A 69,601-nucleotide genomic window follows, 5' to 3' on the forward strand; every position below is an offset into this window, starting at 1 on the left:
TTTTGTTATCTCGTATTGCTTGCAAAGACAGCCACACATTAAGATGAAATCAGCCTGTTCTAGGGGAACAGGAAGAAAAGATAGAGGAGAGGAGTGAATGATAAGGCCTTGAAGATTAAACAGTATCAGCAGTGGTAATGCTAGTACTTGGCTATTGTGGTTAGCAATGTACAGTTAGTGCTAACAGTGAACTGGGAAGAAATTAAACTCTGCAGTATTACCAACTCTTGTTCTTCCTTTTTCAACCAACAGTTCTAGAAGTAAAACTTATGGGTGCAAGGATGTTTATTTGTTAATGTATAGCTGCAACAAAATTTTGGTGGCACAAAGCTATAGCCACAGTATAGAAACAACGCAAAAATATAAAAACAAGCAGGTTGACACAACAGAAGACGTCACACATGACCTGAACTATATGCAATAAGGTAGGTAGGCAGGTAGAGACAAGGATTATTGCCCATTGTTTGCCAGGATGGGAATTTGAGTTAAATAAAGAAAACATCTGATAAAGATTATGTTTTACAGTTCACAAACATTTGGGAATTTTCATTTGAATTTTTAAATTTTACTGTACATAGATGTTGTACAAAAAAAAGTATTCTTCTTTTTTTTCCAGATCAAGTCACAGATGTTAATTATTTGGTTTACAAATTTATTTAGATTTAAAATAATTTAGGGTGCTGTGACATTTTTTTCTTGTTGTTGTCATCAGAATATAGACCAAACAAGGAATTTAACAAGCCAAGACAGTCTGCAAGTTCAACTGGAATAAGAGTGGATTGAACAGGACTGAACTGGAAGTGCGCCGTGACGTAAAGTATGCTGAATGAGGCAAAATACGAGCTGAACCAAAATTTATGAAACTGAAGTAGATATGGTGTAACCAAACAGGTGTGGTGTTACGTTTTGTGTCATCTTTTACCAACAGCAAAATAAAAACGAGAAAAAATTATACAAACTCATTCCTTAACAAACAAGTCCCAGAATCTGAGGATATTTCTCTTCCAACTTCAGCAAAAGTTATATTTGCTTTTTATGATATATAGATTGTTCTGATGTTGATGATGCTCTGATTATGTTAAAAAAAAGAGGAGATAAACAAGTACTTCAGAATAAGGCTAACCCACATAATTTCATCAGGAATCATCCTTTCATATATGGACTAAGTAAACATCCGATGATCGATCAATCAAACTTTGTTTATAGAGCAATTTTCTTACAATCAAGGGCAACACAAAGTGCTTTACAGGGATGGAAAACAGAGGCAGAGACATGAGACCTGTAGAGATACCAAATGTTACTATTCAAACTATTGAAATGATCAAATCGAATAAACAGACAGATAAAACCAGTAATTAATGGTAATTAAACAATTAAAAACGATAAAGATCAGTCATTGATAGAGAATGAGGAACAGTGGAACTTCAGTTGTGTGTATTAGATTAACGAGGAAACACTGGAGATACATAAAATTTGTATGTATTTATTCATAAAAGGTAAACATAAATAATAAAATCTGTAATGGTAAAGGAACAATAATCACACACACATATATATATATATATATATATATATATATATATATATATATATATATATATATATATATATATATATATTGCTCTATATGTATGTATGTATATGTATATATATCGTCCTCATTATTCTGGCTTTTTGCTATGTATAAAAACAAATCAGTACATGCCAGGACTTTTAACTTAAAAAGCAAGTAAATAGGACAATATACATTTTTTTAAAATTAGATAATAATAAACTATAATAGCTATAACCTTAATTTAAAAACCAGACTGAATAGTGTTTGTGTTTAGTTTGCTTCTAAAAACATGGGATGAGGGTGGTTAGGTTAGAGGGTTAAAGATCAACCATGAACACCATTACTTAATGTTTATACGTTAAGTAATGGAGTTAATAGCTTGATCTTCTCAGGGGTGGAGGGCTTTCCGGTGGATATTAAAGCACTTTATTGTGTTATTTCTCTCCCTCTTGTGAGTTCCATGAAAGCTGAAGAAAGGTCACGCATGTTCATGCTGCTGTGATGTAAAAGGTGCCGTTGTATCAGAGCGTCAGACTCAGACTGAGAGTCAGTCATGAGTGTGCACGGCGGTGGTTTGGTTTCGCAGCGGCGTGGGGTGAACTCAGAGGTGCCGAGACAGGCTCTGATTCCCGGTATCGCCGACTTCAAACCTCCCCTGTGATACCACAGTAAAACAGCGGCACCGTATTGTACCAGACCCCGAAACTATGCTGACTTAAGTCTCACCTGTTAGATGAACTGTTTGACATTTTTATCTAATGTGTAGGTACGGTAAAGTGTCTTTTTTTTATGTTTTTGTCTTTCGTGATGAGAATCTCTTCTTTTTTTTCTCTTTTTTTTTGATGAACAGATTTCATGGGATTATAGTACAGGGAAGGAATATAGCTTCATTCTCCTTTTTACTTTATTGATTTGTGTGTTTTCAGTAAGTGCCTGTTTGCAGTAAGGCAAAGGAAAGGTTAAAAAAAAAGGTATATTTAAAAAATCGTCTAGCTCCACGAGCATCAAGAATAAAACTTTATCCCATGTCTGTATTTATGTCTTTTTCATGTAGGCTGAAAACGTTTTTATAAGTCAAATTACACCAAGTCAGATGTAGTTGAGTTTTTTTTATGTATATAATTAGTCTTTTACACAGGAATACAGTACAATGTGAAATCTTAACACCAGCAAACAACTAATTTTTGTGTATTTCCATGTTTACTCAAATACAAGGTTGGGGTCGTATGTACTAACCTTGTATAGTATAGCCTACAGATTTATCAATACCTTTTCATTTAGGTGTTTCAGTTACTTTTAACCATTTACTTCTTGTTCTATTAAGCCTTCAAATACCTTTAAATCTAAACTACTGATATACGCAAAGGAACGAAGACTAACTCTATATTTATGCTTGTCACTGCCAATAATACTTGTGTAGCAATTTTAATGTATTTTTTTTAGTAAATATGAGCCACATATTCAGTAAAAGAGTTGAAAATGTTTTTTTTGTTTATAAACAAACATCTTAGGCCGTTTAATGTCAGGTGAGACACGGGGATGGTTTCTGCCACGCTGTCGGGTTTTCTCTGGTTCATATAAACTATGGTCGACGTTGTGGTTTTATGATCATATAGTCATCAATCAGCTGCTAATATTGAAGGTTTATTCTTTGATCTATGTTTATTGTGAAGCTACGTTTTGGATGGGGGGGGCATTGATATGTAGTTTCTTTCATGACTGTTACCGCTGCCTGATGTACAGAATAAACCACAGAGGCTGCGCTGAAGAATGATGGTTGTCGTCTTCGGTGTCTTTCTACCTAAAACAAACAAACAACAGCAGACGTGCAGAGATGTGCAACTAGTTTTCTGAAGATAAAGCATTTGGTTGTTTAGTCAGCATTCCAGTCCTATAATAAGTGAACTAGACTCTCTTAGTTGTCATTACACTATGTAATAAGACAGATAACCTGTTTTCTCCGCGTGGGACACTAAATGAGGCTAAAACTCTACTGTTCTAGGTCAGTTGATGAGGCAATTTGTTTTTATTGCTTTTAATTCTAGTAAATGTCTTCATCTGCTGTGTACTTTAGTTATTTACTTTAGTGTTGTATCTTTATTTATTTCAAAAAGGCCTTAAAATATTTCTTTTTAGCAAAACTTTTGGTCCCCTTTAGATGCTTTTTACTCTCTTCTAAAATAGCTTTTTTACTTTTTTATGCTTTTTTTCTTTTTTACCTGTAGTACTTGGAGATCTTTTTATGGAAAGTTCAGTATAAATTAAATGTATTATTATTATTATTATTTATTTATTTATTTTCACCCTGGGATAGTAAGAAATGCTTCTTTTAATTTCTTAGTATATCTGATGGATGTGAAGAAATTTAAAATAAAGCTAAGCTTGACTTTGAAATACAAAAATACATACATGTATATATATATATATATATATATATATATATATATATATATATATATATATATATATATATATATTTTTTTTTTTTTTTTGTAAAAAAAAAATGGGGGGGCATATCAATGCCCCCCCCCCATTTAATCCTGTATATATATATATATATATATATATATATATATATATATATATATATATATATATATATATATATATATATATATTATATATATATATATATATAGATATACGTACATACATACATACATACATACATACACGTCTACATATACATATATATATATATATATATATATATATATATATATACATATATATACATATACATACATATACATATATATATATATATATATACATATATATATATACATATACATATATATATATATATATATGTATATATATATATATATATATACCATATATATATACACATATATATATATATATAATATCTATATATATATATATATATATATATATATATATATATGTGTGTGTGTTTAGTATTTGGTAGGATCCACATTTAATCCTTCCTGGGACTTTTTGCTATAGTTTCCTGTGATTTCGGCCCATTCCTCCTGACAAAACTGCTTTCATTGAGTCAGGGTTGGAGGCATTGCTTGCACGCACACACTTCTACAGCTCTGCCCAAAAAGACGTCAACGGGATTCAAGATCCAAGACACTGGCTTTGTTGTCCTTAAGCTGTTTAAAATGTACTGCATTTTTTGAACTAGAAAGCGCACTAAAAATCCTTACAAATTCTCAAAAATTTATGGTGTGCCTTATAATCCAGAGCGCCTTATATATGATTACTGTACTTGTGCTTACTGACCTATTTTATGTGGTACAATGTAATCAAAAATCTGTTAAAATGTGTAAGTACGACTTTGATAAGCAACGAGCCTCTCCGCTCAATGGACATTCGGTGCATTACGGTACACTGTCACTACCTGATAGGACCCCTGAGCTGTCTACAAGACTGCCTGACTGTAATGTCAAAACTAGAAGTGTATTCATGTAAGGCAGCCCGTACACGAATACACTTAGTGTTAGCAATAATAAACCAAGTAAGTTAATTCAATATAAAAGTTAGGTTTATATTGGCCTTATGTTAGAAACAGGACAGTGTAGTCCACCTACTCTGTCCTCCTGACAGAGACGGATAGTGCTTCCCTCTCAGGAGAGAGCTGTGTTAAGGAGGAAATTGTATGGAGTTAAAACAGTGACAGGTTGCAGCGACATTAAAAAAAGAGATTTAGCATTGTAAAATCAAACATTGAAAAATTAAGCATTGTTAGAAAGTAAAAACTTCCTCCCCTCCATAAGGGTGATCAAAACATCGTTCCTGTAAGCCAGGCCAATAACGACCCTAACGACTGGACCAGTTTCCGTTCAATTTGCATGTTATCTAAGCCATTACAAGGCCTTCGTTGGGCAGTAGTATAAAGCTTGGAACTCCACATTACTCCAGACATTTGAATTTAGAAAGCTTTCTGGAAAGGAAGTGAAACGTCTTCAAACTTCGGAAAAAGGTCCAGTTGTTTGTTAAACCTTTTTGGAATGAACATGACCTGGATGACTGAGAACCTTCACCAGCTTGCAGTGACGTTGTAGCTGAAGGAGCTCTGCAGTGACACTGAAAACATCTCTCATTTATAAGAAAGCTTCCTGCATATATAAATCAAGCGGAGCACTATGGCGGTAGCAGTAAGGCTCCGCTTGAGAAAGTAAAATCTGTTGGGCTCTTTTTGGCCCAACAGATTCTTAATGCTAAATTGCCAGACAAGACACAATAAAAACCATTTCTCATAGAAAAAGGCTGCAGCATAAAATGAGAATATCATTACAAGTTTTTACTTTCTAACAATGTTCGAATTTTCAATGCGTAATTTTTCAATCCCAAATCTCTTTTTTTGAAGTCATTGCAAGTGATTTTTCAATGTTTGATGTTACAATGCTAAATCTCTTTTAAATGTTGCTGAAAGCTGTCACTATTTTAGCTCCATATAAAAACACACCGAACGCGTTGCAAAGCAGCACAGGTTAGCTTTTCATTTTAATCAGTAAATAAATGTACCCTAGAAGCATAAGGCTACGCGACACCTAAATTAGATTGAACATCCTGTTCACTTCCGGAAGTATCCCAAAATAAGAGTCATCGAAAATAAAGCGCCATGAATGATGTAGCTGTGACAAGCTAACAAGCTAACGAACTAAAATATGCTATTTCTAATTAGATATGGTCAAGTCACTGAATGTTAGTAGATCAAAACATAGGATATATTACTTATAATTAAACATCTTAGCCATATATTACTAGTAATATGTCTTTCTTTAATTACTTACCCCTGACAAAAGTTCCTCTGTCTGCAGATTTACATAGCTGTGTACTTTGCAGCGTCTGGTGTAGATTTACGTTACACGGACAGTTTTTTCCTCCTGAAGGTGACCAGATTTAATTTATCTAATTAAAAACTGGGGAAGTTTCTGATTTTGTTAAGAATCTCTGCCGGGGGTTGGCTTGTTTTGTTTGAACTGCAACGGCGACGGGGGGCGGGAAAGGTGCGTTTGATAAACGTGATGGGTTAAAAGCAGAGAACAAATTTCGTTGTAATGTATGTTTCAATGACAATAAAGATGATATTACTATTACTAGTAGTACCAGGTAAATACCTTTAGTTGCTAAACTTTTTTTTTACACCATCATGATACACTGAAATCAGGGATATTTCCGGGGACAAGTCGTCCAAAACGGCCTCTGTCCCCGGAAATCGGGGAAATCTGTCACCCTACAGGAGGGGCGGAGTGATATTACACACTTGGGAAGAATATGTAATGCGCCTTATTATATGGTGCGCCTTATAGTTAGAAAAATATGGTAATTTAGCATTATACTTTGGCTCCTTTGCAAGACCCATCTGTGTCCAAGCTGTAAGTTTTGGGCTGCATTTATTGTTTTAACGTTGCCTCAGTATTTCTACAAAAGGTTCTTTCCAGCTCTTTCTTACATTTCAGACAAAACAGTATATATATATATATATATATATATATATATATATATATATATATATATATATATATATATATATATATATATATATATATATATATGACCGCATGTTAGCTTACTTACATGCAGTAAGATGTATCCCAAGTAAACTTGTGAATTTGAAGAAAAGAAGTAGGAAAAATCTCTCTCATTATTCTGCCATTTTTCTAATAGTTTTAGTACTCCTAAGTGACCTAAAACGGGAAAGGTTTAGTTTGATTTGGTATCAGAGTGAAGAAGAAATGTCTGTCTGACAAAGTGTAGGCAAATATATTATATTATATAAATACTAGTTCAATTGGGCTACAGAAATTTAAATGTCTAATCTGATTATATAAAAAATATATTTTTAATATGACTATAATGAAGATGCAGTTATGTTGTTTTGCTTTTATTTATGTAGTACAAAAAGTTATTTCAGGCCAATGTAAAGAGGAAATCTCAAATATCAAAAAGTTTAAACTTTAGAAAAAACCTTACCAGACGTACATAAGACAGCTTGGTTTATAATTTATGATTTCCCTTCAAAATAAAATGACCCAGACAATATGTATGCATATAAATATAGTAAGGCTCTTCATACATAAAAGCTAAAGCTTAAACCAATAAACTGAAGTTAATGACATTTAAAAACACAGGAACTGTTCTTTCCAAAGCTGCATAACTAATGTACTTTATATGATTTAATATTTTACCTGAACGCCCTTACACAAAGGTCACCGTCTACTCAGCATTTAAAATAACAAAACATTCAAAGTATTTATTCAAGTGGCATCAAGACACAAATGTATTTCCATAATATACAAACTCCCATTAGAATGAGGAACATTAAATAATAGAATATTTTCATTAAGTCCCTTTTGAATAATCAAATTTTACTAATGATCTAAACATGCTTTGTTGACTAACAAATGTTTTAACTAAATCTGTAATTGAGCTGTTTTAATAACGTAATGTAATTTGTTTGTCCTTTACTGTCATGCTCCCACAACACTGCAGATGAAATTTAGCCTTGTGGCTAAATATATCATATGCTTAATGCACTTATGTGAATATGCTGTCCCTCATTAAACAATGAAAACCACCAGGACCTTTCTCAAAGGTGCTATCAGTATCCATGTTGTTACCCAAGCTAGAAAGCCCAATACTTTCAGGGAAAACATGAATAATCTTCCTAAAACTAAACACTTTGGTGTTTAGTTTTAGACCACCAGACCACTAAACACTTTGGTGTTTAGTTTTAGACCACCAGACCACCCTGTGGGCTTAAAAGAAAGCACACAAACATTTTACTAGACTGAAAACCCCACAGGTTGTCACTTAACTTCAGTTTTCATTTATAAATTCAAGTAGAGATGAAAGGTAGCTTTTAGCGCTTTATGTGCAGTAAAGAAAAGAAAAGTGCTAAAGTGCAGTGCAAAAGCCTGATACCAATCAGGAAAAACATGAATAATGTTCGTAAAACTATATGCTTTGGTTCAGTTTCTCTTCCAGTCAGGATTTCTGTCCCAACAGCATTGGACCAGACCACAGTGTAGTCTTAAAGTAAAGCACAAGACTGAAAGCATCACAAGTTGTCACATAAATTCAGTTATTTTCATTTCTAACGTCAAGTAGAGATGAAAGCTACATCCAGCAGCTTATGTGCAGTAATAAAAAAAATTAAAAAAGCCTTAAAAATGTGCTGAAGTGCAGTCCAGTCTCCAGGCGTTTGTTTTTTCTGCTTCATGGAGGTTGCAGCAAACAGAACTTGGAGATGATCGTTTAAGTCAGGCATTACTAGGTGCTCAATAGACTTAAACGCTACAAAATGAGCAACCATCAGTCTAGTACAACGTGCCCCGAGATAAGCTCTAAAATCTTAGGTTGACGAGAACGTCGACGCGCTTCCTCTGAACATCTGTGACACAGTTTCACACACCTGTACGTACCGAAAACATTTTATCTGATATCATCTTTGGCTCAGACAAAGGCGACAGCACAGACCAGTTTACTGCTGTTTTAAACCTCATTTTCACAAATTTTGAGTCACGTGTGAAAATGCTTTCCTGAGGCAAAAGTAATATTAAAAGATGTGGAACAGTCACAAAAAAAAAGGCAGATGAAAAACCAACCACCCAATAAAAAAAATAAAAAAAAATAAAAAAAAACACAGATGGAATGTGTCACACATCTGAAAGTTCAGTCATTAATAAATATTTTAAAAAGTAACTTTTTTTTTTACCCACTGAAACTGCCCCCCTCCCCCCCAAACAACTAATGTTTTGGTTCTGGTAAGAAAATAAATTTCCTGACTCTTTTTACCGCCTGATCCAACTCCTCAGATTTAGCCCACTGAACTATATTATACACTGGAGTACCAATCGCCCGCTGTTTGAACGAGTCGCTTTAAAGCCACCAGCCGCCATATTGGTACTCCCTATTTTCCTCCAGTAACTATGGAATATGCGCTACAGCATCGAATAACGAGGATTTTCTCATGTTCAGGGGGGGCTTAAAACTTTTAAAATGTCAAATGCTATATACTTTTATGTTATATTCTAAAACTATCAAGTACTGAGAAAGTCATGTGCTGACATATTTTGCATTACATACATACATATATATATATATATATATATATATATATATATATATATATATATATATATATATATATATATATACACACACATATACATACACATATTTAATATGAATAACGTATAAAATATTTCAGCACATAATTTCCTAGTAGTTCATAGTGTTAGTACATCCACTGACTATAGAATTACATATTAAACGTTTTCACACAGCCAGAAAACTGCTTGTTGTTGCAACCAAATCCTATGGGATTCTGTGAGAGTAGGGAGGAGCAAGATGGCGGCCGGTGACTTCAGTTTTTCGGCAAAATCAGCACTCCAGTGTATAATATAGCTCAGTGCATAGACATAATATAAGAGTAGACGCGTCGTTGGGCGGGTTCTGCCTATGCTGCGATGCGTCAGAACGTCCGCCATGTTAAATGTGGCAAATCTGCACTTACTCAGCCACTTAAACAGTATCTGAAGGACTTTAATCTCAGAATATTTCGTATTCGTAATATTTTTATTTTTGTAATATTAAAAGTTTATTTTCGTATCCCTTTCGCTTCATTCTCCTGAATTTATTCTCGTAAAGAATACAAATTATTTAAATAATCTAACCTGGCCCTATTACTCCAATAGTGAAATAGTTCTGCAAACGGTAACTATTCTGGAAATGTTCCCTCTTAATTCTCATAATATGACGTTTTTCTCATAACATTACCACTTTTATGTTTTTTTTACTTTATTGTCCTAGGTCTTTTTTTCTCATATTAGTAATTTTACCTACTCCCCCAAAAAGTCTGTTCCTAAAGTTTCACATGTGACATGGTTTTATGAAATAATGAAGACCGTAATGTTTAGATTTAACAAATTGATCCTTATATTCATACCACATACACACATTATATATATATATATATATATATATATATATATATATATATATATATATATATATATATATATATATATATATATATATATATATATATATATAAATAAATAAATAATCCCACAGCTATTTATTTGGCTTATTTATAATACTTGAAAATCTGTATCTGCACATCTATGTCTAAATACAGTAGTCTGTACTGTATGCAAGCAAGCTAAAAACCTTGAAAAAGAATGGTCTTGCACAACTTTTTCCTAGTTCCTAGTGTTGCAACTCTAGAGTGTCCAGTTTTGCAACATGGTGCAGCCTTAGTTTATAGAAGGCAGATACAAGTAGTGAAATCAGCCCGAATACATTTCCATGCAGCACAGGAATGAGGCATCTTCTCTGATCCACGTTCACTACAACAGAACTTAACTTGACGTGCGAACCTGCGCCCAACGACGCGTCTACGTATATGATGTCTATGGCTCAGTGGATCTGATCTGCACACAACTCCGCTGCGGCTCTGGCGCCACCCTCAGACAACAAGGGGGAACTGCAGGAGAACTGCCTTTTCAGGCCCCAGAGAGACCGACTCCAGGCTGACCGACGACTCCGCCGTCATGTTTGCGTCTGTCGACAGCTTCACTTTGGCCATCTTGGGCAAGACGACGCCTTCTGTAGAAGCTAAATCAGAAAAAACAAAAACAAATTAAAGAAATATTTCTATATAGGCAGCAGTTTATTTACCTGACTGATTTGCTGGGTGCAGTTTGAGCTCCCATCATACCTGTGGGCGGCAGTGTCAGTTTTAATTTAGAGGGCTCTTTCCCCCAGTTGACAGCGGTGATGTATCTTTCGCTCTGGTCCCACACGCGCAGGAACGCCAGCGAGGAGGCAGACGACTCCAGAGGGTAATAGTCGCCGTAAAGCAGCGAGCGCTCTTTGCCCCGCAGGTCACTGAGGGATTTGAACCAGGACCTCAAATCGATGCGTTCTGTCCTGTTAGCCTGCGCACGAGAAGATGGGTTAGTGTTTAAAACGAGTAGCCAAACCTGGGAAAGCCAATAGGGCTTGGTCGTCATGACGTATTACTTTGTGTGGCCGCCATATTGAAAGCCTCCGCCCCCGCTACTCAGACTACTGCCTATGACTACCGCATACTGTACTCCCTCTCTCAGCCGTGTTTTAATTTGATTAATTTTACCGTAACTTCATTTCAACCATGGTAAACCGTTGCTGTGTTGTGGGCTGTAACAGCGCAACACATGATCGCCATGGGAAAAACATAGAAAATGGGTTAACTTTCCACCGCTTTCCTGCCTGGAGGCGGAACCACGGGACAGACAGCAAGCGCAATGGAGTCGTCGGCTCGCTTGGATCGCGGCTTTAAGACTACCGATCATAACTTTCCACAGTATCCCGATGTCAATGAGAGTGTGTTCCCTGCATTTTCATTTTGGTAAGTTAAAGATGCACGGTTTTATTTAATAGCCTACAGTTTCTTTCCTTCAGCCGCGACACCACATACATGCACATAAATACTAAAAGGGCAGCGGGAAAAGGCTCAAATACGTGAGAAACCCGGAGGGTTTAGGGAGGGCTGGCAGTTAATGTTACTAACTAAACCTTTAAAACACATAACAGCTCGTTAAAAGTACATTACATGCGTGAGTGGTTGTTAGCACTAACAGTTAGCAGGTGCCAGAGCCCGTCTGATCACAGCTTACCTTTGTGTGAATTACTGTGTTCCCACTGTTTGCTGACTTTATGATCTACAGCTCCTGAACCCATCCATTCGTAAACTGCACATGAGACTCCAAGGACTTGTAGCTTTGGAACTGTTCTGAAGTATAGGCGCTCACACCACAAACTAGGTAGCCGAAGACGTCCGATATGCAAAACAGTGGCAACAAGTCGTCGTCGGCGCTCCATAATAATGCTGATTTTGTCAACATACCGGTCCCTGATTTCTCTATTTAATGTGTCCCGGTAAATCTCAGATCCTTTTCGGGATTTTAACATATTTTTTCTATCTATTCTTTCTCAACTCTACTTCTACGTCTCTTCGTTCAACAACGTTATGTCAGAGGTATTTTAACGTTGCGTTGCCTTCAATATGGCCGCCACGTCCCACAATGCAACGCGGATCCCGAGCCCTATTAATGGACATTTTTATTAAGGGGACCTATATGGCGTTATTTTTGTCCGTTTGACTTGAGTGCACAGGAACCAATCCGAGCGTGCAGTGAGACAGGTATTCAGCGTTTAAACATCACACACGCGCGCTCAACTCCGATAAACTCTTCTCAACCCAATCGCTCAGCTGTTTCTCCGCTCGCTCGGCTCTGTCTCTGTGCTTTCGACTTAACAAAAAAACGTTCCACTCCAGCCAATCACAGTCAGTTTTTTTCTTCATCCAATCAGAGTATGGCTTGCAAATACTGCATTTAGATGGATTTAAATCAAAATGCTGTACCCCAGTAGAGAAGGCCCTGTTCCATCTATGTTTCTGCTCAGAACTGTGAATGAGTAGAAACAGAGCAGTTGGTCACCAGATGTGAATGAGCAGCAGGGGTGTAAAGGAGAAGCTCATTTAAGTAATGTAAGCAAAGCTGTTTAAATCCTTAAAAACAAACAGAAGTTCTTTAAACTGAACTCTAAGACCAACAGGTAACCAGTGAAGGGAGGCCAGGATGGTGTAATGTGCTTTATTTTATGTTTTTCCATTAAAAGGTGTGCAGCAGCATTTGAACCAGCTGCAGACATTTGAGTGAGGACTGACCGATTCAGAGATAAAGAGAATTACACTAATTCAGCCATGATGAAATGAAGGCTTAGAGTAGTGTTTCCATATTTTTGCCTTGAAGGAATAGGTTTTACCTTTGCTTTATTCCTTAAATGATAAAAATGACTTAACTGAGGTCCTTTTTTGACTGTCAAGTTTAAAATCACCGTCCATTTTAAAATCAAGGTTCATAAATTGGGGCTAAACATTCATTGCCAGGGTGTCTAATTCAACAGGATCAACACTTCTTTGGGTGTTTCAACTGCTATATTTGATAATTCATGGTTTGCAAAGACAAATTGATTCTAGTTTTGATGGTCTCCTCGTCTTCACCTTTATCTCCCTCTATAGATTATCTTTCTCATTCAATTCAGGACTTTCCATATGCCTTTTCATCTAGTAATGAAATGTTGATTCTGAATGCGGTGCAGGAATTCTTTTCATATAAACCAAAATTTTACATCACCTCCCAGAAGCTGGAAATATTGAGACTAAATATTTTAGGCTAAAATATTAAACTGTTTGTTCCTTTTTTTTTCCTTCAAAAAAATTGTTATTTGTAATGATCTCAGCACCAATGCCAGTCTAATTCAGCTTCTCCACACACCTGCCCAGTTCCCAATTCCTTCTGCAATCAGTGTTCACTAGTTCCACCCGTTTCCACCACTATATTAACAGCCCTCAGATCAGCCATTGTGGTTAGAATATTCCAGTGTTCACTTGATTGCCTGTTTGTGCTCGACCTGTTTTGTTCTCCGAGCCTGCCTAACCCTGTCTTGTCTCTGCCTGACCGCCTGGAAACCTGACCCGATCCGCCTCCCGTCCTCTGAACCTGTCTGACTACTCGTTGGATTAATTTCCTCGGACTGATTGCCTGTGAACCGGACCTTTACCCGCCTGTGAGTACCGAGCCCGACTAACCTTTATACTTCTGAGCCCTGCCCGTTACCGGACCCGACCCTGCTCAGGGATTGTCCTTTTGGACTGCCCCCCGGATTCCAACCTCGGACTGTTTTCTGGACAAGGACACTGAAAACCCCAAGCGCCGACGGCCTGTCTGCTCATTCCCTTCGGCTCAGTCAACTCAGCCTCTCCGAACTCGGACTCCACAAGGTTAGTGCTCCTTCAAACCACAGCACTTCTAGTCGCAGAGCTTGTCCTCTAATACTAACCTGTTGTCCTCACACCCAGGAGTTCCGGGCTAGACGCTGCCTGCCATCCCTCTTTGGCAGGCAGCGTCAGCAGTTGGCTGAGAAGAGTTTATCAGAGTTGAGCACACACCAGACAGGTATTCAGTGTGCGCATGTGTTGTTTAAATGCACTGCGCGCTCAAGTCAAGGACACAAAAATAACGCCATAGAGACCCAGATCATAACTGACTGAACCCACTTACGTCAGCAGCCTCGTCCGCAATAGATTCCTCCGTGTCCCAGATCATTTTGGGAGGTACTTTATCCTGGAAAAAAAATAAAAGGTTACATTACTCAATATATTTAAGTATAAATAAATCTGATGTTTTATTTACAGTTTTGACCTAGTTAGAATTTTTTTCCTAATCATAACACCTAAAGGACATTTTGGTCCATGCAGGCTGGATTTTTTCCTGCCCTTTTATCCAGCTTTTACTACTCGGCTGATTTACAGCACACGCTGCTCGTCTATTTGAACAATCCCATCATGTAGGAGCTTACGTTTGTTGGCAGAAGGCCGATTTCATCCCCGTAGGTAAACACCGGGGTCCCGGGCAGGGTGAAGAGCAGCAGCTGGTAGAGACGCCGCAGGTCCGGAGACGTCGCCACTTTAGAGAGAGGCTCCAGCTTGCTGGCGCCGAGGCCCCAGCCCACGCTGCGCTGCTGAGAGGAGAGGGCGTCCACAGCTTTGATGCGCTCCACACCTGCAAGGAGAAAAAAACAAAAATAAACAATGAAAACCCAAAGTAAAATACAAGACACACAGACGTTTCTCCATAAAAGAGGCTTAAGCTGACCGTCACGTTTGGTGCTGAGGAGGTCAGGCAGAACCAGGTCCACGTCGGTGGTGTTGACCAAGTCGGACACCTGGACAGCTGAGAGACCGTCCACCACGCCCATCAGCGCCCTGGGAAGAAGAACACCAGCTCAACAAGACGCAGCTTTAGCCATGACACACAAGATGAAGCTAAACACCCATCTGTGGTAAACCTTAGCTGCTTAACTCTAAAGGGTGTCATACACGAAGCTTCACCACTAGGGGTCCCCCTACTCCTACCAAGACAGCGGGAATAAAACCCATTAAACTAGTTTTCTGCTGACCTTTCTCCAACTAAAACCCCACACTGGAATGTCCAATCCAAAAAGGTCTCTCAATTAGGAACGTCAGCTGATTCGCTGATGCAATTAACAAACTCAAGCACTATGTTAGGCTTAACGTCTGCTTTAACCAGTTCTTTCCTGGTGGTTCAATATAGCAGAACCACAAGGAGTCAGACAACCGATCCACTCACATCTTCTTCTTGTCGTCTGCCGTGCCGTTGCTGTGGATAGCGGCGCTCAGACTGGACCACCCGGAGAAGCCAGAGGCCAACTCCATGTCGGGCACCTTGATGCCGTTAACGCCGCGTCCCATCCAGTACTGTGCTGCAACCTGGAGGAGAACGAGAAAACCTTAAGTTCAGCAGCTAAAACGGGCCGCTGGCACATGTAAGGTGGACAAATGCTAACATCTTCCCACCTTGAGTTTCTCCATTACGATTTCATTATCGCTGGAGAACCACGGAGAAGATCCCTTGTAGTTTGGAGTCAGGTCCAGAACCACAGAAATGTCTTAGAGAGAAACAGGAAAGCAGCCAAACCGAATAAATGTCACTGAGCATTCCCAGTAACGTTAATTCAAAGCTTTGAGCTTTGAATTTGAATAAACGTAAAGCAACACTGGAAAATAACCCACCTTTCTTTTCAGCCTTCTTCAACACAGCATTCAAGATGTCATTTGTACCAAATATTGGGTCGATGATCTTAAAATCCAGGGTGTAATAGTGATCACGTTGTACACGGTGAAACGGACCAAGAACCAGACCTTTGACCTTTATCTGGGCCAGCTGTTCCAACTTTGCTTCAAGACCTGACAGAGGAAAGATTACATGTCAAACACACACATAAAAAGTGAATTTCACAGGACAAGACGAGTCAGGATGGTGCAAAAAGCAGCGGATCTCTGCGAAGGGGGTTAAAGAATCCATCCATGCCAAAACCAGCTTTGTGATAATTCTCAGCTGTTACAGGAAAGCTGACTGGAGCGGTTTCCTCTCCAGTGTCCTGTCTAGCAATGTGGCAATAAGAATTGATATCTTAATGCCAGATAGAGCTCGACAGATTTTGCTTTACTAAGTGGAGCAAACAGCTTTCGCCATAATGCTCCGCTTGATTTGTGCGTGTAAATAGCTTTATTGTGATTCCTGCAGGGAGAATTTCAAATTATATGGACACTACAATGGGAAAATAGGAGAGTAAAGGAACAAGAAGAGAAAAAAAAGAAAGAAGAGGTGAAAGAAAGAAGAGATAAAAGGAACAGAATGATAAAACGTTCTCTGTCTGCTTCATCACCTGGAAAGAGACGCAAAAAGAACAGCACAACCAACAGACATAAAGCAACAGATACAATCGAGTAACACCTTGATACCATTGCTAAATCATATGTATTATTATTTAAGCTGACATGTGTAATGTGATACCTTAAAAAAGAAAGTGAAAGAACATAAATAAATGACAGGCTTTCTATATATAAGTGAACATTTAATACCTGGGACCCAGCACCTGTGGGAGATTGTGAGAGTGCACTAGTTTAGGTGAAAATTATCCAGAAGGAAATAGCTTGATAGTGATTGTGGAGAACCAAAGACCCACCTTCCCCGAGCACAGAGGCAGGGGTCAGGGGACCCGTAACCCCGGACTCCCAAAGGGGCCCCCAAAGCAGTGCGCCCGAGAGGGGCCTTCCCCCCCCCCCCCCCCCCCCGAGGAAAGAGGAGAGACAACCCCGAGGAAATCCCCCAGCCACTGCAATGCCGACGCCCCCAAGAGCCGCGGGGAAGAGCCCGTGGGCTCCGGCGGCAGCCAGCCCCGCTGAAGTGGTCCTGGCCATGTGCCCTGGGGGCCAGAGGCCCCAGCCGACCCCCGGGGGGCCAGGCCCCGCGAAGCCGCCACCGGGAATGGGCCGGCACCACCATCCCTCCCTAGAGCGGTTTCCTCTTCTGCTGCCAGGCCAAGCAGAGAGGATGAGCTGATCTGAAGTCGTCCGCTGCAACAGGCACAGGCCCATACAGTAGCAGCTACGGCAGGGAATCGGAGCGGAGGTCCTCCCCTCCACAGAGCCGCGTTTCAAGCTAGCTGCAGAGAGCCCTAGCTTCCCAGAGGTATAATCACATAAATTAAGTCAAGTGTCCTAAAGTTACAGATTTTACAAAGCAAATCATTCTTTGAAATGTTATTTCCTCAAATAATCTTTTTATCTTCACTTTGCTTAGTAGTTTTAGTTAAGTTTCATTAGCCTACTAGAGAGGATTTGTTGATTGAAATAGTTAATTTTTCAGACAAACAGCAGCATTATATAGTGGTGTTCTCTGGATGTTCATTTTATTTCTGTTAATAACTTCTTGAACTTGGAGAAGTTGTCACTCCTTTATTCCATATGTGTGCAGAGTTTGCTGTTAAAAGATCGCCAGTGCTCGAATCATTCCTTTCAACCATTGTCCTGATATCATCTCTTGGGCTGATATTAACCAGACAATACCTAACAGACAGTTATTTAATAAACATTAAATAACTCAAAACAGTGTGTAATAGCACAACAACTGCCCCTTTGAATCAGCCGACACATCCAAGGCTACAGGACATTAACAGTCAGCAAAGTGACGGATAAAGCCGTTCCTAGTTCCCAAAGCCACGTTACCTTCCATCCCGCCGCAGAAGGCTTCCAGGTCGGACACCTGGTACAGGGGGCCGTTGTTCCACCAGTTCATCTCTGGGACGGGTTTGCAGCGAGGGGCCTGGACGATGATGACGATGGCCTCGGCCAGCATGCCGACCCAGCCCAACCAGAACAGGACCAGCAGCATCCAGTGGGTCAGCACCCACCTGCAGGCGAACGCAGCAGAAGACACGCGGTTATGGGGGGGACGCCTAAGCAGCACGCGGCTAGAGACGGGTAACGATTGAAGCAGGCGCTTGTCGGCCCTCACCTCGGGGTGCCGGCCACCTTCATCAGCTCCTCCTTGGACAGGCCGGTGAACGCGACGTCAGGGACCTTCAGCTTCACGCTGCCGTTCTTCTCCCCGGCGGGAGCGGGGCCGTCTCCGGTCAGAGGCTGCTTCTCCAGGTCCACCTGGAGAAGCAGCCTCCTCCATGTCTCCTCCTCCATGTCGATCTCCGTGTCCTTGCTCATGGTCGAGTCTGATGGGGGGGGGGGGGGGATTTGTTGAGTTCATCCATTCAAAAAAAAAAAAAAAAAAGTACATTTGAAGGAAAAAGAAAATGAAGTTCCTCTCCCACTTGATTGCAGCTCCATCTGGTTCGTGTTTCATATTAAAAAGCAAACCGCAGACTAAACCAGACTGTACTTCAGTAACAACTAGTTTAGTTGATCAACGCAATGAAGGCTTTTAAATTGAGTAATTAAGTATTTATAAACATTTATATGTCTAAAATGAAATCGGAAAGAAAAATTTGTTATCTTTATGCATCCATTGTTAATAGCGCAATACATTTGAAATGCATCTTAATTGGACGGGGAAGGGGTTCACCGAGGCGGTCTACAAAAAGGGCCAAAGCCGACTCTTCTTCCTGAGGAGGCTGAGGTCCTTTAACATCTGTGCGACGCTGTTGAGGATGTTTTATGAGTCTGTTGTTGCCGGCACGCTCCTCTTCGCTGTCACATGCTGGGGCAGTGGGCTGAGGGCTGCCGACAACAACAGACTGAACAAAGTGATCAGGAGGGCGGGGGATGTTGTGGGGGAGGAGCTGGACACTCCGACGACCGTGGCAGAGAGGAGAATGCTGTCCAGGCTTCAGTCCATCTTAGACAATGTCTCACACCCTCTCCATGACACACTGACCCAGCAGATGAGCTCTTTTAGCAGAAGACTCCTCTCACCCAGATGCACCACAGGAAATCATTCCTGCCTGTTGCTATCAATCTCTGCAACGCCTCCCGCAGTTATCCTAACACACCCCCTTTGTAAATGTCATTTATGCATTCTCTGCACTGTTCTTGCACAATTCACTATCACTTCACTTGGATCCTCAAGGTGAAGTGAGATATATATATATATATATATATATATATATATATATAGTTGTAGTCAGCCCCCTCCGTTTTGATACCCCTGAATAAAGTCTAAAGCAACAAATTGTCCTGAAAGAATCCAACTGTGTAATCAGACAATAAAACTCTGAACATCTCACATGGCACTGTTCAATCCATCACTGAAAATAATAAAGAGTATGGCAGACCTGGGAAGACATCACCGTCCATATAAGCTCACAGGCCGGGCGAGTTATTAAGCAAAGAGGTCCAGGTAACTCAGCAGGACCTGCGGACATCTGCAGCTATGGTGGAGGTATCAGTTCACAGGCTCTTCACTTACTTTTAAGATGAAATCTACGGTTCACTTCTCTCCACCAGGTCCCCTGACCACCAGCAGCAGGGACAGCCGGTGAAGTATCTTCCCCAAGGGCAAAAAGCCTGTGACAGAGAAGGGGTTGAACCCAGCAACCCCCTGGCTGCATGACAACCTCCCAGCTCCTGATCCACTGTCACCCAGTGATGTGAGTTTGGTGAACGAGATTCTCCTCGTTCTGAGTACAAACAATCTGTTTCTCTAGTATTCTAGGTTAATTAAATCAGAGCTGACTCGTCTTAACCTCAGCTATAAAAATATAAAGTAGTACTCCAGCACCGCGTCCGACTGTCTATCTGGGTCTTGGCTAAAACTTGTGCGTATCTATTTCGGTCGCTGTGACACAGCAACATTAAACGACCTAAGTTATTGGGTCAGACTTTAGAGAGCGTGTCTCAGCACGATCCTATTGGGCTAACGGTAAGAGCTGAACCACAGCAAATGTAACTATATATATATATATATATATATATATATATATATATATATATATATATATATATATATATATATATATATATATATATAATAAAGTAACCATACGTGGTTATTAACAGCCTTTAAAAACAAAAATCTCAAAACATTAGAATGCTATTTTCCCTCTGATGCCCCCACATGTAATCTAGCACTCAGGCTCTGTTCGAACAGCAGACACATGTGGCCCCAGTCTGTTTTGTTAGGGGTCAGACTTTTTAGACTACGTGTGAACGCTCACAGTTTAATTGGACTGACCTCCATTACCTTGTTTAGCAGCTCTGCAGCAAATATTGTGATATAATTGTTAAAAAACTGTAATAGACAACAGAGAAAACGGAACTGCTTGAAAAATAAGACCAAAAAAGATCATAAAGCTATCTATGCTGCAACCGGAGAGACTACATACGTTTCTGCACTCCTGGAGACTTCAAGTACACAACAAAATGTATTTAAGAGCTAAAAAGTTGTTCTCACATGATATGCCCCACCTTTAAATCAAATTTGAGCCAAATTATCTTCGCACATAACCATTATGGGGCTCAGTAAAAAATCCAGTTTTTCTGTGAAGACCTCAGACGTTTGTTAGAGAACATCAGAGAAGAAACAGCTTCATGAAGACCAAGACATACAGCAGACAGGTCAGGGAGAAAGCTGTGGAGGAGATTAAAGCAGAGATAGGTCAAAAAACAGTTTCCTAAAATATGGACATCTGACAGGGGACTGTTCAATCCAGGCCAGCTGACAGCTTTGCCAGGGCCCGGGACAACGCAGTCTTTTTGGGGCCCCCCTCTACACCTGCCGCCACCACACACACACACACACACACACACACACACACACACACACACACACACACGTACACATAATGTCAACTTAACTGTATACTTCATGCCCTGGAAATCTGGATATTTTCAACCCATCTATTGAATTTAGTGCACTAGTTGATCTTTTCTTCATAAGAGAACAGCAAGCACTGCAGCCAAAATATGGCCTTTTTTGACCTGCTGTATATTAGCCAGTCCCTAAGCTTGATGTATCATGAAACTGTTGACCTTTTGGGTTTTGTGGTTTTTATTTTATTATTACAATTAAATAATAATAATAATAATAATAACAATAATGTTATGTTCAGTGTTTTTTCGCTAATCCACCTCTTATATCTTTCAATCCTTATGTAATTTTGTCTGTGTTGTGTGTACCTGTCTGTTGCTTTAATCCTATAAATTTTCCCTGTTGTGGGATAAATAAAGGATTAGCTAATGTTTTCTTATCTTAAATAACACTTTTTAATATATGTACTGGGTTCTTTTAAGGTCTTAATTACATTTTCTGTATGGGCTTCAGTAACATATGGTAGATAATATCTACTTTGAAAGTTAACATGAACTGCTGCTGAACACAAGCAAAGTTGAACTTTTCGGCCTACATTCGTACACTCATCACTACCACAGCTTTTAGACTTTTTAGACATGGCGGTGGTGGCGTAACACCCGGGGGAGGCTTTCTGCAGGCCCAGGGAAGCCAGTGAGAGTTAATAAGAGGAGGGACTGAGTTCCTTACAAGAAATGCCTGGAGGAAACCCTGTTAGAGCAGAAGTCTCCATACCAACAGGGCAATGACCCTAAACATACAGTGGAAAGGTTTAAATGAAACCATATACATCTGTTTGAATGGATCTGTAACACTTTAAAGATTTTAAATTGTAAATAAGATGATTAAAACCATGTTTTTTGTTCTTCTTTCACTTTCCAATCACATAAAATACAGATAAACCCCAGTGAAATGTGTGGTGGTAACATGGCCGGATATGGTTTAGTTAAGGGCATTAACAAAAGGCCCTGGGTAAATTGCCCAGGCAGATACTCAGATACTCGTGAACACCCTCTCCAGTCAGTCCCACCATCTGGTTCCCTTTTTTATCTCTGCGTGACGATCACGTGTACACAGAGTCAGGTTGTAACAGAGCTGCTGATTGATGTGAACACACTGTGCGCTGGGGATCTGCAGGACGTGAGACAAGAGATAAAATAGCTAAGTGGGCTCCACGTTCTGCTCTCACTTTAGCCGTCGTCACAGGCTGCGGGGTTGAACATCAGGAAACTTAATAAAGAAATAAACGTGGAGAAGATAAAATTTGCCATGTCAGGGGAAATAAGACGGAGGGGAGGAGTCAGAGAAATAAGGGGAAAGGGCGTACAGTGAGAGCTGAAAGAAGGAGCTAAGAGATGTAAACATGTTTATGAGCTGAGGAGGAAGCAAAAGTTAAAAAGGGAACACAATACTGAGCTATATGTGTATATATGTGTGTCTGGGTTTCCACTAATATTTGAGCCCTGATACCAAGAAATGAAGATAAGTTTATGCATGTATAGTTTTTTTGTAGATCATGCTTCTCCTTCAGCTATTGGCAAGAAAGGAGTTAAAAGTATTAGCTCAGCAGTTTTTGAGCTCAGCAGAACAAACAAGAGAAAATGAGGTTAAAACTCCAGGCAAGCAATTCCTGTTTTCTCCTGCTTCAGGAAGAGGCATCTCAGGACATTATACAACAGACCTGGCTCTGTTTCCACTGCAGCTGTAAAAAAAAAAAAAAAAAAAAACTGGAAAAAAAAAGACAAAGTGCAAATAAAGAGAGTAAGAAAAACCAAAAGAAAGAAGAGGAAATTAGTAGTGCTTCATTCAAGCTTTCAGAAGTGAAGGAAATTAGAAAAGAAAGTTAAATTTGATTAAAGTTGATTTAAAAACACACAGGCATGGATGCTGCCTCACAGTAAATCCAAGTCTGATCCCCTGAGAGAGAGAGAGTTTATTTTGTGAGACAGCATGACCTCGATGGAAACAATATGCTTTTATCTCATTGTTTCAGGATCCCTGCCGCGCCCCCCCCCCCCCCCCGACACTCCACAACCACATATGACTGATACAATGAGCTGCGTTAAGTCTCAGCAGAGGACAAATGCTCAGGAGTTTATTTTCTAAATGTCTCTGAATGTGCTTCGTTTTCCAACAGCGCAGCTTCCTTGCAGTGGCAGTTTTACGACCCTCTGCCCCAGCCTGGAATGCACACATGAGCTTAGAGCTAAAAATTCTGTTTTTAAACAAAATATCTACAATTTTTGTGCTTAATCCATAAGTGGCCATTTCCAATTTGGAGTCTTCACATCAGTGGTACACATGTATTGATTTGACAAATCCCCTTAGCTGAAGAATGTCAAGATATTTTTATATAAAAGTTGCCAGCTACGATATACCAGACGGCCACCAGGATTTGCTATATTACCAGGTATTTTTTAATCAGGTTATAAAAGATGTTACAGACATGTCCTCTGCCTAGAAGCACCACCCTGATTCAGTATGTTAATGACCTGCGGTTGGCTTCTTATACTGCTTAGATCTGCCTTCAGATTTGAGTCATCTTCATCAACATGATTTTAAGGTCAGTACAGATAAATTGTAAAATGCCAGAAAACTTGTTTTTCCTGGGCTGTGTTATTTCCGCAGGAAAACCCAGTATTTACTCTAGTCACAAATAGAGCATCCTCACAAAGCTGAACTGCTGCGCGTAACAGAGACTAACAAGCTACAGTCGTCACTACATTCTAGGTATATTGCTCTCACGCTACCTTTGAGGGACCTCGCGAAGATACAAGGTATAATAAAATTGAATAATGTTTGATTTGGATTCAGGAAAACGGAAGTAGTGTTTTTCCTACTTAAACAAAGATTAGCATTTGAGGTTGACTTGACTCTCCCTGACAACTTTTTACTGTTTTCTGTTGATGTTTCTGTAACAAAACTAGCAGTAAATGGACATATTAGTAAATGTTAGATAACATAGAAAAACAGAGGGCACCATAATGCAGATAAGTCTGATTCTATTAGTGTGAGCAGCTGGTGTCTAGGATTGGAAAAGGTGAGACCAGAATTGGAAACAAGTTGCTACTGAAGGTCCCCAGGTGAGGTAATAGTTTAGAAAGATGGTTTAATATCTCTCCACTCGAACGCAAATAACCCAATAGTTCTCCTTTTAACCAGATGTTAAAGCATCCAAATGGTAGAATAAACATATTATTGGGTTTAGCTAACCATTTGCCTAGGGGTCTTTTAGACCAGGATAATTTGAAGATTTTCCTCTTACCTACATCAAAGAAAGGAAGTAAGGCCAATTAGATTAGTTGGACATTTTGAATCTGGTCAGGATAGTAGAACGACTCCTGGACACAAGGCTATAATAAAAGGATAATAGCTTGAAGATGATGTCAATGCATGAAGGTTGACTCTAAGGAACATTAAAGCTGCAATGGCACCCAACATTGGAACTCCTGCTGTGCAACATCTTTAACAGGACTGCGCATGACTGCTTTGCTTCACAGGTGATGGATTTCATCTTCAAGGTTTCATGAACCTGACCTGGACGGGTTGGCGTTCAGGGAACACACCTAGAACAACTCTTGGACTCTAGAGGGAAGAACATTTAAATATAGCGATTCAGCAGCATGCATCTTGGGATAAATGGAGTATAAAGCGGTACACTTAACAGGACATGAGGTGACATCCTGGGTTTACAACGATGCTTCGTGATTCAGCCTATGGAAAAGCATGAATATAGTTGGTCCAGGAGGATGATGACATTTCACACACAGGGGGTGTGGAGACGCCCAGGACAAACTGATGTGGTTTGAAAATGTTATGAACTTGTCACAGGTGGTGAAAGTGGTTCGATGGCACTTGGAACCAGGTTGGACACAGGAGATGACGAGGTGATCCAAAGGGGATTACCTAAAACCTTACAATGACTGTGAACGTTTTTTGTTTTTGGGTTTGCTGGGGTTATCAGAAGAAGGAGCATCAGAGAAAATCTACTCTGTCCTGACCAGGTCCGCGCTTAAAACACTAAGATCCAATTACAGAGGTCTAGACAAATATGGATGCAGAGACGCGTTCATCAAAGAATTCCTTTAATGCACAGATTAAAATGCAGATACTAAGGCTAAATGAAGAATTAAAAGAGGAACATATCAATATACTGATGATTTAACCACAGGTGGTCAATATTTTAAGGGTTTGAAGGCACTACACAATTTCTTCAATAATCATAATAGATAGCGATTGATGATACGAAAATGCAAAATACAGGGTTGGAGGAAACTTAATTTATTGACACGATTAATCTGTTGGGACAAGATGTAGTGCAAACATAAAATAGGGATTTACGGATACCTGGGTGATGAAATTTCACAAACACTGTGGCCTAAATTTGGAAGAACTGTAGGAAAAGCAATAAGAATAATAATGGTTAAATGAAAATGTAAGAAAATCACTCTGAGTAATGTCTGCTTAAATTTTCTAAGGACAACAACAGCAAATTTAATAACGGGCTGGATTGCATGAGGTTGCAAATGTGATTGCTAGTATTATCAATGAAACAAATGTTAGATGAATGAAACAAGTTTAAAGTCTCAAAATCCTTATCTAGAGCTGTATGGGGAAGTTAAATAAACAGGGGGAGATGTTTTTAAAGAGAAACAATGGGTTACTGTTCACAGGATGACCTTACAGTTTAAAGGTTTGTTTCAAATAGATTCAAACAGGAACCGGTTTTCGATTCCCATCCCTATACACTAGTTACTCCTCAGGTTTCATTCTCTTTCTATATAGTCAATTGAGAGGCTGACGCAGGGCTGAGGTCCAAGGTTGTGGCGTGTGAAGACTCAGACTGCGGCTCATTTTGCACTGATTCTCTGCACTCATTGCACAATTTAGGGAGCGCTGTTAGAGAAAAACTTGCGTCCCGAAACGTTATATCGCGGATCAAGAGTGGCAAGTAATTGTTTGAAGCCAGGTTTTTCAAGTGCAGACAACAGCATGTTCATCACTATGAAGCACGTTACTGCATGCTTGATGTCCTTATGCCGCCAGGACGCTTTGTCATTTTATCACAAAGAACGGAGCCCAGTAGCTGCTATACTTGCTTTGTTTTGGAAGAAGTTCCAGAAGATTCCTAGGAAGACACGGAGCGGCGCGGGGCTAAAACGGCTCCCGCTGCTGCGGGTGTGAGCGGCTTATGTGATGAAACCAGTGGTGTAGTCTACATTATTGTAGTGGGTATACTGTGCTTAGAAATAAGCACGCCAGTAAGTGCAATGTAATTGACCTTTTTTTATTATTTTTAAGCATATTTAACATTGCTTAATTTCTCAGTTGCTTACATTTGAATCAATGAACAACAAACTGTACTACAGTTGGCTTTGTATTGAAAAGATGTATAATCTATAAAACAGTACAACAGAACATGCTTAAGTATCAAGTACTACATGTAAGTACAGAAGTACTATGCACATTAAAACTGTGTCTATAAAATGTTCCAGACATGTTTGTTTTGAGGCTCCTTATGTTTTACTTGTCTTCTTGTTTCTGTTGCAGAGCGGTGGTTTCTTAACCATGTTGTCACATACTTCCTAGGTTCAAGAAGATTAACAGGAGGCCCATTTATACTGATCATCATGAGATGACTTATAGTTGACAACAACAGAGAAGATCTTTTATCTGTACAGATATTGTTCATTAAGCTGAACCCTCTTTCACACTCAGCTGTGCTACATGGAATGGTTTGCATGCAAGTGATCAGTGGTTTAAGGTTTTCAGGCTCCCTGCTTTGGTCCTCGACCAAATCTCTCATGCCATTAACAGCTTGATTTTCACAAATATTAAATCTCTTACAAAGTCTCTTTACCTCTGTCTCACCATATCTTATGGTAGGTTTAGATGGCCAATTGCTTGTATCAAGTATGCTTAAATCACGTAACATTTCCCCACGTGAGCCTACCTCTTGTGCAGCTTCCAAAAGTTCTCTGGAATTTTTGCTGGACTGGCTGTACAGATTATGAATCTTTTCGATGAATGTTTTAAAATGGTTTACAGATGCAACCTCATCTACAGCATCTCCTACAGCAAGCTCTAAACGATGGTTCATACAGTGCCAGGTGAAAATGTTAGGATACTTTGCAGTCAGCCTGGTTGCCACACCTGAGTTTCTGCCTAGCATAACACTAGCTCCATCAGAAACAAATGCAATCCAGTTTTTTTTAAGCCACTCGTCACTGAAGCCTGCAGTCTCCAAACAGTTTAACAAAGCTTTTTCTACACTGTTTGGCTCTCTAACTCAACTAGCTCCAGAAACAAAAATTCAGGAGTAGCTCCATCAATAGAGGCTTTAACACTGACTAGCATAGCAGTTTTGTGACTGGCAGATGTAGCCTCATCAATGAGGACAGACAGCTTGCTTGAAGAAGACACTATGCTGTTCACAATTCTTGTCTGCATTTCTTTTGCAATATGTTTGACAATTTTTGTAGAACTGTACCTTGAGTGGAGACTAGTTCCCATGTGAACACCATTTTTTGCTTGAAGTTCAATCAGATCATCATGATCAGTAAAAGGTCTATTCATCTTTGCAATATAGTATGCTGTTCTAAAAACAGCATCTGTCTCAGCCAGCACAGTGTCTGATAGAGATCTCGCCATATCTCCAAGCAAATCTTGACCACATTTTTGTTTGAGCTCCTGGGCTATTTCATGAGCCCTGGACATCTCATGCCGCCGAATCTTGTTCCGAAGGGAAGACAGAGCTGCTTCTCTGTTCTCAATAGAGCCAGATGACTGGATCTTGAAGGAGATCCATTCCTCACATATGGAAACCCTCTTCTCTGTCAGGACACCAGTTGACTTTATGGTTCTGCAAACAGTACATCCTGCAAGTACATAAAAATTATCATACTCATATCACTTTAAAATGTTCCTAAGACCTGTATTACTAATAGCATCTACTGGTGGATCAATACATCCACAATAACATTCATAATTAACTGCTTACACTTTTGCACTATGACTAACTAAAACTTGACAATTAAACTATCAGACTTTAATATGTATTATACTAATAAACTTTTTAATTGATGTTTAATGTAAAATGTTTACCATGCATATATTTTGCTAAACTTTTCTGCACAGATTGATTTGATGAACTAATCTTTATAACTGCTCCAGTGTTTATCTGGCATTTACCTAACTTTCTCTCCCTCCATTCTAACCAAGGATGTCTGTTTTTAAATTCCCTAGCCTGGCTGTCACTCCACACTGCGGGCCAGGAGGAGCTCACATCTAAAAAAGCAAACAAGCATTTTCACAACAATACAAAAGAGCATTGCACTTTGTTGATTGTTTAAAGGATAAGTTTCTTTTTTTTTATACGTGGACCTTATTTCCAGGAGTTTATAGGTACACTAATACCCCAGTAACAATGGGCGTTATGCACAGCTCCAGTACTTCCTGAACCTAATACTGCACCTTTGTTTCCGGTCTTTCAAGATTGGATGAACTGATTAATCCAGGTGTGTCTGATTATTTGCTGAGATCAGAAAAACCTGGATTAATACTGGATTGTTTGTTCATTCATTAGTAAGTTTTGATGAAATTAAACGAGTTTTGCGGCAGATAATACCTTATATAAAGGCCCGCTCTGGCTGCCCCGCTTCCTCCCATTATATGGACATAGGTGCTGATCGCGAAAAAATCGAAATATCTCATGTAGGAGTCAGAGTGATACAGAATTGTTACTGTGGAATTAGTGTACGTATATACTCCTAGAAATAAGGTCCAGGTTAAAAAAAAGAAACTTATCCTTTAAGCAATGACACACTGACTCAAAGCTATTTTTTTAAAATAGTCCATGATTTAATGTTAGTCCTGCAAACTTGCACTCAATAAAATACTGTCCTATTACTGCAAATAGCGGGACTGCCCGATGACGCAGTTGCTGCTTAAGCTAGCTTCGGCTAACTTTTAAACAAACTACTTTCACTTACCAGGGGTAACGCTGTCATGCGCCTTACTGTCGATGATTTTGCTCGTCAAGCTGGGAGGTTCCTCTGAGGCTGCCTCTATGACTTTGGTGGCAGCTGATTTATAAAAACATTCGAAAAGTGTAGCTTGTTTTCGCTTCATTTTTGTAACATAACTGCTGCTGCGTCTCTAGACTAGTGGTGTGTCTGCCTAAACTGCTCCCGCCTACATCCCCAGCCAATCGTAAAGAAGCAGCGGAATAAGAAACCAATCACAGAGCAGAGAGATTTGGGTAAAGGGAAGTGAATGTCATCAGGTAGTGGCATCGGAGAGGAGCAATGATGAGTTTATAAGCGAATTTAATAAAGAAATTGGCGCAGGATATAGACACGATGTCACGTATTATTGGGCACCTTTAAGTTGTTATACGGAAATTCACAAGCTTTTCTAGTGGGTATAAGGCGTATACCCGCGTATCACATAGACAAGTTGGTTGCGTTACCAGACGTTTTTACCGGTTCCTTGCAAATTTTACAAATCACTGGTTTATTTCTGTCAGACTGGCGAACTAGTAAAACCCCGTTTTGGGAGAGTTTCCTCCGCTACTTGCGACATATTGACGTGCTCTGTGTTGTGGTTTGAGAGAGCGGCGCTTTGTGAAGGCGTGCCTGGGTCCGCGATTACGATTGGTCGAGAGGAAGTAGTGACTGTAGCATCAACTAATATGATGACTCTATATCAAACTTTTATGGACCTTTTTTTCCCCTTTTGCGCCACACGTCTATTGATCGATATGTATATTGTTATTGAATTATCGTCAAGCCCTATTTTATGTGCTGCTGTCATCCTTGGCAGAAAAGGGAATGCTTAACTTACCACTGTGATCTCTAACCTGACCCTAGCCAGACGCATGTCGCTCCGCCTAGCTCCACTCACATCCATCTGGGACCTCTCCACACAGACATATATACGTAGACGTGTCATAGGGCGCAGATTCGCACGTCAACGTCACCGCCATATTGTATGTGGCAGAAAAAAGTTGAGTTCTGTTATTTTGAACGTTACTGTGCTGCAATAAACACAGACACACACACACACACACACACACATATATATATATATATATATATATATATATATATATATATATATATGTGTGTGTGTGTGTGTGTATGTGTTATGAATATAAGGATCAATTTGTTAAATCTAAACATTGTGGTCTTCATTATTTCATAAAACCGTGTCACATGTGAACCTTTAGGAACAGACTTTTTGGGTGAGTATTAAAGAGGTAAAATTAATAATATGAGAAAAAAAGTCCTAGGTCGATAAAGTAAAAATAAACAAACAAACACAAAAGTGTTAATGTTATGATAAAAACATCATATTATGAGAATTAAGGGGGAACATTTCCAGAATAATCACAGTTTGCAGAATTATTTCACTCCTGGAGTAATAGGGCCAGGTTAGATTATTTTAAATATTTTTATTCTTTAGGAGAATAAATTCAGGAGAATGAAGCTAAAGGGTACGAAAATAAACTTGTAATATTACAAAAAAATACTACGAATACAAAGTATATTCAGAGATTAAAGTCCCTCTGATACTGTTTAAGTGACTGAGTAACTGCAGATTTGCCACATTTAAGATGGCGGACGCTCTGACGCATCGCAGCATAGACAGAACCCGCCCAATGACGCGTCTACTCTTATATTTATGTCTATGCATCTCCATAGGAATTGCCTTTTTTGAAGGCTGGGCTTTATCAAAAATCCTTGCATATGATTGGATAAGCCACTTGTCTGTCATCTTTATAGACATGCTATTTCAACCACTCACACCGAAGCTAACCCGTGACGCTGTGAGAGCGACGCAGGAAATTTTTTTTTTTTATTTATTTTTTTTTTTTTTTCAAATGCTTCCTTTATAAAGTCTGTGTGGGAGAACTAACAGGGTTCTCATATACCGGTTGCGTTTTGAGAACCCAGTACTGACTGTAAACATCCCTCTGCCTTTTAGATTAAATATGGTAAAATATAGTTCTAAACAGTCTTTACTACAGAAGTCTACAATAGAAACACCACATTATCAAATAAAAAAACCAGGGGAAGCCGAGAATAGGTCGATAATAGTTGAACACTACGTATGCATATTAATATATAGCTCTCTCTAATATAGTTAGGCTTGTCATACATAAAAGCTAAAGTTTAAACCAATAAACACAGGAACCGTTTTTCCAAAGCTACACAGCTAATATACTTTATATGATTTAAGTTTTAGCTGAATGCCCTTACACAATGGTCACCGTCTATGCAATATTTAAAATAAGAAATATAAATTCGCAAGTGGCAAAAAGACACAAATTTGTCAGGTCTCTCTATGATACAAACTCCCATTAGAATATGAGGAACATTTAATAACTGAACATTTTCACATAGTCCCTTTTGTTGACAAAAATTTAACTCAGGATCTAAACATGCTTTCTTGACTAACAAATGTTTTAACTAAATCTGACCTTTTGTGTGTAGTTTATAGGTTTTTGTAATTGAGCGTTTTTAATAACTTAACATAATTTATGTTTGTCCTTTATCATTGAGCTGCAGATGAAAATTAGCCTTGTGGCCAAATATATCATATGCTTAATGCACTCATGTGAATATGCTGTGTCCTTTATTACACAAAGAAAACCATCAGGACCTTTCTCAAAGGTGCACTCTGTATCCATGCTTTCAGGGAAAACATTAATAATTTCCCTAGAACTAAACGCTTTGGTTCAGTTTCTCTTGCAGCACAAACATCTACTAGACTGAAAGCACCACAGGTTGTCACCTATGTTAAGTTTTTTTTTTTTTCCATTTCTAAAGTCAAGTAGAGATGAAAGCTACATCCAGCGGTTTATGTGCAGTGAAAATCAGCCTCGAAAACATGCTGAAGCATAGTCCAATCTCCAGCCGTTTTAATTTTCTCTGTTCCATGGAGGTCGCAGCAAACAGAATATAGAGCTTTAAGTAATTTTGCGAGCCTATGGCAGTCGCTTGCTACACTTAAACACTTCACAAAGTGAGGAACCATCAGTCTTAGTAAAACGTACCCTGAGATAACCTCTAAAATCTTAGCAGGTCGACGTTCTCGCCAACCTTTCTCTGAACATCTGTGACACAGTTTGACACACCTGTACGCACTGAAAAACATTTTATGTGATATAATCTTGGGCTCAGACACAAAGACGACCTTCGTGACTGGCGTTGAACACAAAGAAGACACGAGGCGCACACAAGAGTCAGCACAGACCAATTTACTGTCTTTTTAAACCTTGTTTTCACAATTTATGAGTCACGTGTGAAATTGTTTTCCTGAGGCAAAAACAAAATAATAAAAGAGCTGGAAGAGTCAATAAAAAATACCAGATTAAAAAAACAAAAAAAAAACAACACCCACCCAATAAAAAAAAACAAAACAGGAATGCTCAAAATGCACAGATGGAATGTGTCACACATCTGAAAGTTGAGTCATTAATAAATATTTTAAAAAGTAACTTTTTTTTTTTACCCTCTGAAACTGGCCACTTTCTCCCCCCCCCCCCCAACAACTAATGTTCTTGTTCTGGTAAGAAAATACATTTCCTGACTCTTTTTACTGCCTGATCCAACTCCTCAGATTTAGCCCCGCTGAGTCTTACTCTCCTACTCCAGTAAATCTGATCTGCACACAACTCCGCTGCGGCTCTGGCGCCACCCTCAGACAACAAGGGGGAACTGCAGGAGAACTGCCTTTTCAGGCCCCAGAGAGATCGACTCCAGGCTGACCGACGACTCCGCCGTCATGTTTGCGTCTGTCGACAGCTTCACTTTGGCCATCTTGGGCAAAACGACGCCTTCTGTAGAAGCTAAATCAGAAAAAAAACAAAAACAAATTAAAGAAATATTTCTATATAGGCAGCAGTTCATTTACACGACTGATTTGCTGGGTGCAGTTTGAGATCCCGTCATACCTGTGGGCGGCAGTGTCAGTTTTAATTTAGAGGGCTCTTTCCCCCAGTTGACAGCGGTGATGTATCTTTCGCTCTGGTCCCACACGCGCAGGAACGCCAGCGAGGAGGCAGACGACTCCAGAGGGTAATAGTCGCCGTAAAGCAGCGAGCGCTCTTTGCCCCGCAGGTCACTGAGGGATTTGAACCAGGACCTCAAATCGATGCGTTCTGTCCTGTTAGCCTGCGCACGAGAAGATGGGTTAGTGTTTAAAACGAGTAGCCAAACCTGGGAAAGCCAATTAATGCCCATTTTTATTAACCAGATAACAGCTGACTGAGCACACTTACGTCAGCAGCCTCGTCCGCAGTAGATTCCTCCGTGTCCCAGATCATTTTGGGAGATTTTGTACCCTGAAAATAAATAAATTCCATTACTTAATATATGTAGGATTAATCTGATGTTATATTTGCTGATTACAGTTTTGACCGATTCAGATTTTTCTTCCTAATCATAACATCTAAAGGACGTGTTGGTCCATGCAGGCTGGATTTTTCCTTTCCCTTTTATCCAGCTTTTACTACTTGCTGCTCGTCTATTTGAACAATCCCATCATGTAGGAGCTTACGTTTGTTGGCAGAAGGCCGATTTCATCCCCGTAGGTAAACACCGGGGTCCCGGGCAGGGTGAAGAGCAGGAGCTGGTAGAGACGCCGCAGGTCCGGAGACGTCGCCACTTTAGACAGAGGCTCCAGCTTGCTGGCGCCGAGGCCCCAGCCCACGCTGCGCTGCTGAGAGGAGAGGGCGTCCACAGCTTTGATGCGCTCCACACCTGCAAGTCCACAAGGAGAAAAAAAACAAACAAAAAAAACAATTAAAACCCAAAGTAAAATACAAGACAAACACACACAGACATTTCTCCATAAAAGAGGCTTAAGCTGACCGTCACGTTTGGTGCTGAGGAGGTCAGGCAGAACCAGGTCCACGTCGGTGGTGTTGACCAAGTTGGACACCTGGACAGCTGAGAGACCGTCCACCACGCCCATCAGCGCCCTGGGAAGAAGAACATCAGGTCAACGAGATGCAGCTTTAGCCATGACACACAAGATGAAGCTAAACACCCATCTGTGGTAAACCTTAGCTGCTTAACTCTAAAGGGTGTCATACACGAACTTCACCACTAGGGGTCCCCCTACCCCACCAAGACAGCTGAAATAAAACCCATTAAACTAGTTTTCTGCTGACCTTTCTCCAACTAAAACCCCACACTGGAATGTCCAATCCAAAAAGCTCTCTTAATTAGGAACGTCAGCTGATTCGCTGATGCAATTAACAAACTCAAGCGCTACGTTAGGCTTAACGTCTGCTTTAACCAGTTCTTTCCTGGTGCTTCAGTATAGCAGAACCACAAGGAGTCAGACAACCGATCCACTCACATCTTCTTCTTGTCGTCCGCCGTGGCGTTGCTGTGGATAGCGGCGCTCAGGCTGGACCACCCAGAGAAGCCAGAGGCCAAATCCATGTCGGGCACCTTGATGCCGTGAACGCCGCGTCCCATCCAGTACTCTGCTGCAACCTGGAGGAGAACGAGAAAACCTTAAGTTCAGCAGCTAAAACGGGCCGCTGGCACATGTAAGGCGGACAAATGCTAACGTCTTCCCACCTTGAGTTTCTCCATTACTTCATTCTTGATTACTTCATCATCTCTGGAGAACCACGGAGAAGATCCCTTGTAGTTTGGAGTCAGGTCCAGAACCACAGAAATGTCTTAGAGAGAGAAACAGGAAAGCAGCCAAACCGAATAAATGTCACTGAGCATTCCCGGTAACATTAATTCAAAGCTTTGAGCTTTTAAAAATTATCATTTTTAGTATTGTTATAAACGTAAAGCAACACTGTGGAAAATAACCCACCTTTCTTGTCAGCCTTCTTCAACACAGCCTCCAAGATGTCATCCGTAACATATGTTGGGTCGGTCTTCTTAAAATCCAGGGTGCTGGGGTTATCCTTTTGTACTTGGTGAAACGGACCAAGAACCAGACCTTTGACCTTTATCTGGGCCAGCTGTTCCAACTTTGCTTCAAGACCTGACAGAGGAAAGAGTACATGTCAAACACACACAAAAAAAAGTGAAATTCACAGGACAAGACGAGTCGGGATGGTGCAAAAAGCAGCGGATCTCTGCGAAGGGGGTTAATGGGAGAGCCGCTTCGTCCACCGTGTGAAATAACAGACGAGTGTTGACCTAAGACAGGAGGGTGTGAACAACCACCTCCGCACCCTCTGCCAGCCATGTGAAGTCTGAGCACAAGGGGGATCTCTATGCCAGAACAATAAAGTCACATGCGCTCTTTGGAATCCGTCCCAAAGCCGGCTGGAAACCCGAGAGCTGCCCCCCCTAATTTGCAGCAAGTACAGGACACTCTGTCCATTTGACCCGTCTCCAAAAAAAAAAAAAATCTAACTAGAGCAGAAACTACATCTAAAAATCCTTTTATCTAAAAAAACCCCGCTTCACTGAAAGGAGGCGCTCGGTATGACCTCAAATCTGAAAAAGAGATATGAAAGTCGTGTTTTACGGCCCTTTGGCCTTTAGTCACACGGTGCCGGCCCAGTCAGCAGTTTCTTATCCCGCCAGCAGGGACTTTATCACAAGACTGGCCGTGTGAATTAGCCGACACATCCAAGGCTACAGGACATTAAACAGTCAGCAAAGTGACGGATAAAGCCGTTCCTAGTTCCCAAAGCCACGTTACCTTCCATCCCGCCGCAGAAGGCGTCCAGGTCGGACACCTGGTACAGGGGGCCGTTGTTCCACCAGTTCATCTCTGGGACGGGTTTGCAGCGAGGGGCCTGGACGATGATGACGATGGCCCCGGCCAGCATGCCGACCCAGCCCAACCAGAACAGGACCAGCAGCATCCAGCGGGTCCGCACCCACCTGCAGGCGAACGCAGCAGAAGACACGCGGTTAGGGGGGGGGGGGGAACGCCTAAGCAGCACGCGGCTAGAGACGAGTAACGATTGAAGCAGGCCCTCACCCCGGGGTGCCGGCCACCTTCATCAGCTCCTCCTTGGACAGGCCGGTGAAGGTGACGTCGTCGTCGGGGACCTTCAGCTTCACGCTGCCGTTCTTCTCCCCGGCGGGAGCGGGGCCGTCTCCGGTCATAGGCTGCTTCTCCAGGTCCACCTCGTTCAGCTTCACCTCCTCCATGTCGATCTCCGTGTCCTTGCTCATGGTTGAGTCTGATGGGGGGGAAAGGAGTTTGATGAGTTTATCCGTTCAAAAAGGTGCAACTGAACGTTTCATATTAAAAGGCAAACCACAGACTAAACCAGGCTGTACTTCAGGAACTACTAGTTTAGTTGATCAACGCAATGAAGGCTTTTATATTGACAGATTATTTCTAAACATTTATACGTCTAAAATGAAATCGGAAAGAAAAGTTAGTTATCTTTATGCATTCATTGTTAATAGTGCAACTTAATTGGAAGGGGTTCATTTCCTAATTCCTGTCACTCTTCATTAGTTTCATGGTTCCTGGGCAGCAGAGCGTCATGAAATAAGTGGAATAGTTCTGGCTGGTTGGAACCAGCTGTACTGAGCAGGAAGAATGGAAGATGTGGGCTGACAGACTCTGTAGTACTGTAGTAAGCTCACTGATCAAATAATTTGACTATATAGCTATTTAAAATAATAATAATAATAATAATAATAATAATAATAATAATAATAATAATAATAATTTATACAGCACCTCTCAACACAAGATCTGGCTGGTTGGAACCAGCTGTACTGAACAGGAAGAGTGGAAAAAGTGGGCTCACAGACTCTAGTTTAGTAAGCTCACTGATCAAATACTTTTACTATATAACTATTTTAAGAAAAAATATTTACACAGCATCTCACAACACAAGATCTCAAAGGGCTTTATATAAAAGCTAAATTTACAAAGACAATAGATAGGACATAAAATTAAGAAGCAAGTAAAAATGTTAATAACTGAATAAGTAATTCGTTTGCATGAGAATAGTTTTTGTAAAGACTTTTTAAATATACAGCGTGTTCCAATCCAAATGTTTTGATTTTGGTTTAATAATCGGTGCTACTTTCGTATCGTTCATAAACCAGAACTTTGCTTTAGATTTGTCTATTTCTCGAAACAAACATATTACTATACTATTATAGTAGTAATAGTAGTAGGAGTAGTTCCGTGTTCAACAGTTGTCTGATGAAATAGACGCGCTAAATTTCACAGACCGGCAGCCTTCACAATAAAAGAAAAGCATTTTTAAAAAGTAGAAGTATCTAGCACAAAAACAACATTGAACGTCAAAATGCGGTACTACCGTTTTCTGGTAAATAAACGTTTCATTTATGCTACTTTTTATGAGCGATGTAGTATGAATGAACATAGAAAAACCCGTTGTTGAACCGGAAGTAGTAGTAAAAACCGGCCGACGTCCCGACAGGTTTGTTCAGTTTAACTGATTTAAAATGAAATACACAGATTAAGGAGATAACCCCACTTTCGGATTTATCTTTGATCAAACGGGTTAGAAATGCCTCCCTATACAAAAGCAAACTAAAATAACCGTCTAACATTTCCTTCTTCGAGGATGATGAAACAGACCTACGTCATGGCAAAGATCCACGTGCTAAGATTTGCCGTTTCCCTTGGAAACTCTAAAACTATCTCTTAAATGTAGATGTATTTCTTGAAACACGGACAGAAACACACAGAATAAGTCCAGTGTTACCTGTTGAAAGCGGTAAAATGTCCGTCGAGCTTTATTGCTCCAGCTCTTATCGTGTCTCCCCTGATCTGCTGCGAAAAGCCGGTAAGACTGTATTTACACAACTCTTAGCTCCGCCCACCGGAAACCAACCAATCAACCGGCAGGAGGGGGTACTCGGGCTCATCATTAGCCCCGCCCACCGAGAAACTAACCAATCCCATCGCCCACACTTTCTCTCTTCACATATAGTTTATAAATTTGAGACGTTTAAAAAGAAAAATACTGATATATAAATATATTTCGCGTTCAGTAGCTTTGCAGGCAGATATAATCTGATGGTATTCAGTCGTAATTCCTCACACTGATGTTATCCTTTTTGAAAAAGTACACAAAGTACAGAATGTACTTTTTTCAGGATGTGTATAACCCGACCTTTCTCACAACTCTGAAATGGAGAAATCGGTTAAATTAGGCAAACAGTGATTATATAACTAGTGTAATCAGCCGTGATGATTACCTTAGCAGCTATTTCAGTTAACTAATCTTTAAACCTTTGATCTATTGCTGATTGACCTCTCTGTTACTCACAGGTAATTAAATCATCATGTCTGAGCTGAAATGCTCTCTTCTTCTTTGATTAATAGGCTTCAGTCTAGGTGAAGAAGAATGCCCTCTCAGTTGTGGGGTTTTTCCTGCACGGTCTAAGATGGGAACAGCAAATAGAGTACATTTGTGAAAACAAAGTGCATCTTTTGACTTATAAATGTATTCACGCCCCTTTAACTTTCCACATTTTGTCATGTTACAACCGTCAAACCATAATTGTGGCTAGACCAACACAAAGTGGTGCATGATTGTAAGTGGAATAAAAATGTAACGTACCTTCCAGCTTTACTTTATTGTAAAAAAATCCCTGAACATTGTGGCCTGTAGCTGTTGTCAGCCCCTTCCGTTTTGATACCCCTGAATAAAATTGTTCTGAAAGAATCCAACTGTATACAACTTATTCTTAATATGAAAACAGCTGTCTCAGAGGTTTTCTAGAAGAAGGACAGCAATCAGGTCAGCAGTTGCAGAAATGTTTAAAGCGAGGTTCGATAATCAGACAATAAAACTACCAACACCTTACTCTTCAATCCATCACTGAAAATAACAAAGAGTATGGCAGACCTGGGAAGACATCACTGTCCATATAAGCTCACAGGCCGGGCGAGTTATTAAGCAAAGAGGTCCAGGTAACTCAGCAGGACCTGCGGACATCTGCACTGCAAAAACGGAACTTAAAATAAGTAAAAAGTTCTTAAGCCATGGTGGAGGTATCAGTTCACTTACTTTTAAGATGTTAATATGTAAAAGATTTAGAGAACTATGTTTCACTTCTCTCTCTACTTTACAGTTATAAAGTACCTTTTGGGGACTTATCATACAATCCCAATAAGTTACACTGACATGTTTTGGTACAACTCAACAAAAATGTGGAAAAGCTACAGAGGAAGGGAACATTTTGATCAAAGAGTTTAAAATGTAAAGGGGAATTCTTTGTTTTTTCAGAGCCTGTAAGCCTATGTAACCCTGTTATGTTTTCTCTCTTTTCAGTTTATTTTCCTTGCCTCCTACAATGGACGGGATTTACACAAAGCCGTTTCTCGGTAAAAGGTATAAAAACAGCTCTTGGCTCTCAAATCTCAGCTTTTTACCTTGCTGCTCCTTTGTTTTCACGCAAACCCTCTTATTTTGATTTGATCTGACGTTTGCCGACGACTGAAGCCATAATGAGACCGGTATTGCATTAGAGCCGATTTCTGTGATCTGATCTGAAAAACAACATCCTCCCCCCCCCCCACCCCCGTTGCTGCCTCTGCTCTGACACATTTCCCAGCTGCTGCTGAACTTCACCAAGTTACAGTAATAGCAGAGTTCTCAGAAAAAGCTCCTAAAACACAATGTTTCATGCTCACAGTCCACTGGGGCTCCTGGTGTTATTTGTACCATGATGTATGAGGTTGTTGACTGAATGCTTGGAGAACGTGGTTACCTGCAACAATAACGCTAAAGGGGATCTATTTTATTCAAAGATCGCTGAAATGATTAAAGTGTACCAATAACATTTCAGGATGTTTTTTTTAGAACTTTTTTTACCAGCAGCTTGTTGTTGCCTCATGCTGCATATTTGATCCATCCCTAACCTCTCAGGTTATGTTTTTCTCACTCAGTCTCTCCACACTATAAAAAAACAAGTCAACATCTTTGTGACGCTGCAGAAAACTGCAGGAACAAGCTCACCTACTCTCCTCTCACGCGACTGTACCTCTGCATGTAAGTGCTTGTTCTCTTTATGGGCTTCTATACAACCACCTTTTGAGAAAAAAACTACTTCCCAATGGTGTTACGCGGTGTTTGCTGCCGTACAATCAGCGCCACCAGGTCCCCTGACCACCAGCAGCAGGGAAAGCAGGTGAAGTGTCTTGCCCAAGGACGAAACCCAGCTCCTGATCCACTGTCACCCAGTTATGTGAGTTTGGTGAACGAGATTCTCCTCGTTCTGAGTACAAACAATCTGTTTCTCTAGTATTCTAGGTTAATTAAATCAGAGCTGACCCGTCTTAACCTCAGCTATAAAGTTGTACTCCAGCACCGCGTCTGACTGTCTATCTGGGTCTTGGCTAAAACTTGTGCGTATCTATTTCGGTCGCTGTGACACAGCAACATTAAACGACCTAAGTTATTGGGTCAGACTTTAGAGAGCGTGTCACAGCACGATCCTGTTGGCTAACGGTAAGAGCTGACCCACAGCAAATGTAACTATATATATATATATATATATATATATATATATATATATATATATATATATATATATATATATATATGAATGAAACATTTGCCAGGTGCGTGTCCTTAGACAGAGATGGTAGCCATATGCATTGTCTCGCGAGGTGGATTTTCTGTGATAGACCAACACAAGGTGGTGAACAATTAGGAAGTGGTAAAAAAATGATACGTGGTTATTAACAAAAGTTGCAAAACGTTAGAATGCTATTTTCACTCTGATGCCCCCCACATGTAATCTAGCATTAAGGCTCTGTTCAAACTGCAGACAAATGTGGCCCCAGTCTGTTTTTTTAGGGGGTCAGACTTTTTAGACCATGTGTGAACGCTCAGATCTGTAGTTCACACGTAAAGGGGACATATTATGCTTTTCCTTTTCACATTGAAATCATTCAGTTGTTGTTTGTGTAAAGTGAAATTGCAAAACTTTGGTCTGAATTCCTCGTTAATTTACCCCCCACGTTCCCCCTTTCTGAGAGCAACTCGTTTTCGTGCTGTCTCTTTAAATATAAAGGGGGCACTTCACACCCCTGTCTGCAGCTCTGCAGCAAATACTGTGATGTAATTGTTCAAAAACTGTGATAGAGAACAGAGCAAACTGAACTGCTTGAAAAATAAGACCCAAAAAGATTATAAAGCTATTTATGCCGCAACTGGAGAGACTACATACAACGTTTCTGCACTCCTGGAGACTCCAAGTACACAACAAAATGTATTTAAGAGCTAAAAAATAGTTGCTCTCACATGATATGCCCCCCACTTTTAAATCAGATTTGAGCCAAATTGCCTTCAAACATCAGCATAATGGGTCTCAGTATAATTCCAGCTGTTTTGTGAAGACCTCAGAGGTTTGTTGCAGCGGCCCTCCAACTGGGATCCCCGGACCCCGGAGGTCCGTGAAACGCATGTTGTCGGGTCTGAGGAGGGTTGAACTAAGTAACACAATGGACAAATATTTAACTCTGTCCACTTCATTAAGTAAGGTAAACGCCAAAAAATTACATTTTTGGCTTTATCGAGAATGAGGATCTAATCTCTACCAAATCTCTAATATTAGGTGTATTTATCTATATGTATTTTTAAAACGTACATAATTCCTAATGTATTTCACAGTACAAAAGGCTGTTTAAAAATACTATCAGCATGAGGAATCTAAAGGGGTCCATGGAAAAATTGGCCACAAAAGGTTTGAGAACCCCTGTGTTAGAGAACATTAGAGAACAAACAGCTTCATGAAGACCAAGACATCCAGCAGACAGGTCAGGGAGAAAGCTGTGGAGAAGATTAAAGCAGAGTTAGGTCAATTCAATTCAATTCAATTGTATTTATATAGTGCCAATTCATGAAACATGTCATCTCAAGGCACTTAAAACAGTCATAAAACAGTTTCCTAAGCTATGGACATTTTTTTTATTATTATTCCTTTATTTAACCAGGAAAAGTCCCATTGAGATTAACAATCTCTTTTTCAACGGAGTCCTGGCCAAGATAACATCTGACAATCCATCATCTGAAAATGGTATGTATAGTATGGCACACCTATAAACCTACCCAGACATGACCACCCACCTAAAAACCAACAGGCCCACCAAGGAGAGCATTAATCAGAGAAGCAGCCAAGAGAATCATGGTAACTCTGGAGGAGCCGCAGAGATCAACAGCTCAGGTGGGAGAATCTGTTGACAGGACTACCGTTAGTTGTGTACACTACAAATCTGACCTTTATGCCAACATAGCGACTGTTATAAAATGCCAGAAGTGCTGCCCATAGTGGACCACCCGACATGTAGGTGACACAGCAAACACAAGCAAAGTTGAACTTTTCGGCCTACGTTCATACACTTTGTGGTGAAAAACTCAACACTGCTCATCACTACCACAGCTTTTAGACTTTTTAGACATGGTGGTGGTGGCGTAACACCCGGGGGAGGCTTTCTGCAGGCCCAGGGAAGCCAGGGAGAGTTAATAAGAGGAGGGACTGAGTTCCTTACAAGAAATGCCTGGAGGAAACCCTGTTAGAGCAGAAGTCTCCATACCAACAGGGCAATGACCCTAAACATACAACTGGAGTTACATTGGAAAGGTTTAAAATAAACCATATACATCTGTTTGAATGGATCTGTAACACTTTAAAGATTTTAAATTGTAAATAAGACGATTAAAACCATGTTTTTTTTTTTTCTTCTTTCACTTTCCAATCACATAAAATACAGATAAACCCCAGTGAAATGTGTGGTGGTAACATGGCCGGATATGGAAAAGTTGAGGGGCATTAACAAAAGGCCCTGGGTAAATTACCCAGGCAGATACTCAGATACTCGTGAACACCCTCTCCAGTCAGTCCCACCATCTGGTTCCCTTTTTTATCTCTGCGTGACGAACACGTGTACACAGAGTCAGGTTGTAACAGAGCTGCTGATTGATGTGAACACACTGTGCGCTGGGGATCTGCAGGACGTGAGACAAGAGATAAAATAGCTAAGTGGGGTCCACGTTCTGCTCTCACTTTAGCCGTCGTCACAGGCTGCGGGGTTGAACATCAGGAAACTTAATAAAGAAATAAACGTGGAGTAGATAAAATTTGCCATGTCAGGGGAAATAAGACGGAGGGGAGGAGTCAGAGAAATAAGGGGAAAGGGCGTACAGTGAGAGCTGAAAGAAGGAGCTAAGAGATGTAAACATGTTTATGAGCTGAGGAGGAAGCAAAAGTTAAAAAGGGAACACAATACTGAGCTATATATGTATATATGTGTGTCTGGGTTTCCACTAATGTTTGAGCCCTAATACCAAGAAATTGAGATAAGTTTATGCATGTATAGTTTTTTTTTTTTTTTTGTAGATCATGCTTCTCCTTCAGCTATTGGCAAGAAAGGAGTTAAAAGTATTAGCTCAGCAGTTTTTGAGTTCAGGAGAACAAACAAGAGAAAATGAGGTTAAAACTCCAGGCAAGCAATTCCTGTTTTCTCCTGCTTCAGGAAGAGGCATCTCAGGACATTATACAACAGACCTGGCTCTGTTTCCACTGCAGCTGTAAAAAAAACCCAAAAAAACAAGCAAAAAAAAAAAAAAAAAGACAAAGTGCAAATAAAGAGAGTAAGAAAAACCAAAAGAAAGAAGAGGAAATTAGTAGTGCTTCGTTTAAGCTTTCAGAAATGAAAGAACTTAGAAAAGAAAGAGTTAAATTTGATTAAAGTTGATTTAAAAACACACAGGCCAAGCATGGATGCAGCCTCACAGTAAATCCAAGTCTGATCCTCCGAGAGAGCGAGAGTTTATTTTGTGAGACAGCATGACCTCGATGGAAAAAAAAAAAAGGGGGGGGGGGGAGAGAGAAAAAGCCGAGCACAGCAAAACAAACCCAGACCAGTTCAGACCAGTCTGTCTGAGGATGCATGCTTTCATCTCATTGTTTCAGGATCCCTGCCGTGTTCCCCCCAGACACTCCACATCCACATATGACTGAAACAATGAGCAGCAGAGGACAAATGCTCAGGAGTTTATTTTCTGAATGTCTCTGAATGTGCTTCGTTTTCCAACCAATTTAACTAAAACCCAGTCCTTCCACATTACTGTATGTCTGTGATGTAAAATTATCGGGGAAAACAGGAGCTAAAACTGGGTGTGAGGCATCTTTTGAAGCTCGTACAGCGCTCAAACATTTCGCCCTGGACTTTGAGTCGTGAGGTTCTTGATATATCGCTGATATGATCTTGATCTGGTAGGTATATATTAACCCGTAGAGTTATATATCTGATTTTCCCGCTGCAATTCTTCTAGATAAAACATTCCCATCTGGTGACCTTTGTTTGCGTTTTGAAGCACGCGTCCTGATTTTTTTTCTCACAGCAAGCTTAGGCTGTGGAGGAAAGAAACTAGCAGGATCTAATCAGGTCACCACACCTGTACAGTCCCTATAAAGAAAATGGAAAGACATTTATACAGAAATATCAGAAGTAAGCCACAACACATGCAGCACATTGCATAAATATTCAGACTTCATGAAGTTGCAACCCCAAATATTCAATGTATTTATTTGGGATTTTATGTGAGTGGCCAAAACAAAGTAGAGCATAATTGTGAAGTGCAAATATACAAATATGTGCGTTACAATTAGTTTTTTTAACAAATAAAATGTGAAATGTGGGTCATATATATATATATATATGTATATATGTATATATATATATATATATATATATATATATATATATATATATATATATATATATGTTTTGAACCCCCTTACATGTATTAAACACCTAAATCAATTCCAGTGTAACAAACTGCCTTTAGAAGTTAACTAATTGGTAAATAAGCGTTCACCTGTGCTTTTTTGTCGCAGTCAGTCGAGGCAAATGACCGTTCATACTGAGCCTTGTTCTGGTGGAGGTTTTTTCTTCCCGTTAAAGGGGAGTTTTTCTTTCTACTGTCGCTTCATGCATGCTCAGTATGAGGGATTGCTGCAAAGCCATGGACAATGCAGACGACTCTCCCTGTGGCTCTACGCTTCTTCAGAAGGAGTGAATGCTGCTTGGATAGACTTGATGCAATCTACTGGGTTTCCTTAGATTGGAAACTTTTTGATCAACACGTATAATCTGATCCAATGTGTATAATCTGATTGAATTTGACTTTGGAAAGTGCCTTAAGATGACTTGTTTCATGAATTGGCGCTACATAAATAAAATAAAATTGAATTGAACCTGTTTGTTTTGTAATCTCAGTATAGGTCCAGCTGCTCCGTGAAGGCCTCAGAGGTTTGTCGGATAACATTGGATAACAGCATCATGTAGATCAAGGAATACAGCAGACATGGCATGGCATTATGCTGTGGGGAAAGTGATGCTGGTCAGAGATGATGGGATGGAACCAAATACAAGACAATCCTGGAGGAAAACCTGTTAGAGGCTGTAAAAGACTTGAGATTGGGGTGAAGGTTCACCTCCCAGCAGGAAGATAACCTTAAACATACAAAAGGTGGTTGTAAAAAGCATTGACTCTGAGGGGGTGAATGCAAATATACGCTACCCTCTCTCTCTCTCTCTTTTTTGTTTTGATTTTTCACAGTAAAAAAACTTTTAACATCGCTTTTCAGTTTCCTCCTGCTTCACAATGATGCCGTACTTCCTGCTGATCTATTACATAAAATCCCAATAAGATATTTTCGAGTTTGTTGTTGCGATGTGACAAAATGTAAGTTGTAAGTTCAAGTTGGACGAATAGGTTCATAAGGCTCCTAACTGTAAATGGTTTATTCAGTATGCATGTGTTGAGCCTCCTTAAATCCTCGTCTTTGTGCAATTGCCCTGCGAACAAAGACCCCATGTTACGTAAGAAGCCCCTCGCTGTGAACTGAATGAGAAACAGCATGGTGCAGTGATGAAGCACTTTCTCTTTCCCCCCCCCGGCCCCTGACGTGCAGCAGAGTGGCGCAGCGGAAGCGTGCTTGGCGCGATCCATAGACATTATATATATATATATATATATATATATATATATATATATATATATATATATATATATATATATATATATATATAGACAAGGCAAGGGGGCAGAAGCCCGGTGGTCCCTAATTTTGAGGGAGTATCGTAAAATCAGGCAGCTGGTTGTTAATGCTAGAGTGATGCAGCGTACAGAGATACAGCTGGTGGAGGTTTATTATTTATTAGCATATCACTTTATAGTATTTATTTTAAAGAATTTACATAATACATTTCACAAAGGTAAAATATGGTGAGTATCTCAGTGAGTACTAGATTGCTCACAAGGTGCTATAACCATTTTTCACTAAATTATACAAGGAGCACAATATATTTATACTGATAATATGATTAAAATAATAATTTAAAAAAAGGATTAATGCCTATGCAGTTCAACCATGTCACCAAATGTTGGGTAGGACGGTTAGGAATTAGAGGATCAATGGAAATCCGGAAATATTTACGGAGGCTGGAAGTGAGTTGAAGTCTCGATCCACCAAGCGAGAAGTCTCCTCTGCGTCTGGGTTCATGTCAAACACAAAATACATAAAGATCGTTTAACCTTTTTTGTGGAATCCATCGTAAGAATGGTGCCATACGGCGTCGAACGTGGGCCTTGGTGTCATCGGGCCTTGTCAAAATGTCCTGGCTGTAGACGGACAGGCTCAGGGAACATCACAGGCAGCAGACCAGGGCTCTGGAGGAAGCCCACACACTCAGTGGTGTAGAATCTACAGCGTTCATTTGGAGATGGAAAAAAGATGTCATGATGACCCGTAATTCTGACCTGTGAGCCAAGTCCAGCTGTTGGAGGGCAGCTTGGCTCCAGGACACGTATGAGCCTTTACACCGGGTACAAATCAGTGTATCAGTGACCATGATGTAAATGCGGTCAACGTCCAGGACCCGCCCTGCTCCAGTGAGCTGATGCCCACCACACGCAGGATTGGGGCAGACCACCTTCACCTTCCACAACCTGTACGGCATCCACACGAGCAGTGGATGGGCAAAGAAGCGGTCAGGTGAAGGTGGCTGGTGGTAGAGAGGACTAGGCTGCGGTGGGTAGTATCACAGCTTCAGGTTGTCCTAGAGCTGTGGTTTGTCCTTTGCCTCCATCCTAAACAACACCTGTGCAATCCACCTATGGTCTTCAGGTGGGAAGCCCTCTGCCCACAAACGGGGCGGCTGAGGAGTCGCAGCAAAAAAAGAAAAGAAACAAAGTATAATTATACTTCGCTATCATAAAAAAAATATGTATCAGTGCAAGATAACTTACAGATACAGGAGCATCCACTGGTATCTTGGGCTGGTGCCTCAGTTTGGAGGTCTACAGCCTGTTCAAAGTTTCATTATCAGATATTTACATTTGTTAAGGAACACTTTATTTACAGAGTGAAGTGTAGAACTACAGAAGCTCTAGATGAAAAGGTAATCGCTCACTGAGATGGTCATGCTGACTGCGGAACCAGGCATCTCTGTGCCTTGTTTCTGTAAAATAAAGTCTTAAGTAACATTTATAAACAACCCACTTTTCTACAGAGTCACTTTTCTGGCCATGGCTAGATCTGGCTTTGCGGCTGCAACATGTGCACCACCGAATCTTGTCTTGGTCAACTGAAAAACCGTAATCAAAGAAAAAAATAATCCCATCATATATTTATGAGTATTAACAACTAAACTAGTACCATGGACAGGTTCAGATTTTCAACTTTTCAGTGTTGCATAACGCCATTGGTTGGTGACTTCGACATTTTTCACCATTTTTAACATTTTCAACATTCCACAAAGGTTATTGCTTAGTAAGTTAAACATTTTCAACATTGCATAAACGCCATTGGCTCAACTGTTTCCCAGCCGATTCTTCGACCGCGCGCTCATAACCCAGAGGTCGGTGGATCGAAACCATCCTCTGCTATTTTCTGACTCTCTGTCATGTAGAGGGCTTGAATGTGGCACCGCTGACCCAGTCGCTTTCACTTCTGCATCTCAGGACACTTCTGATTAAACATTTACCACAAGCTTGTTGGAGATAAATTCTCATGAAAAAGCTTTGATAATGAGTAGATTTAACCTATTTTACTGAGTTAATTGTACTTAAAAGGACCGCTACTGTAGACGTCAGTTCTGCTGGTTGCATCATATGGACACACTGGGAATACTGATAATAGGTTAAGCGTTACACAACTTGCACTGGTGGAGCTTCCGCTCCCTTGAAGTTTTATCTGTTCTTCATCTCTTTGTTCTATTGTGTCAAACAAGGAATTCTCAAGAGGTCTGTCTGGGTCTCTTGTTTCAGCATCCTGTTTAATGCATAGCAGTTGTTTATTTTGAGGAATAGAAACACAGATTTGCTGAAGTCAAGTGAGGAAAAATAAATAACAGATGTGGAAATAAGATTAAATACAACTTGCATTTGTTTCCAACCTTTATTCCCCATTTACCACCCCCTTTTAAATTAGCTTTTTGTATATAGCGCTCCCTAGAGGATCTTAAGCCTCATTACTACCTGAAGTGGTTTGAAGTGCAGCCAATATAAACTGTACAAAGAACAACATTCTTGTTAGTTTTAACATACCTAAGTTTACATTTTTAAACATTCAATTAATATCTATAGGCACATGTTCCTTTACTTTCTTGAATTTTACATTTTAAATGAATCTGATAATGCCAAAATACCTCGCCAGGATATCAGCATATTAATTTTTATTATATATTATATTTATTATTTATCAAAGTAGAAGTTGAAGTCAAGACGAGGCTCATTTGTTATGCTAGAGTGTATATATAAAAAGGTTTAGCTTGAAAAGGGGGATTTTAATTTATACCCATCACCATTGCTAGTATTCAACCAACTAACGTAAAAAAAAACTCAAAACAACTGGGTTTATGTCCACCCTTGAATGATAACTATATTAAGTTTTGTATATTACCAAACCAAACAGCGTCACTGAACACATTTTACTTATTAATATACATATTTGTTGTGTATTTTACGTAGTGAATCAGGGTAGGCGCAGATTTCAAGGTTTTATGTTTCAAGTTTATAATTTACTATTTTTTTTGTCTCCTCTGTCGCTCTTGTTAGTCATAAAACCAACATAAATTGCTCTATCGAAAGCACGTCATCAAAATTAGCGGAATTTCCATATTTCATGTGCTGGTTTCTGTGGCGACCTTGCCACTCACAACATGGCGTCCTCGCAGACGGGTGGTTGCTCCAGCAACAAAGCCGAAGCGCCGTCAACCGTTCTCTACGTCCTTACGCACTGCCGTACGTCACCAACCAGGAAACCGAGTGAAGAATCACAACAGAGAGGAGCACCGCGGCTTCTTTTGCCGTCAGTCCTGCGTCGTGTTGCTGTTTTCTTTCATCTCGGGACATGTCACGCAAACCCAAAGAGGAATACCACCGGTTCTTCTCCGTTACCGACCCACGGAGCCACGAGAAGGGCCACACGGAGTACAAAGTGACAGCCAGGGTTGGTTACAACTCCTCGTTACTGTTTGGTGTTGGTCAAATTGCTGTTGCTATACTGAATAAATGTCCAACTCTTTAAGGATTACTTCTTTTTTTCTTTTTTACAGCTAAAATCTATTTGTTTCTGCTACACAGAGACAAAAACAAGTTCGCAGGAACTGTGTGAAACAGAATAAAATGTCCTTTAATGTCACGATACAGTGCATAACAAGGTTGGAGAAATTAGAAACTTAAAACAGAAACGCACAATGGGCGTTTTGTCTTAAGGTTGTGCTGGAGTGAAACAAAGGCAGGACTTGTGATGCTGTTCATGTGCTCCAGCCACCTTATGACCACTTGAACGCCCCTTCAAAATGGATTTATCAAGCTTTCATCAACGCCCACAGACCTTAGAGAGACACCTCTCTGCAGACGCAACGCTGTCCTCAAAACCTGGCTGTCTGAGTGAAGCAAATCTAACTTTTTTTTTGTTTCCCTCTGTTGTCTTGCAGTTCGTCTCCAAGCGGCATCCGGACGACGTGAAGGAGGTGGTGGTATGGAAGAGGTTCTCGGAGCTGAAGAAGCTCCACGGAGAGCTGGCCTACACTCACAGGAACCTGTTCAGGAGGCAGGAGGAGTTCCCGGCTTTTCCACGCGCACAAGTTTTTGGTGTGTTGCGCAGAAGTTCAAGTCGGCCTTTTTGTTTTATTAGTATAATAACAGAGGAAAGGTACCACAGGTTAGAAAGGCATGCAAATTTAGGCGTACATGTGTTTTGCACGCACACTTCTGATGGCTTTGTAGTTATCTCTGGTGAATATTCACTCGTCAGGCTCATCGTTTGCACCATTTTCTTAAAGTTAACCTTCTGGTTTTTTATTTAAAGGTCATTTTCCAGGGTAGATTGATTATACGACACACAAACTCAAGTAATTTTTGTGAAACAAGATTTTTATCTCTTCCAATCAGGCTCAACATCTTATGTATATATGGTTAAATATTTCTATCTATCTAGTGGAGTTCTGGCTGGATTTTCGCTCCTTATCATTGGTGAAGCCGATATAACTCCTGTAAACTGGTGGTTCCTGGTTCAGATCTGTCTTTTAATATTAGTCCATAAATGTTAAACAGAGTTAGTCCACAACTTTATTGTAAACCAGATCGATCTATTCCAAAATTAATTTTTGAAGTGTGTTTGGGATTATTGTTTTCTTAGACCAGTGGTTCCCAAACCTTTCAGCCTGCGGCCTCCAAAATAACCGGCTCACAAACTGGTGACCCCCTTTTTTTTTCTTTTGGGGCGGCGGGATTATGAGAATAAAATCGAAATGTTTTGAAAATAAAGTGTAAAATTCCAAGAATAAAGTATTATTATTATAGGAAGTCTTACAAAAAAGTGCCCCCTTCCTCCTGTTTTTTGATTCAGGTTTCACAAATAAAGACCTACGAAATCTTTTTAGCACATCGGTATCAACTCACCTCGCATCTTACGACCCCTTCCTGTAGATCTTGGTAGAGTTAGCACACATTGTACTCATGTGCAGGAGTTTGAACTGATCAGTGTGCAATCTGCAGCTTTGGATGAGATTGGCTTAGATGAGACTACCAGCTGCATATAGGTGTATCCATACAGCAACGTAGAAGAGCCATACGTTTAAACCAGCCGTGTCCAAAGTGCGGCCTGGGGGCCATTTGTGGCCCCTGTGCTGATTTTGTGTGGCCCCCCACTTGCATTTCAATTTCAAGAAAGATTTGGCCAACAAACACTTATGATTATTACAGACAAGTTAAAATCTTACAGTTAAATGTTAGATAAAAAAACATCTACCCAGAGACTTTAACTCAAATGCAGACTTTGGTGTCCTAAAATCTGATTGGAATGTTGTTTTTTTGAAATCTATATTCAGGTTCGGAAGAGATCGGCAACACACAAATAAAAACACTAACACTGTTTCTGTTAGGATAATAGTGCCCATATTTATTATTACCCACAGAATACAGCAACACAAAACAGCAAGCACTTCTTAAACACCATTTCTGCTAGAATAACTATGTCCTTCATTATTCCCCACAGAATATAGTTTTTCCCCAAAAAAAAACATTGTCAAAGAACAAAAATAATTCTTTAATATATCAAATGTATTTATTAAAATTGGCTGAATACAGATAGTCTAATTTGTTTATTTAAAATGATCATATTTTGCAGAGCAGGTAACAAAAAAAATGTTGCAATTGTTTGGTTATGTTATGTTTTTATTTATTTTTTTTTTTGGCCCTTGACTTCTTTTCGCTTGATCATTTCGGCCCACGAGCCTAAAAGTTTGGGCGCCCCTGATTTAAACCATTATGCCCTGAAGGGAGAGTTTTTATCGCAGTAAAGAATAATCTTGCTGGGGCCGGATCAGAAGTCACACTGCATACCAAGCATTTTTATTTTATTTTATTTACTTTCTTTTTTTTTGTCTGTTGTGATTGCCGGGCCTTTCTCTGTGCGTTTTATTCAAACCATATTTGGCGCCATCATCCGCTTTATCGCCGTGTTGGGTGTCTTTTCTTTTAGGCAGGTTTGATGAAGCTGTGATCGAGGAGAGGAGGAAGGCAGCAGAGAGCATGCTGTTGTTCACTACCAGCATACCCGCGCTCTACAACAGCCCCCAGCTCAAGGAGTTCTTCAGGGTGAGGAAATGGACGCTGATTAAAAACCCACCGTTTGTCCTCCACCTACTCCAAAAACCTCCCTTCCTTATTCGTTTGGCCTCAGCCGCTCTTGCTTCTTTTTCTCGTTTTAGGGCGGCGAAGTCACGAGACCTCTGGATCCCTCCCCTGCGTCCTCAGCCGGGCCTCTCCCTCCTCCGCTCATCCCCCTGCCGAAGAGGAGGGCGTCTGACTGTGAACCCGCCGAGGAGGAGGAAGGCAGGGAGGCTCCCACCTTACCGCAGGACCTGGGCACCAACATTAGCCTGGAGGTCGGGGAGCCGGAGGTGGCGGCCGAGGCCTACAGCGAGTTCGGAGGGTCTCCGGCAGAAGAAGAACAGGAGGACCTCAGCGACGCAGAACAGGACGACCGAGGCACGAGTCTTTGAATTTGCAACGTGTTTCTGATTTCTCTCCCTTTTTTTTGTTGTTGTCATCATCTCTCTTACCCTTACGTTTCAACCTGCAGTGTCCTCTCCTGAGCTGTCTCTACCAGGACACCAGCAGTCGGAGGAGACCCAGGAGGACTTCGATTCACTGTTTGACTCGGCGGCAGAGGAGCTGGTCCCGTCTCCTAAGGAGGAAGGACCCCCTCCTCTGTCTGAAAACGACCTGGCTGTCTTCGATCCCTGCTACAAACAAGGTGGATTTTACCGTCCTACTGTGGCCGGCCTTTGCTGTGTCCTTCTTGTTCAATATGAACTTTACTTCTGTTTGTTTGTTTTTTTATGTAATATCTGCTTTTTATGCGAGTCCTGGGATCTGGTTAGGTCCGGCGTTACATCATTCATGACATGTTCCCTGCTTTTTCCTGGTGACTGGAGATTTAAAGCTGAATGCATGCAGCTGCAGCCAACCATTCATGCCCTCCATGCCAGTGATCAGCACCTCTGTTAGCCATATGCAGGTTCCTGGAAGTCCGCTGTTTGCATCGCCTATCGTCAATCCGCTCCTGATCACGCCTTTGGGATAACATGTACATCTCTCCCTTCATTTGCCTTTTTGCCGTTGGGTGTGAATGGACCTTTATTCTCTCCAGCTTGGACTTCACCACCATAGACGGAACCGCTCTAGATGAGGTTAAAGAGTCCAGGTACCTGGGAGCCTGGTTAGAGAGTCGACTGTCTTTCCGTCGCCACATTACCACGATCCAGACGAACTTCAAAGCAAAGCTTGGCTTTCTGTGCAGAAACCGCTCTTCATTTTTTACATTTTCAGCTAAAAGAGTCTTTGTTAATGTTTGCAGTGTTTCCCGCAGGAATTTGCTTAGGCGAGGTGGTGAGTTGTTGGCCGTAACCAGTTTTGCGCGGATGACTCCCGGGGGGTGGGGCACATTGATGGAACTCGAAACTGTTTAAGAGCTGTAACACTGTAACACTTTATTTGCATTTATTTACATTCTGTATGTAAAACTATTTACATTTTATTCTATTTACATGATTTACTTGGGGCACATTTTGCACGTGGTATCACTACACGCAATCCTTCTTGGCGTATTTTTGCCAGTTTTTTCCCTGCCATTCACTATCTGCACGTGAGAAAGCAACAACAAAAAAAAAAACGTGTTAATGTCAAATAAACATGCAAGCATAGCGAAATGAATACGTAAAACTAAATCCTATCTTAATTTATCAGAGCACATGAGGCAGAATTTGGTCTGACACAGTGCAAATAGTAATTTTCGATTATCAGTTTTAATTAACTACTTACCTTTCCACATATAGTTCACCAACAATGATGTCGATGAAGACGTCCCCCCCCCACACATCTCCTCAGATGATCAAAGAAAATTACTCCTCTGCCATGGCGTAGTAATATAACCAACCAGAGGGTGTCGCAATTCAGTATTATCAGCCGTGCAGTTATCAATGCTGTTTTATTGTCTGGGCCTGGCAATGAATTAAAACTTCGCCAAGATAGTGCTGCAGGAAACACTGATGTTTGTATTCTTCCCTGGTTTGATTGTGGGGACATAATCTATCGCCACGCCTGTATAAGGAAAGCTTCAAAAACTAGATACAAGCTATCATCCCGCCACTCGACTTATTACCAATGCCGCTAATAAAACATCCGACTGTCTGTTGTCCTCTCAGGTTAATCGGCCTTCATTGCAATGGAAACACCCGCTGCCTTCTGTTCGTTTATAAAACCCCACTAAGTCTTTCCCCTTCTTACTTAAATCAGCGATGACAGGATAAAAAAAATTCACTCCTTTGGTCGAACTTTGATCAAATCACGGTACGTTTTAGAAACAGTTTCATTTCCTGTTTTTAAACGCATGACTAAACGACCTTTTTAAGGAGTCATGTAGTTTTTTTGAATATAGTTATTTGCTTGTATGTATGTACTGCAAAAACGAAAGAAAAAATAAGTCAAATTTTCTTGAAATTAGTGCATTTTTCCTTTATTTGAGCTGGTAAATAAGACGATCTGCCAATGGAATAAGATTTTTGCACTTAAAATAAGAACAACTCATCTCCATCATCTTATTTAGAGGGCAGAATATCTAATTATCTTATTTTAAGAATCAAAATACTCATTCCATTGGCAGATCATGTTGTTTACCAGCTCAAATCAAGGACAAACACACTCATTTCAAGAAAATGTAACTTATTTTAAGTTCTGTTTTTGCAGTGTGTATGTAAACGTTTGTTGTCCTCTCCCCATCTTCCCCCTTTAAGTGTTTTAGCACTTTCAGGCTAACCTTGTGAAATAAGAAACTGTTTTTAATGTTTTGCCTGGTAAATAAAGGTTTATAAATGTATTTTTTTTTTTTTTTTTTGCTTATAAGCAGTCAGACGTTCCGTTTTAATGTTTTAAAGTGGTCTCATTCAATAATTTGCCAGACTTTCTGCCTTTTATTTGCACTTTGGCTGCTTTTCTACACATTTTTAGTGCATTACCTGACTGTTTTCAGAGGAATAAGGATTCAAAGAAATCAGAGACGGTTTAAGACCTTTAGACAGGACTGCATACGATACTTACAATGTTTTGACAACCATCACATTGGAGGTTAGACTCCTATTTCAGGAAATATAGTTTCTCTCAAACCTAAAATAATAATAATAATAAAAATAAATCTGTTGTTTTTTCTGGTCGTGTTAAAGAAACGTCGGACTCCTCCGGCGACCACTCTGAGCTGTTCTCGCTGCCGCCGGCCAGTCTGATTGGAGGAGACGTGGGCTACCTGAACCAAGCCGCCGAGGAGCTGACCGCTGCCATGGAGAGGGAGAAGGAGGGCGAGCTCAGCTCTGCCATCCGTGGGTACAGGACGGCGGTGGACATACTCATCACTGGAGTGCAGGGTAACACAACACGGTTCCTTGTTTTTAAAACCTAAGTTCTACTTTCACTATACTATGTTTCATCAAGAAATTACACCAGCTGTAAGAACTGGAAATTTTACTACAAGGGGGAAAAAGAAAAAGCATCTAAAGTCAAGCTCTGGCGTCTCATTTATAAAGCTTGCGTACGCACAAAATGGGGTCTGAGACCTGCGTTCGTCACTTTCCACGTAAAAGTTGGGATCTATTAAAAAAAGAAAGAAAAACTTGACGGGAACATGTACGGTCCTCTGACCGAGGCGTACGCTCATTTTGGAGACGAGGTAAACTGGCGACGCCGATGGTGAAGTGGTGACCTGCAGCCAGACAATCAATTTCACTCCATATCAGACTTTAGTCATAGATTGACTTCCTCATAAGCATTCAATGCTTACGCTGGTGACACATAACCAGGACCTTTCAAATAGATAAATGAAAATTGCCCATACGCCAATTTAACCCTTAAATAACATTTCATCTGGGTTTTCTACATCACCTTCCTCTCCCCGCTGATCACCAGGGCAGCCTGTACCACAGATTAACAGGTTATTGGGATTAAGGTGTGAGGCGATCACTTTAATTGCTGTAAACGGTCAAATCCTGTCCTGCATAACGCTGCGCAGTGGATGCTGTGCCGCTGCTGGAGGATCTTTAGAAATGGGAGAGTTAGGAGGAAACAAGGTTTCAGGGATCAAAGGTTACTTGGCCAAGGATTATGATGCTTTAGACTATGAGCGTTACATTTTGATATTAAATACAGGCAGTGGCTACACCTCACTACAGGTGCTGGCTGGCTCTCCCACCCACACTTTCAAATCCCAGAGTGCAGAGGAGGTGCGCGTACCACTCACGCATGCTAAGATGCTTTTTGCAGGGAGGGTTCTTTATCATCAGGGGGGGAAACCTCTCGTTCCTCCTGGTCTCCATCCCTCCTCTGATTGTCGATCTGAACGCTCAGCCTTATGGGAGTTTCAACACGGTGCAAGGCTGTCATCCGACGTTTAAAACAGCGAACAACTTAACTTTTTCACAAGTTTAATGTGCACAACATCTGTGCTTTTACCTCTGATTCACACATTTAATAAACTCCTCTGTGATTTTTTTTCTCACAGTTTCTTTGTTTTTTGTCAGTGGTTTTACATTTAACCATGAAAAAAAAACAAAAAACGATCAGCTGACCCATTTTTAATGAGGCGCTTTGCATCGGCCACTTATGGTTGAATCTGGGCGTGTAGAGGGCAGAACCAGGTACGCTGCTCCTTTATTCAGCTACTGCCACAAGAAGTCATCAAAACACAGACCTGGCAGAGTTTTTGACCCGGATGCCCTTCATGACACACCTGAGATTTGAACCCAGGTCCTGTATCAAAGATGTAGCGTTAGCCCACTACACTACCACATATATCTGTCATTCTATACCCCCGGTTTCTTGCTAGCAGCCTTAAGGTCATCTGCACCACTTGGTCTGGTGTCTCTCGTCCTTTGACAACAGATGGGCCAGTTTATGGGTCTGTGGCCTCTTCACAAAGCATCAAGCGCTCTAACCTGTGCTGGTAGACGGCGGTGCTCAGACCCAGGGGGACCGGCCACCGGCAGAAGACACCATGACTGTGGAAACTTCCCTCTGGACTTCAGCCAGCGTGGATGGCCTCTTCACCCTTCCTCCAGACTCTGAATGAAACCCTGAATATCTGAACGGGTTTAGTGTTACAAATGTCTGGGGGGCTGCCAGCATGTGCACCACGGCGAGGAAGACAGGAGGGGGATAGACGCGGGCAGCTGCGTCACATATATTAATATATATTAATATATTAAAACTTAATGCTTACCTTGGATGCGTGAAGTGCTTTATCAGCCATTTTTGTTCATGTTGTATTGACCTGCGCTCTGGCTGGACTCTGTCCTTTCCCCACGAATGCAGCACAGACACCCTGAGGGGGCTCGGTTTACCCGCCGCTATGAGCTGGATGCCAAAATGCCTCGCAGAGAACTACAAATTTAGTAACCGAGTCCCAAAATAAAAAGTGTTTTTATATGGTGAAACCAAAGAATAAGTAATAATATGCTTGTTGGGAACAGATTAAACAAGAAACGTGTTGCAACGCTGCAGACATGCTGTGTGGCGCCCCTCCCCCTCCACTGAAATCCCGTCACTGAGTCGTCAGCTGACGTGTGGTAGCGTGGCCGAGCGGTCTAAGGCGCTGGATTAAGGCTCCAGTCTCTTCGGGGGCGTGGGTTCGAATCCCACCGCTGCCAAATTAATGTTTTTTTCCCATTTCTAGCTGAAATGTGACCTTGAAAAATAAGCAAACGCTAAAGCCTGAGGCCTGTTTCACAAAACAAAGACAGAGGATTTTCCTGATATCCTGCCTGATAGGCCTCGACTCAGTTTCCTAACAGCTGCAGCAGCTCATCAGTCACCATGCCAGAGGTAATTTATTTATTCTGCGCACCGAGCCTGGTCCAGACCGGACTAACAGGCTGGTTTATTTAATCCTGGTGCCGTCGCTGATCAGAAACCGATGAGGTTTTGTCAGTGATTCAGTTTCTTTGTCTGAGTGTTTGGGTTTTTTCATCGCCCTGCATCTAAATACCACCGATAACCCGTACTCAGTCAAGTACTACGATTATTTTAAAATGACGATGGCAGCCTATATCATTGTTAACTTTGTTATTATCCATGTGGTCGTTGCTACTGTTCGACTGGGTTTCTGAAGACTGATAATGTCCTGAGTTTGACAGGAAGGCTTTTAATAAACTATTGTATGTAATGAGGGAATGAGACAAATGGCTGATAAAGAAGGAGAAGGTGTTGTCAATAAAGTCAATGTTACACCATTTTCCACGAAATTATGTGACTCTAGAGGGCGCTGTTTTGCTAACTCCTTCAGAAAAAACATATTTCCTCTCAAGCTCACAAAATAAGCAATCCAACAGCCCCAAAAGGAGAAAACTATACAAACCATAAAGCTCAGTTACCTAACAAATGTTAAGGAAAAGAATGTTAAGTTATTTGATATTTTGTAATCATGAATACGTAATTTCATTGCATATCAGATATCTACATTAACTTCTTTAAAAAAAAATTTAGCATCTGTGCTTAATGTTTTGAATTCAAACAATGTTTGTGTTAATCATTAATGGCAATATTAAAATTTTAAATGAGCTGAACATTGTTTTGCAAAGGCCGTCTTCTGAAAAAGTTTCATCCCTTCACCGCTTTCCTTTCAGGAGTTATGGAAGAGTCAGCAAAACAGCGCCTCTAGACTTACAGAATAGATCAGAGAAAGTGGAAATCTATTTAGCAATAGAAGAAATGCTTTTTCCTTTATAATAGCGGCAGTGTTTCCTTTCTTGAGGATGATGTGCTTCAGTTCCTCATAACTTATCCATTGTAGCATCGGTGAATCTGTGATCGGCCTCATGGTCTCCTGAAAAAAAGCCGAGGCGGGCGTTTACCTGAATTACTTAAACCTGGCTTGGCAGAGTCGCACCTCCTTAATCTGGATTCATGATACAGACACGATGCTCTGATCCCGCCGTGTCAGGCTTTGTCTCTTTTCCTGGATCTCTAAATTCTGCTTTTGTGAAACGGCCCTCAGGACAGAGGAGGTAGAGTTTGATGAGACTTCATCTGTTTTCGTGTGCTGCAGGGGACCCGGATCCTGCTCGCAGGGAGTCCGTGATGAGAAGGACGGCCCAGTACCTGAAGCACGCCGAGATGCTGGTGGATCAGCACGCTTCGCCCAGTCACAGCCACGCAGCTGCACACACGCAGGAGCCCTAGGTGCACGCTGACAACACAGAGCCAGCTTAAAGGTGCTGCAGCTCGGAGGCAAAGCGACTCAGGGTTCAGGGAGAATAAAATAAAAATACTAAAACAGTTTCTGTCCCCAGTTACTAACCCTTTTCTGGCTATTTAATACGCCAGTAAGGAGGTACGCAACACACGGCACACTGGCTCTTTAGAGACGAATAGGACTGATGTGATTCACGGCTCTTGTGTCTTTTTTCTCTGTCTCTTGCTTTTGTATTATTGATGTTTGTGATGAGTTAACATCTCTGTACGTCGGTGGTTTTGCATTTTGCACAATGTTTTGTTAATAAATCTGATTTTAATTTAAGTCAGTGAGGCTTTTCCTTTAATGTTCTGGAAAAACAAGTTGCTTGACGACTGGTTTGGATGAATCTTTGACTTTTGGCTTACGAACTAAAGCAATTTACAGCTCTCTGTGTTTCTAAGCAAAAATCTGCATAAAAAGCACGTCTTTCATGAGTTTTAAATCTAAATAATATGTAACCAATTGCACGGGACCGGTCAGTATTTTACATACACTCATCAGGGTCATGAATGGAATAAAATTTGTGCTTGTAATGATTCATTTAAAATATTTCTGATTATGCAACAAACAAACAAAAAACTTTAAAATTTTAAAACCAGGAAGTGGATGGCTGAGTTTGACTTGGTTTAATCCACAAGGGGTCATAGTTATACAAAAAGACTCAAGCATTTTTAAACACACACTCATTCTTACCTGGTTAAATGTCCTTCAGACAGTAGAACCTGGACCACAAGCTTTTGTAGCTACTAACAGCCTTCTTACATAATTCTGGATGGATATTTAATTTCTGTACTTGACAGAATTAGTAAGAACCAGCTTTAAAGGAGTAAATTTGTGTAAAGATTTAACCACATCCAATTGCGGTCCTCCAAGTTCTTTACCATGGAGAAGTGGTCTTCTCTATTGTTGTCTTCTTTAGTAAGAAATGACTCCAGAAACAAAAACAATGCTTTTACATCGTTAATCTAACAAGCCAGAGGAATGCTACAGCTTCAGTACTGGACTCTCATACATGAACACGATGCAAGAAAGGGTGAAACCAGGAAGGGAGAGCCCCAATTATCATTTACATCAGCATTATGTAGAACCTAGAGCAGGGGTGTCCAAGGTTTTCAGTACATGGGCCAAAATTGTCAAGTCAAGGAGGTCAAGGGCCAAAAAAATAACACGTTATTTTTAAACCAAAACAATTATGTAATTCTTTTTACCTGCTCTACAAAATATCACCATTTTAAATAAATAAATCAGATAAGTCAGATTTTTTTTGGTAGGAAATCAATGTGTAAATCATCGTAGATCCAAAATTAAAAAAGGGCTTTGCTCATTTGTATTAAAAGATGGTTATCAGTTTGCAAATTCTAATAATTTAATTTGACTCTTTAACAATAACAAACTCTCTGGTCTAGCAATATAAGAACAGTATTTGGGTCAGTTGTTGTAACTGGCTGTAATTAACAGTAATTAGCCAATTTTAGTAATTTAATTCAAAGCAGATTTTAATGTGCCAAAGTCTGCATTTGAGTAATTAAATGTCATTGGATAGACATTACTTTGAAAATAAAGAGCATGTCAAAAGTGTGTTTATTAAAAGATGAATACTTTATGTTGGACGGAACATTTTCAATTGTAGGATTTTAACTTTTCTGCAATAATTTTGGCCTAATTACAGGCAAGGCAAGGCAAATTTATTTGTATAGCGCATTACAGTACAGAGACAATGCAAAGTGCTTTACATGATTAAAAAGACAGAATAAAAGCAAGTAGGGATGAAATGTAGAAACAAATTAGAACATGGAAAAATAGAAACTAAGAGCAAACATTAAGAACAGTTGGACCACAAACATAATTAAAAACTAAAATCTTCCATCTCCATCAGCCACCTCTGCTGTTGGACCAAATCTTTCTTGAAAAGCACCCAAAATCAGTACAGGGGCCACAAATGGCCCCCGGGCCGCACTTTGGACATGCCTGACCTAGAGTGTACACAGCTTGGGAGTGTACCATCACCAACCCATTTAAATTAATCAGTCCATTTTGTCCAATCTAAGAATGTCAGTCTCTGAGTCCTCCGTGTCCGTGAGTTATCTGTTGTTTCCCAGCAGCTGCATTTCTGCAGCATCTGAATCCTCATCTTTAACAGCGAAATTTTCAAACCTGAGAACAATGCACCAGCAAGGAAGTGGCAGTGTCATGCTCAGGGAATATTTCACTGATACTAGTATCTCCTTAAAGTCAGTGGAATATTTTAGGAGGAATACCTTCAAAGAAACTTGGACACAGTTAGGTGAACCGACAGCACGATGAGCCCAAAAATCACTCATCAGAACTGGTTTTGGAGCAGCTAACACAGACTAAGCCTCTAGAATAGACGAGATAAAGCCCCCTGCTAAGCTGTGTTAATAGTTTGCCATGTGTCTTTCAAATCTGGGTCCTTTTCTGGGAAAATCAACCCATTTAAATGAACTTTACTGATCCTGTCAAGAGGACTAGATGTATTTGGGTCGACAAGGGTTAGAGAAAATCAGTGATGAAGTCAAACTTTTGCTCCCAGTTGTCGATTTTAAAAAAACTACTGTGTAATCGTTTCACCCTGGAAATGAGTGGTTTAAATAAAATGTTTAAAAGCATACCTTTAAATCCCACTTATAATGAGTGAATTCAGTCACCTGACCAGAAATGTGTTCTTTTTTACTTTTGCATAAGTGATATATTGACAAATGAGAAAGGGAAGCATTGTTGGTAAATTTATTTTCTTTTAATATTGTTGCGTGTGCTTACCTTAAATGTCATTAAAAAAAGCCAACAACATTTCAAACGTATTGAAGTAAAATATAAACAACAAAAAGTTGAATTATCCCTAAAGGCAACTGGGTGGAAGATGCATTTTTGACTGAAAAAGCAGAAACGTTTCTGGGTGTAAAATGAGAATCCCAGTTGTTCCTTCAGTCTTTCAGGCGCTGATATCTAGAGCTCTTGAGCTTTTTCATTAATTTAATGCTTCACAAATATATTTCCTATGAAACATGCATATGAAAATGTGAAGTTTCACCATCTACACTATGATATTAATGCAAACAAATCAATAAGAATCAAGAGAAACTGCTGTAATTGTCCCTACCGAAAATCTGGTTATGAAATTAAAATGTAAATATTGAGGCTCAGAACTGTTAAGCGAAACAAATTTCCTAACACGTCTTTATTTCAATATTTACTGTGTAAACCTGAAATGTGTGGCCTTTGACCATGGGATTAAGTTGTTAAATTTTATAGATTAAGATATCAAACCTTAAAGTGTTGCCTGGGGATAAGTTGTTGTAGTTGCAATGCAATTCCTATAAGGGGCGCTGTTGCTCATTTTAAAATAAGAACACGTCCAGGACTCAAGGGCTGATTATACACGCAAAACTATCTATTGTGAATATTTTTTTTTTTGTTAACCTGCTCTGTAATTAAACATGCAAAATCCTATAAAAACAGTAGAAAACAACCAACAATTATAGAATCCATTAAGGCGATTTAGACATTTGCCTTAAGAACTACAAATCGAGATTATTTAGTATTAATGTGTGACACCATAACGAAATGTAGTTGATGCACCGGCTCAGAATGCACATAGATTAGACATAACAAGTAGACATAACAAGACATGTACTGCAAAAAGGAAACTAAAAGCAAGTACATTTTTCTTGAAACAGGTGTATTTGTCCCTGCTTTATGCAGCAAGTTTAAATGATGCGCTAATGGAATAAGATATTTGCACTTAAAATAGTGTTATTATATTATAGTGCTATTATATTATAGTAATATAATAATGATCTTATTTTAGGGGTCAAAATACTCATTCCAGAGGCAGATAATCTTATTTACTTGCTCAAATTAAGGGCAAATACACACATTTCAAGAAAATTTTACTTACTTTTAGTTCCCTTTTTGCAGTTCAATGTTTTTCACTTTTTTAATTGCACCAATAACACTTCCTGAAAAGCTTAAAGTGTGCAAATAGCCTTTGGCATTCGATAATATTCATTTTGGAGTTAAAAAGACCGTTAGTAGTCGCTTTAGAGACGACGTAAAATATACTGTGCAATTAATTTAAATCTTCAAGTTATAGAACTGTGAAGTTTCCATGGATTTCCAAACAAATATTCCCTGAGAAACTAAAGAGTAAAATAATAAATAAATAACAAATGAACTTTTTGGGTCGAATATTCCTTGGTCTTTTTATGTCTAAGAGATTTAATCTATTCCCAAAAACAAAAGTAAGAACTTTATTAGAAAAGTTTAATGAATGTTTGTGCCTAAGTCTGTTTTCAGTCCTACTTACTATGGTATTAAAATGAAAAAAAAAAAAAAAAAAAAAAAAAAAAACTGATAAATAAGAAAATAGCCAGCATTTAGCATTTAACAAGATATTAATTTGTCCTTAAAAATCTGATGTGACCCGGCCCCTGATAGCAGCATAAAAAATACAACATAAAACGTGTAAAAAAAGATAAACAACAGTTTCACATTACAAGAAAACAAAAGACAAAACTCAGAGTGTTAAACATTTGGGCAGGTACAAGAGCCAAATATGCTTATGTCTCTGTCCTTTAAAATTGACTTAAATTCCCCCAAAGCTCTAAGAAATGACAGTTTTAAATCATTTGCATTTTATTCCATGTAGCTGGAGCAGAAAACTTTAAGGCCTTTTTATCCACTTTGGTTCTGACTTTTGGGACCTGCATCAAAATGATGCCCTGAGAGCTCAGATCGTAATGGCTGAGCTTCCTGTACAAAAATTAGCATAAATTTGTGAAAAGAAGCCCACGAACTGACAGTGATGTACACAATAGCTGCAATCAATCATAAAACGCAGAGCGCAAAGATACACAGTATCAAATTTTTCCAAATACTGGCCTTATGCATTGTATCCATACCGGAAAGCTGCCATTCGTTTAACTTTATGATTAACTCCAAACTAATATCAACCCATTAATACCCACTACCAGGACGCGCTCCAACACACGTCGTTTTTGGTCGTCGTCCACTACAGCGTCTAGCTTCCTAAGTTACCAATTTGAGTTTTAATTATTACCTGAAGAAATAATCACATTGATAGAAATCACGTGTCCTAAAGATTATTTTTTACTAAGCAAACCATTCTTTAAAATGTTATTTTATCAAGTAATGTTTTATCTAACTCAGGATTTGTATTGTGAATGGGTTGAACACACATTTCAAATATTGTTCTAAATTAGTTAAGCTAATTAACCTTATTCCATATTCTTTAACAAGAACTTTACTTCTCTAGCTTGGATCTGCAGTGAACTAAGATTCACTGGATCATTCTGATGATGGTTTTCAACCATTTTATTTTGTCGCTTTATTGCTTTTTGTGTACATAGTTCCTTAGCTTCTTTTGACTACTGGACATTAAGTTATTTGATAAGCAGCCGAAGTCTAGGGGAAAAAGTTTTCAAGCTCTTCATAAAGTTTAGAGTGCCACTGATCAGGACTGCTGAGATGATAGTTCACTCTGTCATCCTATTTCACTTTAAGGTATATTTTTATGTATATTTTAATTCATATTTCAAGTTGTTTATACAGTATCTTTCACTGCAGATTCCTTACATTTGGTTTGACTGCAGAATTGAAAACTCCAATCAAAAAAGGACCCAAAACAGAGCCACATATTTTATCAGTAGAAACTGGAAGGATGTGATTTTTACAGAGCCTGAAGTTTGAAGGGTAAGAAACACTAAAACTCTTTAAATGAGAAGGAACTATTTTGTTTCCAGTCAACACAGGAAACATTTAATGCAAGTTCCAGGATTTTTGCAGACGTCTGCCCCCTCTGACTATAGACATTATAAACATAGACGCCTCATTGGACGCAGGTTTGTACGTCAACGTCACCCCGCATATTGTATGTGGGAGAAAGTAGTGAACGTCTATGTTCTCTGTGTATATGTTTTAAGTATTCACATAGAAAGATATAGATGGAGCTTACATGTCCTTGTAAAAAAATATAGAGAGATTCATTGATAGAGAATGGCAGCCAAATTGGCTTTTGATTGATATGCATCGATCCAAAGGCAATTATCTCTTTTGTTTGTTTATTTATTTATTATATTACTCATATTTATATATATATATATATATATATATATATATATATATATATATATATATATATATATATATATATATATATATATATATATACATATATACACATACATATACACACATATATATATACATATATATATATACACACACATATATATATACACACACACATATATATATATATATATATATATATATATATATATATATATATATATATATATATATATATATATATATATATATATATATATATATAATATCTCATATATATATATATGAGATACAATTTCTAATAAGAGAAAACATCATACGAGAATTAAGTAAAAAAAAAAAGAGACAAAAGTGATAATATTATGGGAAAAACGTCATATTATGACAATTAATGGTGAAGATTTTCAGAACAGTCACATTTTGCCGACCTATCTTAGTCCTGGAGTAATAGGGCCAGTTTAGATTCTATTAATTATTTTTATTGTTTACGAGAATAAAGTCAGGAGAATGAAGCCAAAGGGATACAAAAATGAACTTGTAATATTACAAAAATAAAAATATCCCAAATATAAAAGTATATTCTGAGATTAAACTCCCTCTGATACTGTTTAAGTGACTGAGTCTACTGCAGATTTGCCACATCCAACATGGCGGACGCTCTGACGCATCCTCAGCATAGGCAAAACCTGCCCAACGAGGAGTCTACGTATATAATGTCTATGCCTCTGGGGAAAAGTTGAAACAACACCAGTGTTGCACACTGCACAGGCCTTTAGTTTAGAGGCGTAATGTCCTCTGAGGTCAGAAAGTTATAAATATTGAAGTTAGCCCCTGTTCACTCGCTAATTCATCGATTACAGCGGAGACTCAACAAAGCAGCTAGGTGAACAAGAGCATGCAGTGCGTCACACCCATAAACGCACTAATTCAGCCGATATAGGCAACCGCGGTAAATAGAGGAAAGCTCATTTTACACATTGTGAAATTGTAAGGGCATGTATGTAAAAGACAATAACTGATATTAAACTTTATAATGTGTGCAACGCACCTTTAAAGAAACAGCAGGTAATAGTGACACCTAGTGTTTCAAATAGGAACAACCCACTGACAACAGCGTCTGATGACCGGAGAAGTATGGCACCGTTCTGAGACCTACCAAGATGGCCGCCTACCTGTTCTGACTGGTTAGGGAAGGACGGGATCAAGCAGAGAATTAGTCCAATGGCGACTCTGGAGCAGCTCAATATAATCACCAGGTGGGGGAATCTGTTGACAGGACAACTATTAGTTGCCACGGCCAACATCGTGCTTTGAGGATGCGTTACTTCAGCAGCACCTTCCAGTAGGCCAATGAGCCAAAAGCATTAAAGGCATATTGACATGTTGCAGTGGCCTAGTCAAAGTCCCGACTCAAATCCTACCCCAAATCTGTGGCACGACCTGAAAATGAAGTCCAGCAGAGCTCAGTTTGAGCAGTTTTACAAACTAAATGGGCAAAAGGTTTCAGTCTCTGAGTTTGCAAACCTGGTCAAATCTGCATTTCAAGGAAAGGTGGCTCTACAAAGGATCAACTCAGGGGGGAGGGGGGGGGGGATACAAGCGCAAGGCACACCTTTGTATGCAAGACACAGGACCGCTAAACATTTTATCCAACTAAGTAAAAAAAAATTGTTGCTGTAGTTTTAGTGAGGATTGAAAGTTATTGGCCGAAAACCAAAGCGGCTGGGGAGAGACGGGCGTGAGGCAGAGGATGGAAAGCAAACAGCAGAATCCCTTCTCTGGAGGGAGGGCAGGGGGGTGGGGGTGGGGTGGGGGGGGATGAAAGGAGGACTGGAAACAGATGGAGGGGTTACCATTTCCCCAACCAGATGAGAAAACTAGGGGTCATGGGGAAAGAGCGATAACAGAGGCTGGAGGAGAGGGAAAAAGAAGGGATGAGATTAGAGGATAAGCAGAGATGATCCTACCATTGTTAAAGGGATGGAAAAGAGCAGAGCCTCCCTCTTCCTCTACCCCCCCCCCCCTCCCTCTATCTCTCTCTCTCTCTCTCTGGCTTTGTTTTGACCACTGTGGGGTGCTTGAAGAGGATGGAGGCATGGCAGCGAAAGAGAGATAACACTGCTACATCCTGTTAAATATCCCTCTGTCTCTCTACCATTCAACCCCCCCCCCCTCCCTTCGTTCTAGAGCTCCACCTGTGAAATGCAGAAAGAGACAGAAACAAAAGGGGTGGTGGTGGTGGTGGTGGGGGGGGGGGGTGTAGCCTCGCAACATTAGCATGCTGAGAGTGTCAGCACTCTCCTCTCTTTTCTATCATCCCTCGTTCCATCCCTCCTCTCTGTCTCTCTCTCTCTCTCTGTCTCTTTCTCCTCACTGGTCACTGCAATTATGCCATCCAAACACTCCAGCCTGAGAGCATAATGGCTTTCCTCCGCGCGCCTGTTAGCGCGCGTGCGTTATCACGAGAGATCAAAAGACAGAGATGTGTGTATCTGTGCATAATTTAGTGCCACACGTGGTGCATTAAGTGTGGCACGTATGACACAGGTGGGGTGGAGGAGGGGGGGGGGGGGGGGGGATATGTGGGTGCAGATGAGGGCCCCTGCGTCCTGACGGCTAGAAAAACTGCTTCTCCAACCTGTGAACCCAGCGCGCTCTCCAACGCGCTCCGGTTGGACCTGCTCCACACTCAGAGCCGCCGCTGACGCGCGCACAGACTCTGGCGCAGTCGCGGCTTGGAGACGCAGGCCGTTATGACCTAAATGGCCACTGGGTTGAACCGAGCGGCGCACCTGCCTTTTCTCTCTGCTTTTTGTTTTTCGTGCCGTCAACTTTTTCTCCCCCACTCTCAGCCCTTCCTCCTTGTTTTTAATCGCACCACACGCGCACCGTACCCCTCCTCTGTGAGCTTGTTATCCCTCCCCGTCCAGTCGTTTCTCCCTCTGTCACCTTGCCCCCAGCTATTCCAGCACACTTTGCCCCCCCCCCTCCCTCCCCCCGCCTCCCCTCTCTCTCTCTCACACACACTCATAAAACACACTCGTCTATTTTCTGTCAGCCCTGTGCTCTGTTGCAGCCTGCCGCTCCCCTACAGTCGGTCTTGACACAAGTTATCAGCCTCTCAGGGCCCCTTTGGCCGCTGCTGTGGGGCTTAATATAAATTAAAGACTTTGCCATCCGAAGCGCCTCTGACAGCTCTGGAAATCATAGGAGTATTTAATAGACTGGGCTTGTGTCATTCAGGTGGCCATGATGAATGTGAAACAGCAGGTAAAAACTATTTCACCTGCGATTCTTTAGCAAAAATATTACTCAGTTTTTTAAAAACTGCTCAGTATTTTAAAAAAAAGAATATTTAAAAAAAATGTGTTAAAAATACTAAGTAATCAACAAGATGGTGGCTGAAGCTGTTGAGAGAGCGTCATCATCCACTGTGAAATGAGTCCTTTACTGACAATGCCGCTCAGTGAGGAAGAAGTCATTTCTCCTAAAGCAGCAGCCCCACACTTCAGCCGCAAATGGCCGCAGACACAAAGACCTTAAGCTGTGAATACATCTCCTGTAGGCTGATTAAAACTAAAACTCAAGCGTTTAGCCATTATTACCATCAATACATGTGGACGAGGAAGAAGGAAAAGGGGGAAGCGTACAAGCCTGAGAACGTCATCTGAACTGGGAAGTACGGCGGCGACGATGTGTCATGTTGGGGTTTGGCTAAGGGGGAAAAAAACATTTCTTTGTTTTTTTTTTTTTTTTTTAATGGAAGACAGCAAATTATGGGGCCCAACAAAATAAAAGGCCCAAACAAGTCAAATGTCTCCTGCTGTGAAATTGCATCTACAAGAACTGCCAAAACAATTCCTTAAAGAAGTTTTAAAAGCTTTAAATGGTCTCGCCCCAGAGTGTTTGTCCAAAATTTTAACTTTGCGGAACCAAAA

At 40.3% G+C, this 69,601-nt stretch overlaps 3 protein-coding genes and 1 non-coding gene across 4 annotated transcripts; 2 read left to right on the forward strand and 2 right to left on the reverse strand.

Annotated features, from left to right (window-relative positions):
• Window positions 1–10,967: 10,967 nt before the first annotated feature.
• Window positions 10,968–18,671, reverse strand: LOC118565935 (4F2 cell-surface antigen heavy chain-like). The gene is made up of 10 exons (XM_036147033.1): window positions 18,469–18,671; window positions 18,180–18,409; window positions 16,182–16,355; window positions 15,966–16,057; window positions 15,739–15,878; window positions 15,244–15,353; window positions 14,924–15,150; window positions 14,650–14,712; window positions 11,259–11,478; window positions 10,968–11,155 (listed from the first exon to the last, which is right to left on the reverse strand). Exons 1-10 carry the CDS (start codon window positions 18,669–18,671, stop codon window positions 11,007–11,009), a joined length of 1,608 nt encoding a protein of 535 aa, XP_036002926.1. The 3' UTR covers window positions 10,968–11,006.
• A 14,123-nt stretch (window positions 18,672–32,794) lies between these two features.
• On the reverse strand, window positions 32,795–38,066 carry LOC105936136 (4F2 cell-surface antigen heavy chain). The gene is made up of 11 exons (XM_012876806.3): window positions 37,949–38,066; window positions 36,229–36,433; window positions 35,944–36,128; window positions 35,101–35,274; window positions 34,851–34,954; window positions 34,624–34,763; window positions 34,131–34,240; window positions 33,817–34,019; window positions 33,539–33,601; window positions 33,212–33,431; window positions 32,795–33,106 (listed from the first exon to the last, which is right to left on the reverse strand). Exons 2-11 carry the CDS (start codon window positions 36,423–36,425, stop codon window positions 32,958–32,960), a joined length of 1,545 nt encoding a protein of 514 aa, XP_012732260.2. The 5' UTR covers window positions 36,426–36,433; window positions 37,949–38,066; the 3' UTR covers window positions 32,795–32,957.
• Window positions 38,067–49,502: 11,436 nt separating this feature from the next.
• On the forward strand, window positions 49,503–59,837 carry snx15 (sorting nexin 15). The gene is made up of 7 exons (XM_021323725.2): window positions 49,503–49,718; window positions 50,209–50,365; window positions 52,257–52,372; window positions 52,486–52,765; window positions 52,860–53,033; window positions 55,498–55,695; window positions 59,367–59,837. The coding sequence occupies exons 1-7, from the start codon at window positions 49,620–49,622 to the stop codon at window positions 59,498–59,500; spliced, it is 1,158 nt and encodes a 385-aa protein (XP_021179400.2). The 5' UTR covers window positions 49,503–49,619; the 3' UTR covers window positions 59,501–59,837.
• Window positions 57,888–57,969, forward strand: trnal-aag. The gene has a single exon. It is a non-coding gene; the product is annotated as a tRNA-Leu (tRNA).
• Window positions 59,838–69,601: the final 9,764 nt, after the last annotated feature.

This window comes from Fundulus heteroclitus, chromosome 14, assembly GCF_011125445.2.
Source record: "Fundulus heteroclitus isolate FHET01 chromosome 14, MU-UCD_Fhet_4.1, whole genome shotgun sequence".
NCBI classification, from domain to species: Eukaryota; Metazoa; Chordata; class Actinopteri; order Cyprinodontiformes; family Fundulidae; genus Fundulus; species Fundulus heteroclitus.

Bases quoted from the DNA above. Each gene is read 5' to 3' on its own strand.
- LOC118565935 (XM_036147033.1), bottom strand. From the start codon at position 18,671: ATGAGCAAGGACACGGAGATCGACATGGAGGAGGAGACATGGAGGAGG. The intron at 16,058-16,181 runs GTGGGTTATTTT...TTTCTCTCTAAG, and splicing joins GAAGAAGGCTGAAAAGAAAG to ACATTTCTGTGGTTCTGGAC. The intron at 15,879-15,965 runs GTGGGAAGATGT...GTTCTCCTCCAG, and splicing joins TCGTAATGGAGAAACTCAAG to GTTGCAGCACAGTACTGGAT.
- LOC105936136 (XM_012876806.3), bottom strand. From the start codon at position 36,425: ATGAGCAAGGACACGGAGATCGACATGGAGGAGGTGAAGCTGAACGAG. The intron at 36,129-36,228 runs GTGAGGGCCTGC...GTTCGCCTGCAG, and splicing joins AAGGTGGCCGGCACCCCGGG to GTGGGTGCGGACCCGCTGGA. The intron at 34,241-34,623 runs GTGAGTGGATCG...TCTTCTTCCCAG, and splicing joins GCGGACGACAAGAAGAAGAT to GGCGCTGATGGGCGTGGTGG.
- snx15 (XM_021323725.2), top strand. From the start codon at position 49,620: ATGTCACGCAAACCCAAAGAGGAATACCACCGGTTCTTCTCCGTTACC. The intron at 50,366-52,256 runs GTGTGTTGCGCA...CTTTTCTTTTAG, and splicing joins TCCACGCGCACAAGTTTTTG to GCAGGTTTGATGAAGCTGTG. The intron at 55,696-59,366 runs GTAACACAACAC...CGTGTGCTGCAG, and splicing joins ACTCATCACTGGAGTGCAGG to GGGACCCGGATCCTGCTCGC.